At 58.2% G+C, this 70,447-nt stretch overlaps 1 protein-coding gene across 1 annotated transcript; it reads left to right on the forward strand.

Moving 5' to 3' along the window:
- The first annotated feature begins 39,613 nt into the window (after positions 1 to 39,613).
- Positions 39,614 to 41,052, forward strand: DIO3 (iodothyronine deiodinase 3). The gene has a single exon (XM_058567965.1). The coding sequence runs from the start codon at positions 39,614 to 39,616 to the stop codon at positions 40,526 to 40,528; it is 915 nt and encodes a 304-aa protein (XP_058423948.1). The 3' UTR covers positions 40,529 to 41,052.
- Positions 41,053 to 70,447: the final 29,395 nt, after the last annotated feature.

Below are 70,447 nucleotides of genomic sequence, written 5' to 3' on the forward strand. Positions count from 1 at the left end.
TAATTGTACCCTAGGGCGTGGGCCACTGTGGGCCCCCCGGGCCCACGAGGCAGAAGAAGGAGGCAGGGACTGGGTGGAGGGAGGCGGGAAAGCCCCAGGCGGCAAAGCTGGGTCAGCGACAGGCGGCCCAGCGCCCGGGCCGAGGACAGGACACTGTGTTTTGATTATTTCCAGTTTCCTGACCCCCAAGTGGTGATTTAATGTTCCTGTTTACTCCGAGGGCTAGAACAGAAGGCGGGACAGCTATGCTGGCCTCCTTGGCCTCCCCTGGCGTCACCCCCAAACTCTGAGCAGGGAAGTGGTCGGAGGGAGCAAAGGGCCCCGGGGGACAGTGCGAGACCTCTGGGTGTGTTGGGGACCTCGGATGGGCTCAGGGCTGGGCTTTGCACAAAGCAGGTCCTGTCGGGGTTGAAGGGTGTGACCTGCCCACAAGAAGTATGGCTGGGTGACCCCCAGAGTGGCGTGAGGGGTTGCCTGACTCTGGGGGCCAGTGCCCAGGGCCCCCTCGCCCAGCTCCCCCGGGTCAGGGCAGACGCGTCCACGTTCTGGGACCTCCCCGACGTTGTCCGGGGCTTGGACCTTGGCTGGGACCCTGACCCCACTCAGTCTGAGTACATTTCAGGGACTACTTGGCAGGCAGAGCCAGGAGCCTGTGGCCGTCTGGGAGGGGCTCCAGAAGTCATAAGCCCAGCTCCCTGCTCCTGAAATCTTGGCACACAGGGCCCGGCTTGTAAAACCACTCGAACTTCCATAGCATCCTCTGAGGTTGCGGCCACACATGGCAAAGGGAAGGGTGTTCCTTTTTTAAATTACAAGTAATCTAGTTTTTATGTTTAAATCAACACAAGTTTATGTCATTGTTGGCAAGAAAATTAAAATGCTGATATATTTTCTGCACAGGGACGTCCTACCCTACGGGGTCCGTTCCTTTATTCAAGAAGCATCCATCAGCACTGGGCAGGCGCTGGGACCACAGACAAGAAGCCAGAGGAGAGAGGCAGGCGAGGGAGGGGCTGTGGCCAGGGCCGGGCCGGGGAGAGCCCCCTCGAGTGAGGACTGCTGAGGGAACGGAGGGAGCCATGCAGGAGCAATGGGGTGAGTCCACGGACAAGAATGAGGGCTCGGAACGAGGAGCAGCCTGGACACAGCCATGGAGGTCTCAAGGCTCCAGATGCGCACGGAGCCCAGGAGCGCTGCTTGGAGGACCCGTGTGCACCCAATGTCACCACGACTCCTTCTTCCCCCTATAAGCTACAGAGAGGACAGGAAAGTCACAGAGTGAGATGTGGGACTCGAGGACCCCAGCAGCTCAGGGTCCCCTGTAGGATAACAGGGACCAACTTTTTGATGCCACCTCTAGTCTTCAGTTGGCCTCGGGCAGAGCCCGAGGTGTCAGGAAGGAAGGTCTCTGTCAGGTGCTATCCTCGAAAAAGGGGGCGCAGCGAGCCTTCCTGCATTGCCCTGGATGTCACTAAGGTCCTGGGGTGGCAGAGCTGGGCAGGCCCAGGAGATCACAGCCCTCGCCCTATCTCCACCTCTGACGCCCTGTTTGACCGTGAACTCAGTTTCCCCCTCACTGAAACCAGAGTTGGGCCCGAGGACCCCTTAGGTGCTCCAGCCACCATCACAGATGTGGACCAGAACCCAGGTCCTTTCGGCCCTCTTCACCCACCGTTCACACAGTGCTGCTGTCCAGTCCCTGCCCCGCGGCTTACAGCTGTGTGGCTTCGGGCAAGTTTGCTGACCTCTCTGAGCCTGAGTCTGTGATGCTCGGAATGGGAGTGAGAGCCGGTACTGAGCAGCCTTGAGAAGTCTGACGTGGGCATCGAGGTGATGGGGGCTCTGAAGGACGTTGAAACTGTGAAGAAGCGTGCACCTGGGAGGAATCATAACAGCCATCGCAGGCCCCCTGCTCCGAGTGCTCAGCGGCAGAAGGGCAGGTTTGAGGGACCCATAGACTCAGCTGGAGACCCAGTCCTGCCATTTGCCAACTGTATCCTCCTCTGAGACCTCTTGGGTGGGGCTGACGAGAGGTGACAGGTTTGTGACCAGCACATAGTAGGTGCTCAGGAAACATCCCTCATGAGCCCACACATGAGCGGGGACGACTCTCAAGTGACTGGACAATGTGGCCCAATGGCTGAGACTCCAGGCCCCAGAGGTCAGCGGTCACTGCCCCCAGGCCCTGCCCACGACCCCGCGCCTCAGGGTGACCCCGGCTGCTGTTTGGTCTGGAAAGGCTTGGACGGGGCCGCTGGGGGCGGGGTGGGGAAGGGGTGCTGTTTGTGGAAAGAAGTGGAACAATTGAAGCCAGCTCGTTCAAAGTTAGAGTCCCTTTTTCCAGAGTGGTTGTTTAGAAGGGAAAAAACATGGTCCAAATCACAGCCGAGAAAACCTGCAATTGCCAGAGAAACGGGGGTCAGTCGCCAAGAAGGATTGCACAACCACAGCCCTGGGGAGCGTCCGCCTGTGCCAAGCTCTGCAGGGCCGCGGCTCGGGCACCTTCCCGGGGCCCGGGCTGGCGTCACAGCCGGGAACCCAGACCCCTCACCCAGGTGTCTGAGCCTGGCTCTGGGGACGGGAAAGACACAACCAGGGGGTTACGGGACTTCATAGTTTGCAAAGGGAATCCCCAGGTGGTCTCCTGAGAGCCTTTGCGGGGATGGTCCTAGAATCAGGAGGAGGGAAGGGGGGCGGATGGTTGGGCAGATGGCTGGGGGGCAGCTCTCTGCCTCAGCATTGCGTCCAGGGGTCCAGGGGTCCTGGACTGTGGGCGGGAAGCCTGCAGGGACTGAGGGGTGGGGGCCCCAGTTGGCAGCCACAAGGGGATGGGAGGGAGCCAGTCACTGCACTCCTAGGAAAGGGGCCCATGTCCCCCATGCCCCCTATGCCCCTGCATTGTGCCCCCTACTCCAACAGCCCACCCACCACAAGATGTCCTGGCCATCCCCTGAGCCATGCAGGGCCATGCTGCTGGGCCAGCCCGGCCAGGCCATGCCCAGCGAGGGATCCTTTCCTAGATCCATTAATCTGGAGGATCAGGTTCCACGTCGCCAACTGCAGCTCAACCCCAGGTGATCCGGCTTCTGCTCTGCTGCCCCTCAGCTCGCCGGGGTCTCCACCAAGGTTGTGGGGTTGAAAGCACCCATCATGACCACCTGCCGCCCACCTACTGTGCGCTGTGCTGGGAGAAAAGGCAGTGTCCAGCGAGGACTCAGACTCACACAAGGAGACGGAGAGGGTAGATGCTCCAATATACTGTGGCACCAACACCTGGGAAAGGCTGGTACCCATGGACCCCACTCTGCCACGGCCCCCCCCAACCCGTGTGTCTGATGCCCACAGCCCTCCACGGATAAGACACAGGAGGGGAAGTGAGGGAAGAGCCGTGTGCTCATTTGGTGCCTGCACCAGCTCCCACACCCGCATACCCCCAGGTATGGGAGCTCACGGTTGGGTGCAAGAGACCCCACCCTTGGGACCAAGGATTCAGCTGCAGGTGTCCACCGTGCCCAGTGCCTGCCATCCATAGCCTCTGCAACGTGGTCTGAACTCCTGAGCTCTGTTCTGAGCCTCCCGGTGGGAGCTGAGGTGTTCTGGACCCACAGTCTGCCCATCTGAAGAATCAACGACACGCAGGCAGCAGCCACCATGGCAGGGCCTGCAGACCACAAGCCCCTCACATCTGTCCCCAGGCCCCTGCCAGCCTTGGGAAAGCTCAGCTTCCTGGAGGTCACAGCGTTTGAGTGGGGTCTTGAGGACAGCAGGGATTCCTTTCAGGTGGAGGGCACGGCATAGCGAAATAGCGAAGGCGAGAACCAATGATAGGCCAGTGTGACTGGTGTGTGGCACGTGACAACGTGGGCAGTGGAGGCTGGGGTGGTGCCCCAGTGCCCTGGGCTCAGGGAGATCCCAGAATACTTGCATCAGTCAGGAGGTGTCACTTTGGAGGGCCTTCCTCCCTGCAGGGGGCTGTGCTAAACCTGCAGCACACAGGCCCCCAGTTGTGATTTCTGCAGTCATGGCAGACATCACTAATCAATCACCAATCAATCTTTCCCACTGAGTTCATATTGAACAACAGAATCCTTCTCAACACAGCACACAAAGTGGCCATTTGATCAAAACTGACAGGTAAGATAAAACCTCTTTACTATCCCTGGTCCTGGGAGAAGCTAGGCTGGGAGCAGGCCCTGAGGAGCAAGCCTCATACTATTATCAAACAGCTCCTGCCTTTCCAAGGGAGACCACCATGATGAGATCTCTGACCCACACTGGCAAGGAAGTGTCAGGCTGTTTGAGTCCATGGCTTCCTCCCCCACCAGACCGACAGCCCCTTGATCCAGTCCCAAGACCCTCGCAGACCAGACCAGGCCCTAAATGCCCCGCCAGAAGGGTCTGCCCAGTGGTGTTCTCTTGGATGAATCTTTATTTCTGAGCTTGTTTCATGCCAACTCCTCCTTCAGTCTCAGCTCAGATCTCATCTCCCCCAGGAAGCACCCTCTAATTTTCCCTCCCGTGCGAGTTAGGGGTCCCTGTGGTACCTCTACAGTTCATGCACTCCTTTAGTCATTCAACAAACACTCTGTGTTGTATTCGTCTCTGAGTCTGTAAGCTGTGGCCCCGACTCCTGGCCCAGCGCCCAGGACAGAGCACCAGCAAGCAAACCTGCAGCGAGGGAAGGCACTGATTCACCTGACAAGTACACATCATTCATTCGTTTACTCATTTATCAGGCCCTGGGGTGCGGTGCAATGCAGGCGCCATCCTTGCCGCCTGCCGCTTACATTTTGGCAAGGAAGAGGGACATTTAAAATACAGTTACACATATAATTAAGTGGCAATAAGTAGGAGATGTTTAAGAAGGGGCCTTGCAGGGAGGCTCCTCTGAGTGCTCAGGGGGGTCTCCCTGAGGGTCTGATGTGTGAACAGAGCCTTGAGAGGTGGGCAGGGGGCGGGTGGGCAGGAGGACGGGGGCGTTGTTTGCCAATCTCCTCTCATTAGTCTTCCCAACCACCACTTTGCAGAGGTGGATCTGGAGCTAGAGGGGAAGGAACCGGCCTGAGGGCCCCCAGCCAGGAAGGAGGGACAGACGCGATGCTCTGCACCCAGGGTCTCTTTTGGCCAGATCTCACATTCCCCTCCAGGGGAAGCGGGCTGCCCTGGGGGCTGCAGTGGCCCCAGGCTGCCCAGGCTGGTGGCCAGGGTCATGGCCACAAGGTGGTGGATGGGTGGCTTCAGCTCTCCTGGTGGATGGGTGGCTTCAGCTCTCCTGGGAAAGGAGTGGGGGGGTGGTGTGCAGGACATGGCCCCCACTCCGGCCAGCACACGGAGGTGGGGGTCACCCGGCCCCATCTACCTGCCGCTGGGGTTCGCTCTGCCGTCGCTGACAGGCGCAGGGAGCGGGGCTGGCAGCTCCCCCCACCCTTACCCCCGCCAAATTGAACTTAATTATAATGATAAATGATGGCAGGCGTCCACGGCCACATCGCAGAACATGACAAACACTCCATGTCGCTGAGCCAACAAGCTCCGCTCCCCCCACCGCGGCGTTCCTACCGGGAGGCTGGGGTTATCTCAGGCCACAGGCGGCCCCCGCATGGCCGGCCCAGGCTGGACCCTGTCCCCTGGCTCAGGGTGGGTGCTGCTGGGCAGGGCCCGGGGCCCCACGGTTGTCAGAGACCTGGACCTGAATCCTCGCCCATCCCCTGGTGTCCTTTTGCTCATTCTAGCAAAACATGAAAACAACAACCCCCCGGGGGGAGCTGGCAAACGTGCTCACCAGCGACCTTCTCTCTGGAGCAGTGTCTAGAATCACGACTCCGGCCACACCACCCCTGCGAGCAGCCACCAAGGGGCATCTGCAAGGACCTGGGAAGGCCCCATAAGCCAGGACACTTGGCAGGGGTCGGGCAGGGTGGGCCAGGGAGCCCCCCAGGGTGGGCGAGGCCGCGAGCTGTGGAAGGCCGGGGGCTCCTCTCCAGACCCCAGCAAGCCTTCCTCACTCAACTGGGGCCTGGGCATTCCTGGTACCACGGAGGGAGGGAGGCACTTATGTCCCCCAAGAGAAGCCCCTGATGCTGATTCCAGCCTCACAGGGAGGAGGAGGGAAGGGACCTGCATCCTCCTTAATCATCGTTGCAGGCAGGGCTTCCAGACTGCACGCTGGGGTCCTGGTCCCGCTGCAAGGCCTTAAGATGAATGACAGGGCAAGTGCTCTGTGCAGGCTGTGCCGCCTGAGTTCCCCCATTCCGTCTGCACGGGTGAGCGGTGCAGAGTCCAAGACAACAATAACAACACAGCTGCTATGGGTGTGTCACTTACGCAGACACGTTACTGAGCTGGCCCAGCAAACCAGGGGAGGAAGGGTGACCCAGGCAGAGGGCACCCCGTGTTAAAGATCTCAGGGTCGCAGACAGCCCTGAACTTGGACGGAAGGGACAGCACTGGAGGGGGAGGGGCTGGGAAGATCCTGCAAGGCCTCGTGCAAGGAGGGGGGTGAGTCTGGGAAGGCCACGCTGCCCGCTGGGCGGCTGATGGATTGAAGGGGGGCCAGGCTGGTGCAGGGACAGGGGAGGAGCTGCTGCTGTGCAGGGGAGGGACGAGGGCCTGGACCGCGGCCGTGCGAGCGGAGATGGCGGGCGTGTGGGGCTAGTTGAGGAAGCCTCGGGAGGTGCAATCAGCGGGACTCGGAGACCGATGAAGTCATGACTAGGGAGAAAGGTCTGGTATGCGTGACGAGGTGGATGGTGGTTCCTGTGCTGAGATGGGGGCAAGCAGGTCTGCAAGTGTTTGGTGCGTGTTTCCCTGAGGTGTCCCAGCACAGGTGTCCAAGGGCACAGGGTCCAGAGAGTGTCTGGACTTAGCACACAGGTGAAACATCCGTGGACACTCAGGTGTGGGCGAGATGGTCCAGGCAAGGTGAGAGGGCAAAGACCCAGGTGCTGGGGACTCAGTAACAAATAAACACCTGGGGCAGACCCTGGGGCATCCCGGATTGCGAGAGCCAACAATGGGCGTGACAGCGAGAAAGGAAGCCAGAGGGTGGGGCCCAGGAAGGAGAGGGTATGGACAACAGGGCTGAATGCCACTGAGAGGCCAAAGAAGGGTCCCTGGGCTGCAGGACATGAGGCCAGGCCAGCGGGGTCCCAGCAGGAGACCACCACCCATGCAAACGGGTGACGTAAGCAGAGCTCGGTAAAGGGGAGACTTAGGAAGGCGTGCGCGAGGGACGGGAGCCTGCAGGTGTGGTGCAGTGTCCAGGTGTAGCAACAGCAGGCAGTGACCCCCTCAGTTACTGGAGCCTGGAGCCAGAGGGTGGAGTTGGGTGGAGAGGGCCTTGAGAGGAGGAGGTCCCTTGCTCAGAGGTGCAGGCAGCGCACCACGCCCTGGCAGAGAGGAAGCTGGAAAATCAATACCCCGACTCACTCTCCTCCTGCCCATCTCCTGCTGGTACTTTCCACGGGCAAACCCAGGTGGAAGCCAGTGGTCCGCAGCATCCCTCCACGTGGCCCATTTGGATGTGCATCCCAGGACACAGAGCAGGCGGAGGGTGGGCACAGGTGCAGCGGGCACCTGGGGAGGGCAGCTGCAGAAAGCAGGGGAGCAGAAGTCTGCTGCTGCGAGGAGCTTGAGTGGGGGGCAGATGATAAGAGCAGACACGCTTCCTTCTGCAGATTCTTCTACAAAGGGGAGGAGACGGGGGAGGCTGAGCATTGAGGACAGGTTTTGTTTTTGTTTTCTCAGAGCCCCAAGCTGTGGATCCAGTAGCTCAGGAGAGATGGGGGTGCAGGAGAGAGCCGGGAGAGTTGGGTGGGGGTGGAAAGTTTGACAGCAGGAGGTGGAGATGACACAGCGGCAGCATCCGGATCCAGTGGGCAGCTTGCTCAGGTGCGAAGGGCCTCGGGCTCTCCCAGGGTTGGGGTCTGGCCAGGTGGGGCAGGAGTGAGGGAGCTGAGGACTCACGTGATGGGACCAGGAGTCAGACTGGCCAAGCGGGGTGTGACACAGCACGGCTGACCAGTGAGGGGAAAGTGGGGGATCGGGGACAAAGACCCAGATACAGGAGGACCTGAACCGGGGGCAGAGGATAGGGAAGGGGAGTAGATATTCGGGGCACAGGTTTTCAGAGGCAGAGCCAGCTGGGTGTTGATGGAGTCCAGGTGTGCCATGGGAGGGGTGGCGAGGGATGCTGGGGAGAGTCATGGGAGCCACGGGGGTCGAGGACTGAGAGGCCAGAGTGGTGACTGGGACACCTGTGGGGATGTGGAAGCTGGAGTGATGGCCAGTGTGGGGTGGGAAGGAAGGCTGAGGCAGGGTGGGGAAGGGCACTGCTGGAAGGAGAGTTGTCATGGAGCCCGCTGGGAGGAAGGCAGGGGTGGTGGCAGAGGGGCTGCTGGAGCCGGGGGAGGAACAAGCAGGTTGTGTCTCCTGGGGCAAGAGAGGAGCAGCCAGAAGGACGACAGGGAGGAGGATATGGAGCTTCGTGGTGGGCACATCCATGCTCCCTGAGCATCATCAGCCTACTGCACAGAGGGGGAGACTGAGGCCCAGAGAGGCAGGAAATGCGGTGCCCACCTCAAGGCCTGGAACTGCAGGACCCAGAAATGCCTCTATGAGAACGTTTTCATGCCTCCCCCCACCATCTAGGTCACTCCTGCTCCACGGTGGGGTGGTGGAGGAAGTAGGTAGTGGTCCAGCAAGGGCCCATGGAAACCCCGGCCCTCGCTCTGCCCAGCCGGCAGCACCCTGGGGAAGGCAGGGCAGGGGTGTGTATGGGGGCTGGGAAGTGGGGGGCACGTCTGTGTGGAGGCGAGTGGATGTGCTCACCAAGTGGGTAATTATGACCACAGGGGTGACAGGTGCCTACGGGGAGGAGAGGCTGCCATTGTGTCTCCAGGCATTGTGTGGGCGGACGGGGAGGGGGAGAAGTGGGGCCGCATGGGGGAGGTTGCTGTGGGGGCTGTCTGAAGAGGGTGTTGAGGGGGCTGGGGTGGATCTGGGGTGCAGGGTGATATGGGGGCGCATCGGCAGCGTGCATGTGAGGCTGTGTGTGGGAGGAGGGGAGGATGTGGGTGAGTGGGAGCTAATTAGCTGAAGCCTGGTCTCCGTGCAAAGCCTGGACGCAAGCCCACGTCTGGCAGCCTCATCTCAGCCCACACCAGCCCCCCTCCGTCTTACTGTGGCTCCCCATCTGCCCCAGAACCCCTCAGCTGCCCACCAGGGACGGCCAGGCAGTCCCACCCAGAGTCCTCAGCACTGTCCACTGGGTCGGGGCCAGGGGTGAGCACAGAAGGCCATCAGGGACAGGCTTCTGTTTTTCATCTGAGGTTTCCACCACCCCTCCCTCTCTGGCCCCTGCAGGGGTGGGGGGTGCGCACGAGGGCCTCCTGACCCAGCCCATGAAGGTCCGCACCAGCAGCCCAGGCCCAGGGCTGCGGGAAGCACTAGCCCAAGTCACCTAGCAGATGGGAGCAGAAGCAGTTCTCCAGCCCACCCATCCAGACACCAGCTCAGGCTCCTCTGGGGTTTCCAAGCTCCTGGGCTAGCCTGGGGCAGCAGCTGGGCTATCTGCCTCTCCTCTGCTCCTTGGATGATATGCATTTCTGCAGCCCCTCCCATCAACCCTAAAGGCCAGGCCCACATCCGAGCTCCCAGGCCTACCAGGCATGCAGAACAGGGCAAACAAAGAGTTTTAAGAAAGTCAGGAAGAACCACCCAGATGGCCAGGTGCTGAGCTGAATGCCCACTGAGCCCCGGGAAATGGGCCCCAGCTCTAGGGACTGCAGGGAATGAGAGGGGGCTTGTCCTTGCCCTAGTCCTGGCTCTCAATCATCCTGGAGTAGGCTCCATGGCCTGGATAGATCCAGAGGTCATGCTGGGACCTGGTAAGGGCCATATGCTACCTGCATCCCCCTACTCCTTTCAGTTCCACCCAACTTGATTACCATCAACGCAGGAACTGTTTGACACAAGAAGCTAAGGTGCACCTCCAGACAACTCTCCATCCTTCTGTCCATTCATCCATCACCACCTTTCCATCTCCCCATCCATTCCTTGACCCAGCAAGCCAGCCAATAAACATCCATCGATGTATCCAACTGTATCTATCCATCTGTCCATCCTCCCACCCATCTACTCATGCATCATTCTGTCCCTTCATTGATCCAGCCAGCCAGCCAACCACTAGGTCCGTCCAGCCATCTGTCAATTCAGCCACTCGTCTATGGATTCATCCATCCATTGATCCACTATCCACCCAGAGCTCACCTATCCAGCCAGCCAGCTGTCTGCAGATCCAATCATCAACGTGCCTGCCATTGGACCATTCACCCATCCAATCACTGATTGATCCACCCATCCATCTACCCACTTGCTCATTATTAAAATCGAGCACTTGGGCCCCTGCAGGAGTCTGAGGAAGGCCGAACCCCTCTTCCTCCCCACCCTCTTCACTTGTTGCTGACTCCAGGCCACGTATCCTTTCCCTCTGCACCCAGGGCCTGACCTCTTGTACAGAGGTTGTTCTCTGGGGCAGCCCTGGCTACTCCTCCTGGCCCACCACCAAGGGCAGGAGGAGGGAACACAGACAGGAGCCAAGAACAGTGAGCAGTCCCACAATCGCTTCCAAGGAAGGTGTTGGTCCTGCCCTGCCCCGGCCACCCTGACCACATCCAGGCACAGTGAGCGGGAAACCTCACATCCTCGGAGAATCTCCTCTGTCCACGTCCTGCTTCCTCCTGTAACAGTACCACATCGACGACAGTCACCCTCACGTATATGGCGCTGAGGGCCAGACCCCGTTCTAAGCATTCTACAGATATCGACTCACTCGGTCCTCACCATCACCAAATCATCCTATGAAGCTGGTGGTGTGGCCATACCGTTGACAATGAGGCGCAGCGAGGGCAGGAGACAACAAGAGAAGTTGATTGGGTCCTGCCTACGTGCCCGCTGTGCCTTGTGCTTCCCATGCTTTGTCCTTATCATCGCAGTGGGAATCCCTACTGTCATCCCCCTTTTACAGCTGGGCTAACTGAGGCCCGGTGACTCCTCTGAGGTCACAGAGCTGGAAAGTGGAAGCACTGGGATCTGAACTCAGGTTTCTGACTCCATAGCCATTGATCTCTGCCACCCAGTTTTCTGCCAGCGGTGCGGTGGCGGAGCTGTGCCCTAGAAGTGACGTGGGGGAGGGTGGTTGGGAGTCCAGGCACAAACGTGCTCCAAGAGCCCTGCCCATTGGACCGCAGGGGCCAGCGTGGGTCCATCAGACCCAGGACTGGGGAGTCGAGGGGCGGGGCTGGGGCCCAACGGGGTCAAAGCAGGAAAGGAAAACCAAGAGGGAGGGAGACAGACAGCCCCAGAGTCCAGGGCGCTGGGAAGGAGGCCACAGTCAGGAGTGGGGTGGGGACCCAACCAGCGACCAGGTGGGCAATAGGACAGGCCCGAGAGGAAAGCCCCTCAAGCGGTCAGAGTCTCAGAACCAGTTCTGTTAACGGGTCCAGGACAGGGATGGGGAGTGGCGCGGGCACTGGTATTTGTGAAAACTGCTCCAGGCCTGAGCACGGTTTGTGAGGCCCCACAAGCAGCCAGACCCTAGGAGCTAAACCAGCTGAGATGCTTTGGACAGCATTCAGCAGGCGCTCAGTAGATGCTGGTTACCACCCTGGCCTGGCTCCCCACAGGGCTACAGGCATCTGAACGTTGTAACAATTAATTTTCTTCTGATTGCTAAGGTAAGACACGCCCATTGTACCACTCAGAATTTAGGGAAACGAAGGGAAAAGGGAGGGAGGGAATAAGGTCACCGTGAATTACCTCTAGGAAGCTCTGCGGCTGCAGAGGCCCTGCTGTTGGGGCCTGCGAGAGCTGTGCGGGTGGGTCGCTGCATTTCCCACCTCGACCCCCTGGACTCAGCCCGCTCGCCAGACAGAGTGTGTGCAGAGCTAAGCAGCTGAGGCTCTGCTTTTCGCTCATTCCCCCATTTCTTAGCAAACATTTATTAAGCACCTACTGTGTGCCAGACCCTGGCGTGCCAGGGGCCAGGGACGTCCATAGTGGCCGGGATAGTGCAAGGCCTGGGATGGTGAACTGGGGCCCCACAGAAACCGGTCTTGGTCCCCTGAACATGTGAATGCTCTCTCACATGGCAAAGTCTTGGCAGGTGTCATGACATCAGGGATCTTGAGATGAGGTGGTCCTGGGTTATTCGGGTGGGCCCTAAATGCATTACAAGTGTCCTTATAAGAGAGAGGCAGAGGGAGACCAGACACGAAGAGGAGAAGGAGATGTGAAGACAGAAGCAGAGACTGGAGTGATGTGGCCACAAGCCAAGGTCACCACCCACCACCAGATCCTGCAAGGGGCCGGGAATGGATTCTCCCCCAGAGCGCTCAGAGCCAGCCCAGCCCCGCACACACCTCCGTCTCAGCCCAGTGACACTGATTTCAGACTTCTGGCTTCCAGAACCGTAAGAGTTCTGTTGTTTTAAGACACCAAGTTTGTGGCAATTTGTTACACAAATTAATACAGCGGCTGTATTAGCCAGGGTTCTTCAGAGAAACAGAACCAATAGGACGTACAGAGAGAGAAAGAGATTGGCTCACACGGTTATGGAGGCGGGCAAGTCCCAAGATCTGCAGGGTGAGTCAGCCGGCTGGAGGCCCGGGGGAGCCAACAGTTTACTTCCAGTTTGTCTCAGTCTGTTCCAGCTGCTATAACAAAATACCACAGATTGAGTGGCTTATAAACAACATAAATTGATTTCTCACAGTTCCAGAGGCTGGAAGTCTGAGATCAGGGTGCCAGTACGGTCAGGTGAGGCCTTCTCGCTGTGTCCTTATGGGGCGGAAGGGGCAAGGGGGCTCTCTGGCCCCTTTTATAAGGGCACCAGGCCCATCCCTCCCAAAGGCCCCACCGCCCAATACCATCACCCTGGGGGATCATTGTCAACATAAGAGTTTTGGGGGAACATATTCAGACCACAGCACTGTCCAACTCCAAAAGCCTGAGACCTAGGAGAGCTGATAGTGTAGTTTCTGTCCAAAGGCCTGCAGCCTCAAGGCCCAGGAAGAGCTGACATTTCAGTTTGAGTCCAAAGGCAAGAAAAAGCCGATGTCCCAGCCCAAACGCAGTCAGACAGGAAGAATTCCCTCTTACTCAGGGGAGGGTCAGTCTTTTGTTCTATTCAGCCCTTCAACTGATTGGATGAGGCCCACCCACATTGGGGAGGGCAATCTGCTTTACTCAGTGTACCAATTTAAATGTTATTCTCATCCAAAACACCCTCACAGACACGCCCAGAATAATGTCTGACCAAATATCTGGCCACCCCGTGGCCCAGTCAAGTTGATGCATAAAATTAACCATCACAGGGGCCAGCAAGTGGCATAGTGGTTAAGTTCGCATGCTCCCCTTCAGTGGCCCAAGGTTCTCGGATTTGGATCCGGGGCATGGACCTACGCACCGTGTATCAAGCCATGCTGTGGCAGGCGTCCCATGTATAAAGTAGAGGAAGACAGGCACAGATGTTAGCCCAGGGCCAATCTTCCTCAGCAGAAAAAGGAGGAGTGGCAATGGATGTTAGCTCAGGGGTAATCTTCCTCACACACAAAAAAATTAACCATCACAGAGACCATAGGAAACTATTACGAGGCCTTGTGCGCCAGGGTAAGGAGCTCTGTCTTCGTCCTGAGGGCAGCAAGGAGCCACAGAAGAGTATTCGGAGGGAAGCATCAGGGTCAGATGGTATGTGAGGGAGACTGGAAGGGGAGACCAATGAGGAGGCCAGGGCAGGGCTGGGGAGGTGGAGAGTGAAGTATACTGAGGAGGGGGAGTGAGCAGGTCCGGGTGGTGAGGCAGACGGAGAGTGGAGAGGACGTGCAGGTTCCCAGGGCAGAGGGCAGTGGAATCATGGGTTCCACTTAGCAAGGGGGGACCAGGGGTATCACCGTGTTTGCCACCACCACCCCTCGTCTGCACCACCACCCATCGTCAGGGTGTTCGACCAGGGGCAGGGCTGCCCCGGCTGCCAGCGTGTGGCCACCAGGAGCCTGGGCCCTGTCCCAAGCCCAGAAGGGCAAGCCCCACGTGAATGACCTCAGCTCCAGCCCAGCTCACGACCTCGAGGGCCCCCCAACCACTGACCTTGGGGGCAGGGAGTGTGAAAAGCATCTTTTTCACTGAAGAAAACAGAAAACCTCGCCTCACCTCGGCTATAATAAGCTAATTTTCTCTTCTAAATGGGGCGTAATCAAATTCAGCCCCATAGCCTCATTTCCAGGCAACTTTATTCATTGTTATTTTTATTCCAAGAATTCCTTGGCATTTTCTGGGAGCCACTGAAGTGTTTAATAGCTGCCTAAGTAACGACATACCCTGTTTGGAGCAAAACCTGGGAGCAAATAGTCACCACGGGGGGTTGTCCTGGGAGGACATGTGAGGTCAACGGGCCAGGCGCAGGACTGAGGGGCACCTGGCAGGCTCGGCGGGTGGGAGCCAGGCTGGGTCGGCGGCCTCTGACTCCCAGGATAGGGTGACCGTTTTAAAAGGCTGGGAGCCCGGGCACAGGAAACAGTCAGGGGCCTCTGGGTTCACGGGGACGGCATGAGGCAGAGGCGTCATTCCTGAGATGCTGAGGGTTGGGGTCATCAAACCAGGCGGGTTGGCTCCCCCAGGGCCTCTGGCTCCGCTGTGACATAGGGCCCCAGGGAACTGGGGGGCCTGTGTCTGCAGCTCTGCCTCCTCATTCAACTCAGATTTATGGTCCACTGGCCTCCTGGGGTGGCCCCAGCACCCAGCAAAGATGAGAGTCACCTAGCCTTTACCACACCTTCTCGGTGGCCAAACTAGAGGACATTCTGCACCCGAGGGCACCCCCAAGAGCAGGGTGGGGTCTGCATCTCCTCTGCGTCCAGCCCGGGGACCCCGAGGCTGCGGTAGAGGGTGGGGATGTGTGGACAGAAGAGAGGGCGGCTCGAGGCCAGTGAGCAGGTGGCTGCCACAGTCCAGTGAGGCCTGGCCTGGGGCCTGGGGATGAGGGACACACAGGACGGACAAAGCACAGGTGGAGCCCGCCAGGCTGAGGGGCCGTTTGGATGCGGACAGTTGAGACACGAGAAGGTGGCAGGTTGGAGGCCGGCCATGGGCAGCTGGGGGAGTGGGGAAACTGGGTGTTGAGGGTGTCAGTCCAGGGGGGATTCGGTGGAAACGGGGCATCTGAGAGGCCTGAGGGGGTCAGGATGCTGGAGCTGGACTCCCCTGGGGGCTGCCCTGGCCACACCTGAGCTTAGTGTCCCCGACAGTCCCCTCCAGTCCCACAAAGGGCTGCCCCAGCCTTCAGGACTATTTTTAGCTTCTCTTGGTCCCCTCAGTCCACATCACACATGGCCACCAAGTCCCCAGGGCATCGTGGGTATTCGGGGTATGTTTCCCATTCATGTTGCTTAAATCATTAAACGGCTCTTTTGTAAGAGTCATTTGACGTTCAGGAAGTCTTTTGATGCCTTTCAAAGGGCTTTTTAATAAGTGTTTCTTATTAAAAACAGGAAGCTACACTTTGCCAACCGTAAACACCAGAAGGTCCCAGCTTGGTCCATGCAGAAGCCACAGGCTCCCAGTGGCTATAAGACCCGCCCAGTCTTGGCCAGGGCCCCGGGTGCCCGGGGAGCTCAGGCTGAGGACAGAGCGGGAGTCTCCGAGGAAGTCCTGGAGCCCAGCCGGAAGGTGCGGGGCCACAGTCCACCATGGGGGGCGCCCCCCAAGGAGGATGTGCCACACCCACAACCCACACTTGTCCTTTCCAGGGACCACTCCGCAGAGAATGGCCCAACATCGCCCAAGCCAGAAACCCAGGACTCATCCTCAGCAACCCCATTTCCTCGACCCCGGCTCCTGCTGCTGCCCTCTCTACTCTCTAGAGCCAGCCCCATCACTCCCCTGCAGAGCCCCTCCCTGGCTGCCCACTGCCCTGAAACGGCGCTCCAGAGTCTTCACTCACCTGAGTGGAGCCCCCAGGACTGGGCTGGGGCCCGTCTGTCTCCCCTCTCTTCCCCCCTTCACTCTCTGCTCTAACAACCTGGAACAGCCTGTGATTCCCTAACTACTCCATACATTCTCATATGCTGCTCCCTCTACCTTGCCACACAGCAAACTCCTACCCATCCCTCAGTAGCCCTCCTCTCTGAAGTCTTTCCTGGCTCCCTAGGCAAGCTTTCCCCTCAGATCTTAGAGCCTGTGTGCCCTGCTTCAGTCCTCCACGATGCTCCCAGCACACACTGCATGTTGCTGCAAAAGTACTGATGCATTTGTCACCCCACTAAACCGAGAACCCCCCAGAGGTGGGACTGTGTCTTTTTACCTCTGCCCAGGGCCCGGCACACAGCAGCCCCTCAGCCAGCGGAGTCCCCAGGGTCATCTCTTGCAGCTCTGACTTCCACGGGGCAGGGCACATGTCTCTGGGGTGGCCTTGTGCCTTCTCTTGCTGGGCACAACCCTGAACTTGCACGGGTGAATCTGCACAGACCCCATTGCCAGACGCAGTCACACCCAGCGGCCAGGGAAGCTGGGAAATGCGTCTTCCGGGGCAGCCAGGTGCTGGAGGGGAGTGGCTGTCGGGGGACCACAGGGGGCTCTGTCACAGACACTAACTGGGAAACAGTTTGTGCTTCACTTCTGGAGAGAAGGCACAAGGCTGAGGAGGTGACAGTGGGATAACAGGACCCCGTAGGAGGAGCTGGCGTCGGGGAGCTAGCCATGAGACTAGGGCCCCAGAGGAGCACAGGACGTGTGGATTCGGGCCCCGGGAGGGCAGCGGGAGATGCTGAGATGTGTTTGGCTGAGTATGACCTGCCTGGGGACATCCTGACGGAGAAGCTCAGTCACGTGCCCCTGGAGAGGGCAGTGCTGAGTGGTGCCCGGCCCGCTGGGGTGGGGGTGGGGGTGGGGGCGTTGCTCAGGTGGGACCCTGGGGGAAGAAGTGCAGCCAGGCAGGAGGGAGGGAACGTGCAAAGGGCAGCCTCCTGCAGCCCAAAGGAAGAGAAGATGCCACTGGAGGAAGTGGCTGCTCACAAATGGCCAAGCAGAGACGCAGCGTGCAGATTCGAGGCTGGGACCATCTCCCTGACGACAGTGGGGGGGGGAGGGAGGGGCGGCAGGAAGGGGTGGGAGCCAGCTTGGAGGGGCCTGAGGACTGAGCAGGCAGGGGTGCTCCGGAAGACAAAACCACGGAGAGTGCAGACAGAGGAGGGAGAGCGGAGGGACAGAGGCAGGAGCAGGCCACTCACCCGCCCCGGCCCTGAGGACAGCCAGCCCTCAGCCTCTGTGCGGCAGGGCAGCGGACAGCCCCTTTCACACATGGAGACACGGAAGCCCCACCTGCAAGGCTCCCACCCCGGGCCCTCCCAGAGGACACCTGGGCCGGGGGAGAGGCTCCCAACCCACCTTTTCCTTCTTAGCCCAGATGTTAGTGTTCAGGGTCCAAGCGGGATCCTGCAGGAAAGGCTCTGTCTCCGTGACCTTATTTGACCCCCACAACAATTCATCCTACGGAAGAGGAAACTGAGGCCCAGAGATGGGAAGGTGGCTGGCCCTGGGCAGCAGGAGAGCCTGTGCCGGGCGGCAGTGCAGGATGAGCACTCCCATTCCTCTTTCACAGACGAGGAGGCAGAGGCTCAGAGAGGTGGGCCTCACCCAAGGTCACGCACAGCAGGCCGGCTCTGTGCCGGTACTGGGCCCCCTCCCAGGCTGCTGTCCCCCTGTGGGGCCCTATCCTGGTGCTGCATGGCTGCCCCTCAGTGACCAGGAGAACAGAGCAGCCTTCAGGAAGGGGGGACCCAGGGCTGCAGGAGCCCCCAGGGAGGCCCAGCTGGTCTGGGAACCCCAGAGGGGGCTCGTCCAGGAACTGGGAGCTGGGCAGAGGGTACCGCACTCACCTTCTTCCCTCCCCATTGCTCCACTCCCCTCCTGCTGACAACCTCATAACCTTGGCTGCCACCACCGCTGCCCCTGCAACTCCCTGGGCCCTGCCCAGCCACCACTGCCAGTTCCTGGAAAGGCCGCAGTGGGAATTGCTACCTCCCCAGCCCAGGTCCGGAGCAGCATGTGGAGGTCAGATCAGCAGCCCTGGCCCCTCTGGGATCACTCACATTTCCAGGAAAATTGCAAAACAGTTGAAGAACAAACGGTCAGTTCCTCATAATCCTTTCCCATCATCCTGAAAAGAGGTGTTGGGGAGGGGCGAGTGCTGGAGAAGATACCATGGGAGGCTCCTGGTCCCCCACCCAAGCCCGTCCCCAGGAGCCTTGGAGGGGGCAGGGATGGCCAAAGGGATCCGTGTGGGCAGAGGGAGGAGGCGGCCGGTGCCCCCCCGGGGAGGCGGGCACCTCCGAGGGGGCAGGCAGCTGCAGGGCTGGGAGGTTCTGGAAGCCCTCAGCAGCTGGTGCCCAGAGCCGTTCCTACCCTCTGCTTGTCACCCCTCCTGGTCACGGCCCAGCCACGACCCAGCCGCAGAGGGCAGGGGCCAGGACATCACTTCCATCTGCCCCCTGGGATGGGGGGTGGCTTTCAGGGATGGTGTCCATGCCCTGTGGAATCCCCTCCAGGGAGTACAGGCAGGACCCTGTGACTCAATTCTAAAACATGATGATGAGATGTCGTTCCCACGACTACATTGTGAAAGGCAGGACTTCTGTCCCACTGGACTCCATGGGCTCGTGGGCTTGGAGGAAGCAAGCTGCCCCGTTGGAGGGGCAGGAACTGAGGGCAGCCGCCAGCCACCAGCGAGGCAGCTGAGATGCTGATGCTTCCAGCTGGGCCTCGAGACCAACACAGCCCTGGCCCATCCCTCAAGTGCAGCCTGGGAGAGACCCCGAGCAGGGAACTCAGCTAAGTGATGCCCACAGTCCAGACCCACAGAAACTGTGAGATCCTGAATGCTGTGGTTTTAAGCCACTAACTGTTGGCTACTTTGTTACACAGCAATAGCTAACTCATGCAGGTAGCATCTGACGAGACAGGCAAATGCTGGCTTTGCGATCTTCATGCTGCTGTGTGACCTCAGAATCTCTGAGCAGTGTCCTCCTCTGTAGGCTGGAGACGGCAATGCCCCCTCCCCACAGGGCGCCACGAAGGACGCAGAACTCCATGCAGCTCAAGCACCCAGCACAGCATGGGCACATAGTGAAGGGATGTGCTGCACTCCTTACTCCTCCAGGAAGCCCTCCACGATCCCCCAATGGGATCTCGCCTTCCCTGCCACGGACCCCCCAGTGAAGTGAGCTGTGTCTCCATCCTGAACGCCTTTCTTTCCACTGAGCTTCCAGTCCTCCAAATCCAGGTCTGATGCACCCACATCACCACCCCCCGCCCCCGAGCTGATAAGATTCTTCCCACCCAGGAGGAATACAGCCTGAGGGTCCCCCAGCAGGCGCCCCACTGAGGCTTGCTCAGAAGAAAAGGAAAAGGCTCCCCCAGGCATATGTGGGACAGAACTGGGATGGTGAGCAGGCCAGGCTGGGGAGGTGGAGACGGGTGCTTGAGCTACCCTCTGCTCTATCCTTTCTCCAATCCTGAGCTCCTCCTCTAGGCCCGGCCTTGTGGGGGTGCAGGGCCCCAAGCCACTGAGGGCGCAGGAGGAAGGAGGTGAGGCCAGAGCGACTGGGGACCCAGACCGGGCCAGCTGCAAACACCAGAGCCAGCAGCACCCCAAGGCCGCAGGTGCCACAGAAGGGCTCGACAGAGCCTCAGAATGCAGGCCAGACTGGCCAGTGCCGGCTGGAGGCCCGAGACCAGTGGGACTGGATGTCACTTCCCAACAAATCGCTCTGCCCCTGAAGCACTCACCCAGGAGGCAACGATGTGGCTACTTGGGGGGCAGGCAGACAGCCTGGGCCGTGGTCAGCTGGACCACTGCCTCTCAGATGCTTAGGCACATCACAGCCCCTCACCGAGCCTCAGTCTCCCCAACCAGGTAGTTTAGAATTTCCTAAAGGGAGGTGATAAATTATTTTAAAGGGTATCCAGAAAAAAAATTTTCTATTTCAATATTTATTTGTTTACATCCATACGTATTGAGAAAATTATATGTAACTAGCAAATCAAACCCAGAGTTTCAGATTCTATTGCTTAGGTCATAAGCACTTAAGTTTAAAAAATAAGTTGATTTAAATAAAAACATTAAGTAAGTAATAAAACTGATGATACAAGGATGTGACAAATCACATTGTGAGATTCTGCTGGCCCGTATTTCTTGACCAAAGAATGAACTCCTGTGTTTAAGCCACTGTTATTTTGAGTCTTGTCATGGCAGCCAACCCTGTTATCCTCACTCATACAAATAGCCATGCAGCTGTCTAAGGAAAGATGCTCAAGGCAGAGAGAACAGCAGGTTCAAAGGCCCTGGGGCAGAAACAAGATTGGTTCCTATCTCAGGGCTTCCGGGGCTTTGCGCCGGCCAAAAATGCTGTCCTGAGGTGCAGTCAGTGGGACACCTCTGAGCAGAGCAGTCCAGCTGAGTAGGGCTGGGGTGGTGGGTGCAGAGCCCACCAGCCTGGCCCGCCCCCTCCCTGTGGTGGCCCACTGAAGCAGTTATCACTCCGGGAAACTGTGTGTGTCTGCAGAGGCAGGGGCCCCCCCAAGGGTAAAGCCTATGACATCTCTGTGTCCCAGCACCCAGCCCCCAGCTGGCAAAAGAGAGGTCTCGACAGATGTTGCTGAATAAATAAAGGAGGAGATCTGCGGACCCGTGACCTCTGCATCCAGACACCAGTGGGCAGAGGGGCGGCATGTCCAGAGGGCAGAGCCAGGAGGAGGAAGCCAGGGCGCCACTGGGCTCCCCGCCTTACAGGTGGGGAAGCAGAGGCGGGACTGGGGGCGGGGGCCAGTGAGGGCCAGCATGAGGGTGCAGGAGAAGGAGTAAGTGAGGGGAGGGGCCCAGAGATGGGGCTGGCGCAAAGGTGCTGCCGCTATCGCCCCCGCAGGAGGGGCCACCAGCCCCCACAAGATCTCGCCAGTGGTCTGTCCCTCCTCAGCTGCCAGGGCCTCTGGGGCCACAGGCTGGTTCAGCTCAGGGCCAGCTCCACAGCTGGGTGTGAACAGAGCGGCCTTCCTCTTGGCTGGGGAGCCTGGGCCCCAGCTCTCCTCGCCGGACTCCACTGCCCCACCCAGGCCCGGCCCCAGCACACACTTTACTATTGACCCCAAGAAAACTGCCATCCCCAGGCTCTAGGATGCCATCCCGGCCTCCCATCACCAATGGATTCAAGTCCAGGCCCCTGAGTGGGGCCTCTGGGGCCCTCCCAGTGTGCTGGCTGCGACCCAGCCCGCCCCTGCCCCACACGCCACTCTGACAACCCTCGACTGTCAGCGGCTTCTCAGGGCTGCCTGAAGCAGGTCCTGCTCCAGGCGCTCAGCACTGGGGACAGAGCCTCACGCTTTAAACCACACTACACAACAGGTGCTTAGGGCGCAGAGGATGGAGCCCTGAGCCGGGCCGTGAAGGAGCATTAGTTTTCCTGGAGGAGAAGCGGGGAAGGGAGAGGAAAGGAACCTCAAGGGAGATGCTCCACGTCGGGGGGGAAATGCTTGGGAGAGCGCTGGGCTGCTCAGCTAGCTCCTGGAGGCTCACGAGCAGGCTCCCCAGGAACAGAGGGTGGGCACAAGGCTTCCCGGGGCGCCCCTGCAGCCCTCCGAGGACGCTGCTCTCCCCTAGGCTCCGCATGCTCCCTTCCAGCTCCTGACACACCTGTCCGGCTGGCTCCCAATCGCACGAGTCATCTGACTGGCTTAGCTCTGTCTGACGCTCTATTGGACAGAGTGCCGTGGGCCAGCCCCCTGTGCAAAGATCCAGCCTATGGCGGTCCAGCCCTCGGGCCACAGTGCCCGCCCTCCTCCAATCAGAGGCCTCCCTTAGCTCCCAGCTCAGCCCCGGACTCGCGCCCGGGGCGGGGCAGGGCGCTGGGCAGGCAGGGGCGTGGGGGGCGTGGCGTCTGCGGCACGTGAGCTGGACCAGCACTAATTGACTATGATTTTTAAAATGTGGCACATGCGCCTGCGGTTGGGACAGAGCTCAGGGAAGTCAGTGGGGCGCCTTTCCATTCGTCGGCGGTTGCAGAGCGGTCCTGGCCTCAGCGAGCACAACCCCGTCGGGCCCCTGACTCTTCCCCGGCCAGCCCCCACCTCCCCCCCAACCTCCTGCCCTTCCCAATCCCCAGCCCTCCCACTCCAGGCCGCTCTCCACAGCTCCATACGGTGTCTTCATGCACTCAATGAGCGTTTCTCCAACTCCTGTCACGTCCAGGTGCTGTTGGGGGCTGGGGTTTCAGCCGTGAGGGAGACAAACCGTGAATTGCCACGCCCTGGGCTCATTGGCCCTCAGGATGCTGCAGCCCGGCCAGGGGATGTTTCTCAAACCCATCTCTGACCATGGCCCTCGTCTGCTTAACACCTTCAGTAGCTCCCCATCACTCTCAGAACAGGCTAGATCCTGTGGTCGGGAGAAAGAAGGCCACGTCCTAACGCTGGGAACCTGTGAACGTGTTAGCTTGCACGGCAGAGCGGACTTGCAGAGGTGAGTAAGTTAGGGATCTTGAGATGGGGAGGTGATCCAGGCTTACCTGGGTGGGCCCAGTGTCACCTCAGGGTCCTTTAAATGTGGAAGAGGGAGGCAGGAGAGTCAGAGTGACGTGATGTGAAGTTGAAAGGGGGCCGGGAGGCAAAGAATGCAGGCGGCCTCTAGAAGCTGGAAAGGCAAGGAGATGATTCTCCCCTGGAGCCTCCGGAAGGACCATGGTGGACTTCTGACGTCCAGGACAGGAAGGTGACAGATGTGTGTTGTTTTAAGCCCCTGCGTTTGTGGCAATTTGCCGTTACAGCAGCAAGAGGAAACTAACACAACCCCAGCCCCTTCCCGGGTCCCCAAGGCCTGCCAACCTTCCAGCCTTGGAGGGCCTCTCCCCGCCCCCACTGCCCAGAGCTCCCCAGCCGCTTCAGCCCTGGCTCATGCTGCCCCTTGTACCTGATACAATCCTCCTTCCCCAGGACCTGGCCAGGGACTCCTCCCCCATACAGCCCCCATCCCATGTCCCTTCCTGAATGGAGCCTTCTGGATCCTCAGGATTTCCTACCTTGGACAAATGAGGAGTTTGTTGGAAGGTAATGGGGTAGCCCCTGGCCTCCAGATCTGGGAAGGGATGGGCCTGAGGTTTCTAAAAGCCCCGAGCCTCAGCAATGACAGGACAGTCCTTGGAGGGCCCCCAGCAGGTGGCTTGGCAGTGGCCATCCCCTGGCCTTGGGTCCCTCCACTCAAGACCCAAGGTTGGGCTTCTCCCGGGCTGCACGCCCACCCAGGGTCAAGATGGGGGGGCACCTTAACTGATGGCCCCACCGTGATATGAGGGCCACAGAAAGGGCTGGAATTTCAGGAGTGCAGAATCAGCAGGTGTCCCCTGCCCCCTCCTCGTCCCCCTCCCAGGGCTCAGTCACCCCCATCAGAGTGCTATCACACTGGCGCCCCTGTGCCCCCTAGCCTAGCCGTGAGCCCCTCAGGGGCGGGTAGCTGAGCGCTTGGCCCCTGCTTGGGACTCCTCATGGGCAGTCTGCCCTGCACCTTCCCGAGCAGGCCTGATGGGGAAGCATCCAGCTGCGGGGGCTGCAGGAGGAGGCTCACAGGAATGGTCGCCTGCAGCTGCGGGGAGCTCAGATGAGGGCCCTCGGGAAGGGCATCGGCCTCCCCACAAGAGGACACAGCCCCGTGGGGTGGACAGAGAAGGCTGAAGGCCTGGACTCCCCGAACCTCCACACCCCGACCCACAACAGCCTTGGGACCCGTCCCTTCCCCTCTCTGGGGCTCAGTTCACCATCTGTAACAAGGGTGGCTCTGAGCACCTCACACGCATGAGGATGGCTACTATAAAGTAAAATTAAAAAGAAAAGGAAAGAACAAGTGTGGCGAGGCTGTGGGGCAAGAGGAACCCTGTGCACTGTTGGTGGGAATGTAAAATGGCGCAGCCGAGGTGGAGAACAGTGTGGAGGCTCCTCAAGAAATTAACCATAGAATTACCAGGTGAGCCAGCAATCCCGCTGCTGGGTACACCCCGAAGAACTGAAAGCAGGGTCTCGAAGAGATCTGCGCCCCCGCGCTCACAGCAGCGCTATTCACAGCAGCCAAAAGGCGGCAGCTACCCCGTGTCCATCAGCGGCTGAGGACAAACAAACTGTGGTCCATCCGTACAATGGAGTATTATTCTGCCTCAAAAAGAAAGGACGTTCTGACACAGGCTACAACATGGATGGACCTTGAGGACATTATGTTAAATGAAATAAGCCAGTCACAGAAGGCCAGATACTGTATGACTCCACTTCTGTGAGGTTCCTGGAATACTGAAATTCATAGAGACAGAGAGTGGAGGGGTGGTTGCCAGGGGCCGGGGGGAGGGGAATGGGGAGTTGTTGTTTACCAGGAACCGAGTTTCAGTTTTGCAAAATGAAAAGAGTTCTGGAGATGATGGTAGTGATGGTTGTGCAACAGTGTGAATGTACTTAATGCCACTGAGCTGTACACTTAAAAATGGTTATAATGGTAAATTTTATGTTATACGTATTTTGCCACAATTAAAAATGTTTCAAAGGGATGACTTGAAACTGCACCATCCACTCTCGAACTATTTTTTTGACGGCTGTGAAGCCCTTTGTGTCATATTGCAGCTGAAAGGGAAGCCCTGTTCCTAAAGCAGGGGAGGGTAGGGCCGCCCAGCGTGATGTGGGGTGGGACCCCAGGCCCACTTTCTCAGCCCCCACCCTCAGCACCACCACTGGGGCGACCCCTGGACTTGAAACTCCTGGCTCAGCGCCTCGCTGGCCCCTTCCGGGCTCAGGGGTCTTGGAGCCCAGGGTTCCAAAGGCAGGAAGAAGCCTTTTCCTGACTTTGCTGCCCAGAGCTTCAGGGGCCCTTGGTTCTCACCTGGACGCTCCTGAGGGACGAGGTGTGACCTGCGGAGCACAGGGCAGCCAGCGAGGCATGGCAGAGGGCTCCAGGGAGGGTGGGCCTTCTCCAAAGGGGTCAAGTCAGGATTGCTTCCTGTGGGGCAGCTGGGCTAGAGGGGCACATGGGCAGCTGTGGGGACCTGTAATTCTGCAACATTAAAAACAGCTTCTGGAAAGAAAACTCCCCTTGCTCCTCTGCAGCCATTTCCAGAGATTCCTAGATCATTAATTTAAGAGCAAGAAAAGTCCTGGTGGAAAATATTCATTGTTACAGGCTGAATGTTTTCATCTGGGCTCATTAAGTCCACCAGCCCTCCCAGGGAAGGGTAGGGGGCAGGGGAGAGGAGGGAGGAGGAAGGGGTGGCCCCTTTGAATAGGAACGGGGAGAGGACAGTGGAGGGGCAGACAAGAAGAAAGGTGATCTTCACCTCTCACTAAAGCCGTTTCAGCCCAGGAGAGGAACCAACACACATAGGCACCTTCAAAACCAGGCCCTTTATGTGGATCATCGCATCTCAGCCTCACTCTGCAGGGTGGACTGTCACCCACATATCACAGAAGAGGCATCTGAGCTACTGAGCCATCATGTAGCTTGCCCAAGGAGCCACAATTACGACATGGCTGAGCCAGCACTGAAACCCATGGACACGCCCCTTAAGTGACCCCAGAGCACCACATGCTCTGAAAAGCAGTCAAAGCTGTGGCTCACTGACCTCTGTTTAGTAATCACTTATTCATTCTGCAAACAGTTGATTGACTTCTCTGAATCTGTATTAATTAGGATACATTTTGGCTGCTGTAACAAATGCCAAAATAACACTGGATTAAACAAGATACGAGGTTTTTTTTTTACCCCCTCTCTCACGTAACAGTCTGAGCTTCAGCAGTCTAGGCTGATGTGGTGGTGACCCAGGTTCTTTCCACCTTGATGCCCTATGATCCTCAACACCCAGCTTCCATCCCATTGTCAACATGGCTGCTCCAGCTCCTGCCATCATATCTGTCATCCAGCAGTGCAAACAGGGAGAAGCAGCCACCTCTCCTCTTCCTTCTGGGGGCAGGACCCAGAGGTTTCACACGTCACTTCTTACAGATCATTGGCAAGGATTTAGTCAAATAGCTACATGTCGCTGCAAAAGAAGCTGAGAACATGAATGGGCAGCCATGTGCCCAACTCAAATTGGAGATTTCTTTTACTTTAGGAAGAGAAGACACTGGATATTGGGGGGCAACTAGCAATCTCTGCCACTAGAACACAATCTCCCCTCCCTCCCAGGACCACGGTGAACCAAAGTCAAGGCAATGGCAGACTGGAAAGGGAAGGGAGAGGTGATCTGACGAGGAATCTGAGGCGTCTGCCTGGAGGAGGCAACATCTGGACTAAGCCTTGAAGGACAGCTAGGGTTTGGGAAGACGAGATGGACAGGAGTTCCAGGAAAAGGTGGTGGAACTAGCTGATGGAGTGCGTGTGGAGACATCGTGGTTCGGTGTGAAGAGCGTGAACTTGGAGCCAGAAGACCTGGGTCCAAGTCCTCATGCTGAGTGGGCACAGCGAGGCGCCCGCCTCCCTGAGCCTTGGCTGGCTCCCTCGTGGACAGGCCGATGGTCACACCTCCTGGAAGGCCTGCCGAGGGCGCAGGTGCCGTGGGAGGGGCTGGCGTGTTTCCGTGGCTGGAGCACTGGGTCAGCACTGCGCCGGGCAGGAGATGGGGCTGAAAAGGGAAGTGGAGGCCCCACCTGGAGGTCTCGAAGGCCAGGCCAGGCGGTTTGGACGTGGCTCAGAAGCTGTGGGCAGTTGCTTGGCTGGGCAGCATCCTGAGAGGGGAGCAGCTTTTCAAACATGACTCTGGAAGATGGAGAGGAGGAGGTGAGACGGGAGGCGTAGAAACCCAACAGGAGGCAGCTACAAAGTCCCCCAGGAGAGACAACATGGCGTGGACCTGCCGAAGCCAGGGAACCTTCAATCCCAGCTGGGCACTTGGGAAGACTGCCTGGAGGAGGTGGCCTTGAGGCTGTACCAGCCAAAGCGGGGGAAGGGGGGGAGTTTGCCCTGGAGGGGACCAGCAAGGGAAGGAGGGACAAGCCAAAGCCAGGCTGTGCCCAGGGCAAATAGGCCCTCCCCCCCGAGACACCCCCACCCCAAACACTCAGAGCACCCCTGGGAGCCAACACTGTGTCTGGTGGTACACCCCCGTCCCTGCTGATCCTCCCAGTGACCTCACAGGGTGGAAATCCTTGCTCCCAATTTACAGAATAGGAAACTGGAGCCCAGAGAGGGCTCATCACTTCAGTGAGGCCACATAGCAAGGATCTGGGCCCAGCAGTCAGACCCAGAGGATCCGGCACGATTAGACCTTCCTGGGGCTTTGGGATATCCTTCAAAAGTACCCCGACATTATCATCCCAATGCAGGAAGGCTTCTCATCTGGAAAAAGGGATGAAGATCAAGAACTGCTTTATCCACATCACATCCTCAAGGCATCCCTTATGAGACAGGGAGAGAGCTACCCCATTGAACAGAGAGACAGACTGAGGCCAGAGAGGTGAAGTCGCCTGCCCGGGTCACACAGCCACTCAGTGGCCGGTGGGATTGGCATCCAGGTCTCTCCTATTCCACGTCCTGGTTCCCAGGTTCCTCATCCTCGCTGAGGCCTCTCTCCCCTCCCCCTCCTCGCTCCCCCGCTGTTTTCCTGGCTCTCTCGCAGGGAAGAGAACATGCTCTGAGTCTCTGTTTCCCTGGGAGAAATCCATTTTCAGAATCTGGAGGTGTTGAAATGTGTTCTTTTTTCCTCTCCAAAGAGCCCTTCTTGAGGACAGAGGTACCCCAAGAATCCCTCTGGGGCCACCGCCGGCCAGGCTGGAGCCTGGGGCTGCCCAGGGAGGAGAGCAGTGGGCCCCACACAGGGTCCCGGCCTGTGAGAATGTCCATCCTGGGACAGTGGGCGGCCGGGAGAGCTCAGGACCTGCCCACGACTTCCAGCCCGGACCTCAGGAGACGCTCATTTGCCCTCCAGCCAGGCTGCCAGCTCCTGGGAGCAGGGCATTCCTGAGGCCACCTGCCCAGCAGAGGTGCCCAGGGGGGACTCCATGCTGTCTCCACCACACTGTCCCCCTCCTGGTGACAGCCGGGCCCATGATGGTCACAGAATTCTTGGTCACAGAAGTCTCTTGCTCTCAGGCATCAGTGTAAGCATCTTCTAACATTGTGGGGGCAGGGTGAGCTCGCTGAGTGAGGAAAGGAGGGGGCAGGTGTGGAGGGGATTGTGGGGGAAGGGAGGAGGAGAGGGGAGGGAGGAGGAAGGCGAGGGAGGAGGAGAGAAAGAAGGGAGGAAGGGGGGAGGAGGGAAGGAGGGAGGGAGAGGAGGAAGGAGGAAGGAGGGAGATGGGATGGGAAGACGGGAGAGGGGAAGGAGGGGAAGAAGGCTGGGGACTTGGCTGAGGGCTGGGCTTCCCCACAAGCGCACACTCCTCTTCTTTCAGGCCCTCTGTCCCAGCACACTCAGCCGACACCTGCTCAAACACTTCCCAGCCTGCCCCTTTCAATATTTGCTCTAAAAGGAGGGTCCGGTGTGTCCCCATCCTGGTCTCGGCCCACTCCATCGGCCTCTCCTGACCACAGCTTCCTGTGGCTGGATCAAGCCCTCCTGGGCTTCCACGCCCTCCCCTGGGCTCTCCCTGTCTGGTGTAGGCACCCCCTGCTGACTGCCCACCCCACCCCCCCAGCAGGGACCCATGGCAGGCCTGCCGTCTTGGGAAGCAGTTCCCAGAGCCAGCATCCCAGAATCGTGGACTCCTCGACTCCCGGGGCATAAACCTAGAAGGGCCCGGGAAGGCCACGCCATCCACAGCCCACCCCCAGGCCCCCGCAGCACCCCCAGGGGAGTGCTCGGCCTCAGTTCTGAGCCTTCAGGACAGGAAGCAGGCTCAGCTGAGGACACCAGGGGACATCAGGGTGAGGATGTTCAGGGGCCGGCCAGCCCCATGGGAATCCCCCCGCCTGGCAGCCATGTGGTTACTCTGCCTGTCCCCCACCACCCCCTCAACCCGACCCACTGTATTCCTTACATCCCCAAACAAGTCACGCTGAAACGCCAGCAAAGTTAGTTCACTGTGGGCAGAAGCCAGGCCCAGGTCCTCTGCCATCAGCATCGGCATCTCGTCCCGCTGGCCGCAGGGTAGGGACCCGGCGGCACACAGGTTTGTAAGGACAGCTGGTCTGAGGGCATGACCACGAGGTCATCTCTGCAGTGCCAGCTCCAGGCCAACGTCCAAACTGACCTGGAATTCCAGCTCTCACCCCCCAGATCAGGAGCCCCTCCAGGACAGAGGCTGGTCTGGGTCTTCAGAAAGCGCTATGGGTGCTGAATGAACGAATGAATGAATGAATGATTCAACGTGCCACTCTGCCCCACCTCTTGGTTGGACTCCATGGATTCCACGGCTATGGGAGGGCACAGAGATGCCCCCCGCGGGACTGACACGTGGAAACACTGCACTGGGCACTTGGCGCACAGTAGGGACTTGACTGAGGGGCTAAAGCTTCCTGGCCCCTCGTCTCCTGGGCAGAGTGGTCAACGCAGCTGTCGCTCTGCTCCCAAAAGATAACTTAGGATCGAGTTTCCATAGTGATCGCCGGTAACTGTATTCCCAGCACGTTGAGCGGCTTAACCATAGCAGACTCCTGTCCCAGGAACCACCCCCCAGGCCGGGAAGGGAGGCAAGGCCACAGGCCCCTCTTCAGAGGGACCCCCAGCCCCTCCCAGCCCTCTGCCCAAGGACCCACCCAGCAGGCCAGTGGTAAAGTCATCAGTCTTGGAAGGGGGATCACCCACCCAACCCCTGCACCCCCGCATCCCACCCCCACCAAGGGGAGCCTGCAGAAGCTTCTGGAAAGAGGCAAATAGAGGCAGACACTAAGCCTGGCCCCCCGCCCCGGACTCCTCTCTGTCTCTCTCTCTGGACGGCTCTCTCTCACCCTTACTCTCTGTCTCTCTCCGCCCCCGAGCCCCCTGCCCCCCAGGCCCTAGGCTGGAAGTTCCTTTACAAATCACTGAGTCCATCCCCATAGTAGAGGTGAGGACACGGAGGCCCAGAGGGGCGGGAGCATGCCCCAGGTCACACACGGGGCAGTGTCCAAGCGGGAAGCTGGGACATTCCCCAGAGGACTCATCAAGTGTCTCAGTGAGCCCTCAGTGCCATTTGGACCCCAGGACATGGGGGACCCCTCCCTGTCTCCAAAGCTGCCTTCCAGCCTCTGGCCAGTGCTCCACCTCAGGTGCGGCTATGGCGGGGGAGGGGCAAGGACCTGAGACTCCGCAGAAACACATCTTCCCTCAAGATGGGGCTTCGGAGTCAGACGGGCCTGGGTCTGGTCCAGCTTGGGCACTGGCGCCCGGAGGGCAGGGGTGAGGGTGCGACCACCGCCAGAAGCCCCCGGGTTCCAGTCCTGGCTCCATCCCTGCGACAGGTCATTCTTCACACTTCCTGTGCCCCTTGCTTTGCCAAGGAGCCTTGCAGGGCCCTCACCCCCTGTGGGTGCTCTCCCACGACCTCTGGGAGCCCACGGGATGTGAGCAGACACGGAACGAGCCGTGGCTTCAATGAGCTCGTGCATTGGGACGGCTTTCTTTCTGTGCCCCTGCCGTCCCCGTGAGATCAGGCCGGGGCGAGCCTGCAGAGGACGAGGGACACGAGGAGCAGAGCAGAGCCGCCACCCAGCCGGGCCATCCCAGGCCAGCTGACACCAGCTGCCCCCCGCATGCCAGGGAGCCCACCACAATCAGCAGGACACCTGACACAGACCAGCTGAACCCCACAGCCTGTGAGAAACAGCGCCTGTTGCTGTGGGGTTATTTGCTACCCAGCATGACTATGGCAATAGATAGCGGATAGAGTCCCTAACACCAGATGACAGCGCCTGCTCTGAGCCGTGCCGGCACAACCCCTCAAGCAACTGGGGCTCAGAGAGGCTGAGGGCTTAGTGTGAGGTCACACTGGGAGTGGATTCAAATCCAGAAGCTCTCCTGGGGCCCGCCCCACTGTGTGCGACCCGGCAGACGGCGAGGCAGGGAGCTCTGGTCAGTGAGGGAGCGAGGGAGCACAGGGAGCAGAGCACTCTGACCGACTGGGGCCTTGCAGAATGTCAGGAGGACAGGGCAGTTGTGCCAAGGCCAGAAGGAGACGGATTTCTGCAGCTGGAGAAGGAGGGAGCAGGGAGGGCCTTCTTGGTGGAGGGATCTGCAGGAGCAATGAAGGCCTCTCTCAGTCCATTCTGGCCACGTGGCCGTCACCACAACCCCCACTCACGGCCCGACACCCTGTGACGCCGCCAGTGAGGGCAAATTTCACCCTTGCAGAGCCGGACTGCTGCCACCTCCTTCCACCGGATCCATCGGACACTGACAAAAGAAATCACACACAGCTGCTGCTCCTGGAGCACCTGTGTGAGACACACCACGTCCACTGTCTCCCGGGCTCTCCACAAACCCAGGAGCAGAGGGAACCAGCATCCTCCACAGATGAGCAGCCCCATCCCAGAGAGGTTCAGGAACTCGCCCAAGGCCACACAGCCTCTAGGAGGCAGAGTCAGGGTTTGAATCAAGTCCATGAGATTCCAAAGGTCAAGCGTCTCCTCAGATGGGAAGGCCTGGTCCTTCTGGGACAGCCTTGGCCAACTGGCACTTACAGCCTGCCACATCCCAAGGGCCCTGGAAATGCCATTCTCAGAGAAGTGCTTGCGCTGAAACAGCCGCCAGAGAGCTCCGGGCTCCGCGGCTGTGGCTGCACAGGCTTTGCCCCCGCGCCCCGGTCGTGGAGGCTGTGGCGGGCGCAGGGCCAGCAGCGGCAGCAGCCTGCTCCATGTGGGTTTAGCGGGCTGCCCCACCAAGGTGGAGGGGTATGGGTCTCCTCCTTCCCGCCATTCTCCCTCGGCTTGTCAGCAGCCATCTTTCCTCAACACCAACATTTCAAAAGAAAGCAAACAAGGCCGCAATTATTCCCATGATGTGAGATAGCACCTCCACCCGCCCATCCTGGACATCCTCTCCCGAGACCCAGAGGCACCTCCAACTCAGCGTGTCCCCAAGGAACTCAGCAGCCTCCCCCACAGACCTCCTCTTCCCGAGACTCCCGCCCCACCGAAAGACCAGGTCACTACATCCCCTCTTCCAGGCCTCCCCTCGCCCCTTTCCACCCCCTCTCAGGTGGCCCCTGCTACCCCAGAGTACCCTGATTAAACACTCCCGTTAACTAGCAAGCGTGAGTTTTGGAGTCAGACATTAGCTGTGTGTCCTCAGGCAAATCCTCTCTCTGAGCCTCAGCGTTCTCATCTGTGAAATGGGGTAATAAAAGTCTCCACCCCATTGAAGGTGCGATTATGTGGCACACGTTGTCACTGCAGTTGCTATTGTCATTGTGACCCTTGCAGTTAGTGTGGAGGACAATATATGTCTGCCAGCACCTCTCCCCCCTCCCATCTGGAATGATCCTTGCAGCTCACATGAGTTGGGATCTCTGTCAGAGGATCGGCATAAGACCCAGATCTGAGGAAGAGAGCTGAGCCCACCCCGGCCTCTGTTAGAGATCTGACATGGGTAAATTATGCTCTCTCCTCTCTGGGTGGCCAGGGCACCCAAGAGCTGCAGTGACCCCAAGAGCCAGCGCTCCAGGGGCTACCCTGCCCACGTGTGGAGGGAGAGCCACCTGAGAATCAAGCTGGTGCAGCACAGACACAAGCTGAGAGCCTGGGGAGGCAGCACCCTGGCAGCATCCGTTGAGCACCTGGACGCAGCTGTGCCTGAAGGCGTGGCTTCTCCTGGACTGTTAAATTCCTTCCTAGCTTAAGTTAGTTTGGATCGAGTTTCTGCCATGTGCAAACCTAAAGGGATCTAACAAAACACAATTAACGGGGACAGGGAGGTGCCTGGGGATCAAAAGGCTTCACAGAGGTGGGCGTCTGGAATGGGGAAGCCCTCGACTTACAGACTTGGCAGGGCAAGGGGAAGGAGTGGACCACACTGGTGGGTCCCGGACACAAGCTCCTGAAGTGCCCCAGAGCAAGAGTTCCCAGGCCCACCCGAAGAGCAGGGTTATGAGACCAGCTCCAAGCACTTGGCCTATGGTGGGGACTCGGCGCCCGCAGTCACTATTATTCACTCAGCACTCCCGGGCGCTGGACTCTATTCCAGGGGCTATGCGTGCACAACTGTAGGTTTTCTCCCAATAACCTCCCTGGGAGGTGGCGTTGAATGTTCTGTCCATTGCACAAATGACCAGATGGAGGCACAGAGAGTTGAGGTAACTTGCCTGAGATCACACAGTGTGGCCGTGGTAGACACACAGAGCCGCACGGACACAGCCTTCCCTGCCTTTTGTCCCCTCCCCCTGCTCTGGAAGGTCCTATGGAAGACTAGGGGCCCTGTGAGCCAGAGTGAGGAGGGAGGCCCAGAGCATCCCCCTCAAGCACACCTACCCCTCCCAGGGCCCTGGCCGCGGTGGGGGGCTCCTCAAGGACAGACAACATGCCTGACTCACTCATCCCCGGCCCCTGAAGCCCAGGACCCCTCTGGGAGCCTGGCGTGGACCCAGGCTTCAGGGTCCGGGGGAGGAGGTCCCAAAAGGACAAACAGTTCAGGAGGACGCTCTCACCATAAAACAGCCCGGGGCTGCTGGGAGCCACCATCAGCGAGCACATCCCATCACCGCTTTAACCCCCCGCTGAGCCCTGGGCAATGCCAAGCCACCGCCTCATCTCATTTAATTCGCACACAGCCCTGGGGCACCTGCACTGTGATGATTCCGGAGAGCCCACGGAGGTGGAGGCCAGCCTGCCTCAGAGGCTGTGTTGCTGTGATTCTGAGCACCATGGTCACACGCACAGCAGTGCATTTGGCACAGCTGGACGGCCATTTGTATCTTTGGGACAATGGGAATCATAACCAGTCAGGTTTCACCATCAGGATATTCAGGGCAAAATCTGCAACAGGTCCGTGGCCCCCTGTGGAGGACGCCGGGGGCCCCACCGTGTCCCCAATGGGAAGCAGATCCTTCCTCCTGTTTTTACTTTTTCTTCTCACTTGTGGTACCCCCTGGTGTTCCAGGGCTTCCTACAAGAGGCTTGACATGCACTTTGGAACAAGGCTGGGTATAAACAAGACACACACACACACACACACACACACACACACACACACGTCCCCCTGGCACCGCCCTGCATGACATGATGAACACAACACATTCATGATGTCAGGCTCACTTCTCAGTTGACGAAATTGAGGCTCAGAGAAGTGCCTGTCTGCTGGCTGGTTGAACCCCACCTTTTTCTAGAGAGAGTAAGAGATGGACAGGATGCACTGACCCAAAGGTGGCCCTCCAGCCAGCCTCAGGGTTCAGAGCAGCGTCTGCCCTTCGCACAAATGGCCCAGGATCCCAATGACCAGTCCAGCCCCAGGCAGGCCCCGGGCACCCACGGGCAGCCTCCCGTACAGGGCCTCTGGCAGAGGGGCCTGGCTGAGCACCAGGGAGCATGGTGGATGCTCACCTGTGTGTGCACTCGGGGCAGGAACAAGTCAGAGCCCAAGCTGGGTTTGAGGGGTGGGGATGGGCCAAAATGTGAGCGCCCCAAAGCTGTGGCACAAACGGGGCAGGTAAAAGACGGCCTGGGAGCAGGTAAGAAAACATGAGGCCAGAGGCATTTTCTGTCCTCAAGTGGGGTCTCACCAGCCCCAGAGCAGCACGCAGGGTCAGGGCACGTCCTACAGAACTTCCTAAAACCTTCTGCAGTTGTGGAGGGACAGCATGGGGAAGAACTGGACAGTAGGCACCCAGTCCCTTGCAATGCAGATGAGGCCCAAGGGAAGGACAAGACATGCCAAGGTCACAAAGCACGTAGCTGGAGCATCACCTCCCAGGCCTTCTCCTTGGCCCAGAGCCCCAGCCTCCTCCAACCCCAGAACGCTGCCAAACACCCCCACTGCATCCAGGTCCTGGGGCCCCAACATGCCCTCCTGGCCTGGCTCCTGGACTGCCTGCCCGCCCTAGAGCCCCACCATCAACCTCAGTCCTCCTGGCACTCCAGGAGGGTGCCCGCTGGGGCCCGTCACGTGAAGAGGGACAGAGACCTACTATCTCAACCAGACCCCTGTGCCCTCAGCCACTGCCCTCCTGCAGGCTGTCCATCTGTCCAGCCTGGCCACACGGGAATCAGGAGAGGTGGAGGGAAGTCTGGAAAAAAGAAACCATTCCTGAAGCAAATGAGAAGTGTGAACGCATCTGTGCGAGGGCCCCAGGTGCCCATGTGAGGACCTGCCTATCCCAGAAGGAGACAGACTGACCCAGTGGCCAGGGGATGGGTGGATTCATCAGATGCCGTACCCGAGGGGGCTTCCCAGGCACTGTCCGCTCGTGGCCACAGGTCCTGTGAGGCCTCACCGGGCCCCGGCTGCCGACACGCCCTACCTCGTTCACTGCTGCTGGTGTGCAAAAGCGTAGAATGAAATGTCTTGAAATTCTCCAGAAACAAGGTTTCAGTTAAGTCACGCTGCACCCATTTTCTCATTTCACAAAGGTTTATTGGGCTCCTGCAGGGCTGGGCTTGGACAGTCACTGTAGAGGCTCCCCGTGGGCCAGCCTGGGAGGAGCAGGGCCTGAGCAGCAGCAGACACAGACACCGGGGCGAGACACGCCCATGCTGAGGCTGCAGCAGCCGAGGGCACAGGAGGCCACAGGAGGGCACGAAGGGAGGGCTCTGCTCTCTGTGGGGGGGCGGGGCAGGCTGGGCCCAGGCAGAGGTGAAGGCAGTGGAGGTAGAGGAATAAGAATCACCAGAGAAGGAAAAAGAGCAGAGGGAACAGCATGAGTGGAGGCTCAGAAGCAAGACAGTGCCTGGGAATTGCCCGAGCATCAAGAGGCCAGCGCAGTGGGAGGGTCAGAGAAGGGGTCAGTGGCCAAGGAGGGCTGAAGCCCAGGCAGCCAGGTCACGAACAGTGCACACCTGCAGTTCTCTGACACTCTTCACCAGGCGTGAGGGCTGGCCCACCTCCTCCTGCAGGGTGGCCCAGCATCAACCTCTCTGGGCCCCGGGAGTTGCTCTGCCGGGGTAGAGACAGAGGCTATGCCCACCACACACCCACCCACCCAGCCCCGGACAAGGCAATCCCAGGGAGGGGTCAGAGCCCCAGCAGGCCCTCCCAGCCCCGCTTTCACAGGGAGACAGCCCCCTGAGGCTGGTCGGGGAAGCAAGGAGGCCACCCCTCCTCCAGCCGCCTGTCCCCTCCCCCAGCCCCTCTCAGCGTTGCTCCTGGACTCCAAATGGACCCAGTTCAATTGGTCCTTCCTTTCCTTTCCTCTGCCCGCCCCCTGCTGGAGCTGTGAGAGGGCAGGCAGGAAAGGGGGCATGCCTTACCAGGCTCCATGGCATGGGAACCAGCCCCAGCTCCAACTCTGGTCCCCCCAGTGAAGAGGCCTCTAGGTGAGGCCTGGCACTCCCTCAGGTCCCAGATGGGTCTTGGCCTCAGGCCAGGACTTTCACTGCTGAGCCCCCCAGGACAGGTCAGCACAGGATGGGCAGCGGGTAGGAAGGGCCAGGTCTAAGATGAGCTGAGGTTCTGCCCTAGGGAGGGGCGCAGGGGCTGCTTGGGGAGGAGAGAGGGTTTGGGAGAAGAAGAGAGAGAGGGAGGAGCACAGTGCGGGGATAGAGTCTGCAGTGAGAGTCACCAAGCCAGGTCTGTATCCCAAAGGCCAGGACCACCTGGACCTTGGGTCTGCCCTCACCTGCATAAGCGGCTGTCAGAGCCAGACGGTCCTGAGCGCCTTGACAGATGTTCTGGAATCCAGAGGCCTGGGGCACAGCCTGTCAGCCCAAGGAACAGACCAAGATCCCCCAGAGCGGCTGACAGCCCTAAGGACTAAGGCAGCTCTCCTGAGCACCCTGGGCTGGACCCCGGTGGGTCCATGCTGCTGGTGGGGCTGCGCCAGCCGGCAGAGGGGACCAGAGGGATCAGTCACACATCTGCCCAGAACGCTCCTTCCACAAACACTCCACCACCACCAGATCCCAGGCAGCACACATGTTCTCCCACCCCAAGGTGGTTTTTTTCATTTTCTGAGACTACATGTGGGAAGACCTGGGGAGGGGGAACTGCCCCACGGCCCTGTCCCAGCTCCTGTGGGAGTGGGGGCAGGACACAGGTCCTAGACTGGCACCCCCAAAAATCAAGGCATCAAGGCTTGAGCTGGTTCAACAAAGCTGGGACTCCCCTTGCCCCTGCCCAAGAGGGGGCGACCCCAGGCCCCCAAATCTCCTCTCAAGACCTGCCAAGCAGAAGGCTACTCTCACTACACCCTCCCCCCAAATTAGAGGCAAGACAAGAAAACAAATGGCTAACTCAGAGGCGCCCTGCGGTAGGGGCAGACAATTGGGACCACCCTCCACCCCCCCAACCCCCACCCCCGTCCCCAGCCAGGTTCGACTCAGAGAACTCCTAACCCACCTTAAGGACCCCCACCCAGGGTGGTCAGGTGCAGTGTGCGCGCTGAGAAGAGCGAGTACCGGGCTGGCCTTCCTCTGGTGGGCAGTTCCCGGGGCCGTGCAGCCCCCACGCCTCTGCCCCAGGCAGCAGAAAAATCGCCCGCGGGCAGAGAGAGAAAAGGGGCTCACTCACGCGACCCCTGCCTTCCACTCGGGGTCTTGACCTGCTGCAGCCAAGGGTCAAGCGGGGAGCTCACCTAGCAGCGAGTCCCCCCAGGGCCGCAAAACCCGGAGGTGAGGACCCCCGCCCAAGGCGGGGCGTCCACCCTCGCGCCCGCTGGGTCGCACCGGGTCCTGGGCGGGGGCTCCTTGCCCTGCGGTTGACTTCTCCCGACTTGTTCCCTCGTCGCCGCCGCCGCACCGAGACCGATTCGCCCTCGCTCTATCCCGCCCAGCGAGCTCTCACCTTGGCGGGGGCGCGGGCGCTGTCTCCGTCCCGGGAAGAAGTTAGGCGGCCCGTCCCCGGGCCGGCGGCGCACGGGACACTGGGGGCGGTGGCGCTGGACTTGGGCTCCGCCACCGCCGCCCCAGACAAGTCCCCGGGACTGCGAGGGCGTCCCGGGCGGCTCGACTCCCCAGACAGGGTGCAAATCGCTCCCGACCGGGCTCAGGCCTCGCCCCGCAGGGCAAGTAGGGCCGAAGCGAAGTGAGACTTGCTCCCGGCTTCGGGGCCCCAGGTCGAGGACTTCCCCGCCCGGCCCCTGAGCCCAAGTCGCCGGCCCAGGCCGCGCGCTGTGAGGAGTAAGAAGGTCTCGGACGCGGCGGCAGGGCCGACCAGGGCCCCGCGGAGTTGGGGAGTTGCCCCGCACCCCTAAAAGCCTCAGCTTGAAATTCTCAGTTGAAAGTACGCACTTTACGCGTCCGGGCGCCGCCGCGGTGAGTTGGGCCGCTGCGCTCGGGGTCGGCGAAGGTGGCTCAGCTCGGGCGCTCCAGTCTCGACGTTCCCGGGGCAGAGAGCAACGTCCGGGGACGCACGGGACGGGTGCGCCCGGCGGCCGGGGCTGCGCCGGGCGAGGCAAGCGGCGAGAGGGGAGCGCTCTGGCGTTCAGGCAACAGCTACCCCTAGTGGGAGAGCCGCCCGGGGCCGCCGCCGCCCCGCGCCCGCTGCCCTGCGCCCCGCGCCCGCGGCGCCCCGCGCCTGCAGCGCTCCCGGCTCCGCTGGGCGCAGGGAAGGCGCTGCTTTCCCCAGCGCTCCCCGTCTCCGGCGCCGGGAGCTAGCCGGCCGCGGGCCCTGCCCTCCGCACCTCCCCGCTGGGCCCCGGAGGCCGCCGACCCGAGAACAGCGGCGCCGAGTAGGGACGAGATGGGACGGGGCGGGCGCGGCAGGGGCTGCGCGGGCCGGGGTGGCGCGCGGCGGGCTCGGGCAGCGGCGGGGGGCGCCGAGCGCGGTGTGCGTGGCGGGGCGGTGCGGGGGGCGGCCGTGTGCGAGGCGCGAGTGTGAGCGCGCGCGGGAGGCGAGCGGGCGGGCGGGCTCCGGGAGGCGAGCGGCGCCCGCGGGCGAACAGGGAAGGCGGCGGGGGCCCAAAGTTGCCTCCTCGCTGGCCCGCATCCCCGGCGGGGCAGGAGCCGGAGCGAGCGAAGCGGCGGCCGCAGACCCGGACTCCCGCGGCACCTGGGCAGCGGCCCCGCACGAGCAGCAGCGGCGGGGGCGGCGTTGGCGGCGGCGCGCGGGAAGCGAACCGGAGCTCTGGAGCCGTGCGGCGAGCGCCGGGGAGCTCCGCTCAGGTGCGCGGCGAGCGGGGCGCGGGCCGGGGCCAGGCCGCCGGGACCAGGGCCGCGCCGGCGCTCGCACTAGCAGGAGGACCTCCGCAGCGGACGCCTGGGTTCCTGGTCCAGCTCCCCGTCCCGGGCGGCAGCCGTGGCCGGGGTCACCCGCCCCCGAGAGCTGGCTTCGGGGCCCGGCCCCGCCCCCGCCGGCCCCTGGCCCGGCGACCCCGCCCTCCGGCCGCCTGCGCCCGCCCCCGGCCCACGATTTCTAAGGCATTGGCTGCGCCGCTGGGTGATCCCTCCGGGCTCAAGTTGCAAGGGGGCGGGCCCGGGCCGGAGGTGGAGTCTCCCGCCAATTGAAGCCTCGGCTATAAATCGAGCTCCCTCACGGCCGAAGCCCAGATGCCTTGCCAGGCCGCCCCGCGGTTGGAGGTGGGAGAAGGCGGCGGGTCCCAGGGGGCTTTGGGGGCTGCAGCGACCATGCTCCGCTCCCTACTGCTTCACGCCCTGAGGCTCTGCGCCCAGACCGCCTCGTGCCTCGTGCTCTTCCCGCGCTTCCTCGGCACGGCCTTCATGCTCTGGCTCCTCGACTTTCTGTGCATCCGCAAGCATTTCCTGAGCCGCCAGCGCCGGGGGCAGCCAGAACCTGAAGGGGAGTTCAACTGTGATGGCGAGGAGGTGCCCCCCGACGACCCGCCCATCTGCGTGTCCGACGACAACCGCCTGTGCACCCTGGCGTCGCTGAAGGCGGTGTGGTACGGCCAGAAGTTGGATTTCTTCAAGCAGGCGCACGAGGGTGGTCCGGCGCCCAACTCCGAGGTGGTCCTACCCGACGGCTTCCAGAACCAGCATATCCTCGACTACGCGCGAGGAAACCGCCCGCTGGTGCTCAATTTCGGCAGCTGCACCTGACCACCGTTCATGGCGCGCATGAGCGCCTTCCGGCGCCTGGTCAGTAAGTACCAGCGCGACGTCGACTTCCTCATCATCTACATCGAGGAAGCGCATCCCTCCGACGGCTGGGTCACCACAGACTCCCCCTACATCATCCCTCAGCACCGAAGCCTGGAGGACCGGGTCAGCGCGGCTCGCGTGCTGCAGCAAGGAGTGCCTGGCTGCTCTCTTGTCCTCGACACCATGGCCAACTCCAGCAGCTCGGCCTATGGCGCCTACTTCGAGCGCCTCTACGTCATCCAAAGAGGCACCATTATGTACCAGGGTGGCCGTGGCCCAGACGGCTACCAGGTCTCCGAGCTGCGAACCTGGCTGGAGCACTACGACGAGCAGCTGCACGGAGTTCAGCCCCGTCGAGTGTAAACAACCAATGAACAATTGACTTAACTCGGTGGCCATGCCTTCGAGCCTTCGAAGCCCACGTGCATACACCCCAAACGAAGTCAGGCTTGGCCAGGGCCCAGTGACACAGCTGTGCTGAGTCAGGGATAGCAGGCTGAGTCTGCACCCTCAGCCAAGCCACCTGAAGACTCTCCCCAAACTCTGCTTGTGTGACTGTCCTTCACCTGTACCTGCCTGGCTCACTCTAAACCCCCTTCTGAGTGCAGATGCCGCGACATCCTTGCCTGTGTGCCCCTGGACTTGTCCCCACAGAGGCCCCTGCTGTGCTCTCTCACACCCCTCCCCAGAGAAGAGCCGGCATGCCTTTAGCCAGGCGCAGCGGCCCCGCGCAAAGAGACTTTAGCGGCGCCCGCTTGCCCTGTGCGCAGCTGGGTTCCAGCAGCGTGTGTGCCGCTTGCCCAGTTGCCTGGCACCCACACCTGTTGCGCGCCGGGAGAGGATGCCCTGCTGCTTTTGTGTCTATTTCTTGTCCCTGAGTTGGGGGAGGGGGCTTGGGATGGGGAAGGGTGGGCAGAGTTGTTTTCCCCCCTTATTTTGGGTGCTCACGAGCCCCACTGCTGATGAGGAACTGGCTCTAACTGGTCTTGACCACGGGCTGGTTCTGAATTGCAGGGGTCTCGAAGCAGCGCCTAAAACAAGAGGGGGAAAGTGCTCTGGGTTTCCGTGAGGAAACCAGCATAAACGGGGTGGGAGAGGGAGGGTGGGGGGCTGTTTCAGGACCAGAGGAAGAAGGCTTGAAAGGCATTGGCGAGGTTCGCAGCGCCCCAGGGAGAGGGAAGAGGCTGGGGCTCCTGGGAAACGGGGTTTGGGTAGTGGAGTCAGGGGAAAGGGAGATGGGGGGAGAGCCTGGGGACTCCGAGTGAGGGGACTCCTGGGCAAAGCTGCCGAGTGCGGGGCCAGGAGATTGGGAGCCGGTGATTCAAAAGCCATTTGGTGAGTGTTTTGCTGGAAATATTCCTTGTATATAAACTTCTTTTGCGCTACAATAATAAAGGCTTGAAGTAAACTGCTTTCAGGTTGCCTTTCGTCCCTTTATTTTTTCTTCCCTCTGAATAGCGGCAGGAATTAAACACAAATCTCTCCCTCGCGTCCCCATAGTGACCCTGGGGGGAAGGGTGGCGAGAAAGAGCCAACGCTGGCAGGGGCGAGGGAGGTGAAGGAAGAGGTAAAGGGATCTGTGGCGGTGCCCGGGGGCATACACATGCGCGCGCGCGCGCGCACACACCTGGGGTGGGGAACGTGGGGTCCGGAGAAGAATGAAGAAGCCGAGCCCGAGGAGTCCTGGAGCGAGGCGGGAGAGGCATGGGGTCCTCACTCGCTGACGCGCGCGCGCGCGCACACACGCACACATGCACATTCAGTTACAGCTGCCCCTGCAGCCGCCCGTCTAACATCTCCGAGCGTCCGACGGTGTGGGGGAGGGGGTTGGAGGGCCAGGGAGCGCTTTGGACCAGGCAGAGATGCACTCCCGCCCACCGCGGGCGCCTCTGCACACCTGGCTCCTCCCTAGCCCCTTTCCAGCACCTGGCTTCTCCCTCACCCCCTTCCCGCACCTGCAAAATCGTCTTCCCCCACCTTCCCTAATCCCGGCCTGGCTGCTGGGGTCTTCGGGAGGCGCAAAACGCATGGTAGCGGAGGGAGAGGTGACGGCGAAGGGAGGGCGAGCACGCAGCGCCATCATTTAGCAGCAGCTCCTACTGTGAGGCGGGCATGGTGCGGAGTGCGCCCCCCGCCCAAGACTCCCCTCCTCCTGCCCCTCCTCCTCCGCTTCCCCAAGTTCGAGCCAAACCTCACCACCACCACCCCCACCACCCCGCAACGTGCTGGGGGCTGGGAAGAGGAGAAGGGGAACGAGGTGGATGAGCTTCGAGAGACCAGAAAGAGAGGGACGGGGGTGGGGGAGGAGGGGGTCGTGGCGTTAGGCACAGATTCCTGCCCGCAGTCAAGAGCAGGCGCTCGCGCGCAATCCCCGCCCTCACTGTCTCCGCGGCTGCTCCCTAGGTGAGGGCGACGCCCGGAGCACGACTTTAGTGCGGCCCCCACCTCCCTCTGCTAATGTCACCTTGAGCAGAAAAGTGGGTAGGGGGAGACAGAGGAAAGAGCACTGAGGCGGGAGGCTGTGGATCGGGAGCTGGGGGAGCATGAACAGCCGAATTTCGCCGACCCGGGAACCCAGGACCGTCGGCGTCGCGGGATGGGAGTGGGTGAGTGTCGGTGAGCCCTTGGGTGTGAGCGCGCGCGCACGTGAGAGGAGGGGATTTGCGTGGGCGAGTGGGGGGCGCAGCAGGAGGGATGGAAGAGAGCGGTGCCTGCCCCACCTACGCGGTCTCCAATTCCGCGCCCGGCCCCCACTCTGCTCCTCCGTGAAAACTTTTTGGAATTGACACTGAGCTTGGGGAATTCTTTTGCTTTTTGCTTTAAAAGTATATAAATTGAAAAATAACTTTTAAGAAAAATTGGCACAGATGGTATTTCTGCATCTCCTCCCCTCCCCCTCCTCCCGCGCGCTTCATCTCACTCTGAAACCCCCAGGAAGAATACGGAGCCAGCAGCCGGGATGAGGCTGGGCACCGGGGAGGGCCCGGCCTGAGCTCCGGCCCTCGCTGGCCCAGATGGGGGCTTGGTAGCGGGGATCCGCCGCGTGGCCCCACCGCGTGCTCCGGCTGCTCCCAGTCCTGGCCCACCACTTGGGGTTCTAGTTGGCTACGCTAAGCGACCTTTCCTCCCCGCGGAGCCTGCGCCCCCTCGGCCTCCTCGGGCTCCCCGGACCAAAACTCGGAGCGCTCAGCGCGCGGACCTACAGCTCTTGCCACTGCCCACGCGGCCCGGCGCGCTCAGCGCTCCACCGGAGTTCCAGCATCCTCTGTTTTTCCTTCTTTCTCTTCTCCCTCCCTCTCTCTCGTCCTCCCCTTCATCTTTCCATTTCTTTCTCTTCCCTTTCCCCCCTTCTTTTTTTGTTTCTTCTTTTTCTTCCTTCTCTTTCTCTCTTCTTTAAAATCTGTTCTTATAAAAGTAAAGCATGCTCATTGCAGAAAACACGGAAAAGTCCCGAGGAGAAAATAAAAGCAGCCCCAGGTAGCCTCCTGGTGTGTGCACTTTCAAACTTGCCTCTCCCCGTTCCCCACACTTGTAAAGATACATTTTTAAAACAGAGCGAGATGATCCTTTTGAAACCCGGTATCTACTTTTGACTCCTCGGTACCCTCTCTTTCCACGTCAGTAAATGTCTCGAATGGCGCCACTGCCACGTGGTCGAACGGACAACCAGGGATGGCTCCACGGGCGCTCCCGGTGTGAGAGATGCTTCATTGGGATAAACGTTATTCTTATTGTGACCGCGGCGACCAGCCTGTGCACACCACTCACCCCCGCGAGCACGTTTCTTAAAGTGAAATTGCCAGGTCAAGACACGTGCACGTCTTGAAAGACGTCTGTTTGCCACATTTTGCTCAACTGCCTTCCAGAAAGTCTATTTGATTTTATTGTTTTGTATTTTCCCACTGCTCTCTCTCTCTCTCTCATTTATTTTTAAGTGAAAAATATGAATATAATACATAAATCCGTTTTCCACATTAAATTTTAAATACAGAACACAGAGCAGAAAGTACAAGCCTGGCTTATAGCAGAATTTTTCAAACTGTCTGTCAGGACCCAGCAGGGGGTCATGAAATCAACTTATCAGATCAAGTCGAGGATTTTGAAGAACTGAAGTAGAATAAATACAATGTGAATACCAGTGTACATTTCACCTAGGGTAACCATAGTTTCCTGAGGCTTATTTCAAGTGTGTGTGTGTGTGTGTGTGTGTGTGTGTGTGTGTACAAGGTGGTTGATGTGAAATGTATTTCTCCTGAGGGATCAAAAATGTTTGGAAATGTTTGACAGCCACCACTGGAGTGTCCCTCATCCAGGATGGCCCCTGTGAACTATTGGATGTGTTTCCTTCCGGACTCGACTTCACCTCCTGACAGTCCTATCAGGATCATGCTGCTGTGTTTGATGATCACTCCCACCCACCCCCACTCACTTGCTCCTGCCATTCCCCTATCCTGTCCATACCTCTAGTCTGAGCAGGTCTGTGCCTGCGGGCTAACTCGTGCCAGGCACCTTCGGAAATCTAAGCATCCCACCCCCAACCTCAGGAACTCATCTCTGCTCTCAAGGAATGCTGGGATCAGTGGGGAGGAGGGGTGAGACCACCATTATTCTTATTGTTATCATCACCATCATCCTCATCACTGGTATTTTCAAAGACCCCTTCAGCTTAGCACACGGTTTGGCTTTAAGCAGGGAGAGGGAGGAGGGGCATTTAAAGAGTACATAGAGAAATTTGCCTCTTGAATGCACAAGTGCCTCTTCCAGGAAGACATGGAAGGAAGGGCATCCTTGGCAGAGGGCACTGCCAGTGTAAAGCCGGGGAGGCCCAAAAATGCAAATTGTGTTCAGAAAGCCAGGAGACGCCAGTATGGCTGCACAGCCAGAGGGTGGTGAGGTGGAGGAGGAGGGGGAAGCAGAGAGAAGTGTTGGGGCCGGCTTGGGGGCTTGGGCATCAGCCCGAGGTCTCTGCTGAGCTGCAGGGATGGGAGCCTCAGATAGGAAATCAGGGAGGTCAGAGGGAGAGGGGAAGGGGCGTCAGATGCCTGGGGATGGGGGTAGATGGGCACTGGGCACGTCCACCATCCACCACTGACAGAGGCACAGGTGCACTTCCAGGGGGCAGACTGGCATCTCTGCTTTTGACCCAGCAACTGTCCTCTAGGTATTTACCTGAAGGAAACAATCCAACTATTGGGCAAAGGGGTAGGTGGCTACCGAGAGGCCCACGGCCTCCCCTTTGTATTATCCAGACGTCCATTGCAGAGAAGTAACGTGCCAATCTGTGGGGCGACCCACACATGGAGTAGTGAGAAGTGACATCTGAGTGTTGGCTCTGGGGGCCAGGCATTGGGCAAAGTGCTTTAGCAGGACTGTTTGATTTGCTCATCCTAACATCCCTCTTAGATGAGTACCATCATTCACCCATTTCATTGATGAAGAAACTGAGGCTTGGCATGGTTGGGGTAAGCTGGGCCAAGGTGCTATGGGCTGATCTGTGTCCTCCTCCAGAATTCATATGTTGAAGTCCTAACCCCGAGCACCTCAGAATGTGACCTTATTTGGAGATAGGGTCTTTAAAGAGGTAATTAGGTTAGGATGAGGTCATTGGAGTGGACCCTAATCCAAGGTGACTGGTGTCCTTAAAAGAAGAGGAGATCAGGACACAGACACACACAGAAGAAAGACCATGCGAGGACACAAGGGGAAGACGGCCATCTACGAGCCAAGGAGGGAGGCCTGAGGAGAAACCAGCCCTGCTGACACCTTGATCTCAGACTCGTAGCCTCCAGAACTGAGAAAATACATGTCTGTGGTTTAAGCCCCTGAGTCTTTGGTGCTTGTTACAGCAGCCTAGCTGACTGATACACGAGGTCATCAACTAGAAAGCGGCTTTGACCACAGGCCCCTCTGACCCCATTGCCGGGGAGTTGACCATCAGGATACGCAGCGTCCCCCTCATGGCGGCTGAAATGAATTAGGGCACGTGAGCCTCCCCGACGCGGACGGGTTCCTCCCCCTGCAGCTGCGTGAAAACGCAGCTCACAGGACAGTGGGTCTGAAACGGCGGCGAGTGTGCGTGCTCTTTTTTAATATCTGCAAAGATGCACACACATGCTGCTCTAGAAAAATCTCCCCCGAGGAATTCACAGTAGCTGTCTCTGTGTGGGTGGGATTATGCGTGTTTTCTTACTTTCTTCTCATTGCTTGTCTGTAGCCTGTGATTTTTCTGTGGTGAACATGTACTGCTCTTATGACAGAGAAATAAAACTAAAAACAGCAGAAACAGTGGCTGTGGCAAGTCGAGACCTGGAGGCGGGGAGGCCAGGGCAGAGAAAGGCTCTGGCTGGAGATGGTGAGTTCTGGACCAGGCCCCGGGGGTGGGAGGTGGGGGCTTTGGGGGCTGGTGCTGAGGTGAGAGATATTTGGGAGGGAGAAAGGGGGTAGGTTGCTGAAAAAATACAGGACACCTAGTTAAATGTGAATTTCAGATAAACAACAAATAATTTTTTGGTATGAGAATGTCCCAAATATTGCATGGATATACTTACACTAAAAAAAAAAAAATCATTCATTGTTTATCTGATATTCAGATTTAACTGGACATCCTGGGTTGTTTGTTTTTCTAAATTTGACAGTCCTAAGTGGAGGGCAGGAGGAAACAATAATGCAATCTCTCTGAGGTGCAGGTAGGGGCAGCCGCAGATCTCAAAGGCCTGCGATGGGAAAGATGAAGCCACAGTCTTTAGGATATTCGGTTCCATCTTCCAGAGACAGCTGGGCCCCTGTGGCCAGAGAGAGGCCCCCAGACTCTCCAGAGACTGCACGTGGTGACCTGGAGCCGAGGAAGAAATGACCATCAGCACAGCCAGCTGCATAATTTGCAGGGCCTTGTGCAAAACGAAAATGCAGGGCCCCTTGTTCAAAAACAGGGGAAAAGTACCATTAAAGGCACAAATGTAAAGCTTTTTCCTTTCTTCCTTAGTACCTCAACTTGTTGGGTGCTTATTTGCTATTTAATGTCATTATAAATAAAGAAAAATTAACATTTTGAATTATGTATTAGTCTGGGTTCTCCGGGGGAACAGAGCCAATAGAATAGAGAGAGAGAGGTTTGACTATAAGGAAATGGCTCATGTGATTATGGAGGCTGAGAAGTCCAAGATTTGCAGTCAGCAAGCCAGAGACCCCAGAGAGCTGTTGATGTAAGTTCCAGTCCGATTGTGAAGGCCCAGGAGAGCCAAGGATGTAAGTTCCAGCCCAAGTCTGAGCCTGAAGGCAGGAGAAGAATGATGTCCCAGCCCCAAGTCGGTCAGGCAGAGAGAGTGAATTCTCCGTTACTCAGCTTTTCATTCGGGCCTTCAACTGATTGGACAAGGCTCACCCACATTGACGAGGGTAATCTGCTTTACTCAGTCTACTGATTCAAATGTTATTCTCCTCCAGAAATACCCTCACAGACACACCCAGAATAATGTTTGACCAAATAGCTGGGTACTCTGGGGCCCAGTCAAGTTGACACATAAATTAACCATCACAAATTATTAGCATGAATCCTATCATTCACCTTTCCAGTTTTAAATGCAAGGACGAGAGCATTTAATCCATACGTGGAGTCATTGAAATTACACAAGCCATATTTCGTAGCTTGTCCCTCCACGTGCGTTTCATTCTCCCCAGGATAGTGGAAACGCTGTGCAGAATTGACTCGACGGTTTTTCTTTCACTGCTTGGTACACACACAATTGACGGACATTCTCTGTCTTCAGTTTGCTGATGAGGAAGGAGGCACTGAAAGAAAAGGAGCCATGGGGCCCGATCTTCCCTTTCCTCTGGGCCATCACTTTCAGGACAAGCGGTTGACAGCTTCCATACACGCTTCCCTGTACCCGCTGAGTCTCGCTGAACTCCCCCGGGTTGCGGGTCCACTGACACCCTGTGTTCCTGGGGCATCCAGAATGCTGCGTGCAAGGGGACGGCAGGGAACAGGGCCGTGCATAGCATCCTGTCTCCTCTGCTCGCCTGCATACTCCAGTGTCCCGTCTGACTTCAAAACACAAGTGCAAAGGCAAAACTTGTTGAGAATTTCAAGATGGTGACAGCAGAGCAGTAAATCAAGCATGGGGCCCTTCGAGCGAGGGGCCCTGTACAACTGCCCAGGATGCACCCCTCTGAAGCTGGCCCTGACCGTCCGGCCCCAGGGCCCTCGGACCATCTGGACAGGCCCCCTCCTCACACCAGGTCCAGGCCTGCACATACCCCACTTGCTCACACCCTCAGGCACACACGCAACACGTGCCTTCACTCAGACACACAGTGGCTGTGAGTCCCAGGGGTGGGGTTGGTTCCTGAGCGGCACGGCGGACTCAGGTATGGTTGCTCCCAGTCCTCCCAGAGGAGAGTGGAGCTCCGCGATGTTAGCTCACCTCCCCAGGACTCATGCCTTCAGCCTCTGAAGCGGAGCCCTTGGCCCTTCCTGCTGCACTGGGCTGCCTCTCTGAGGACAGCCCCTTCCTGGCCCTTTGCTGGCCCGGGCCAGGTGCTGTGGAGATGGAGGTGGATGCTCGCCATCACCGTGCACTAGGACTCTGCCGGCTCAGGGAGGCGGTGGCCAGAGGCAGAGCCAGGGGTGGGCAGGGGAAGGTGCGGGGCGAAGGGAGCTGTGTGTGCAAAGGCCAAGAAATATCACCGCCCGTCGTTCAGCCAGAGACGCAGTGCGTGTGTGTGAGTGCGTGTGCAAGCGTGTGTGAGGTGTACCACATACATTCACTCTCTGGGCCCTCACTGCGCCCCCAGTACCCACCAGGGAGGCAATCCAGGAACCTCCCCCACCTCGCCCCTTCAGGCTTAGGGCTGGCAATGGCTCTGGTGTTGTCAGCCTGGGTACTGCACCGTCCCTTGTTGGTTTCTCTGCACCTTCGCAAATAGTCCCTTGTTAAACTCTCCTCAAATTGCCCACTTGAGAGTGCCAGTTGTTTCCTGCTGGCACCCTGGCTGTGAAACGAGGACAACGCGGAGCCTGGACACATATCTGTGGCACATATAACAAACAGAAGAACACAATGACCTTCTACACGCAGCAGAGAGATGGACAAGGAGTGTGAGCCAGCAACGGCCCAGAGTGGGAGGGACAGCAACGAACACGTGAGGCCACTCACCTTCTGTGGAGGGCAGAATAATGGCCCCCAAAGACGTCCACGTCCTAATCCCCAGGCCCCATGAATATGTCCCCTTACATGGCAAAAGGACCTTTGCAGATGTGACGAAACTAAGGACCTTGAGATGGGGAGACGATCCTGGATCTTTCCGGGGGGCCCATTTCATCACAAGGTCCTTATGAGAGCGAGGCAGGAAGGTCAGAGGAGAGAGAGACTGGATGATGCCACGCTGCTGGCTTTGAATAGAGAAGAAGAGCCACGAGCCAAGGAATGCAGGTGTCTCTAGAAGCTGGAAAAGGCAAAAAAAAAAAAAGATTCTCCCCTAGAGTCTTCAGAAGGAGCACAGCCCTGCCAACACTTGATTTCAGCCCAGTGAGACCCGTGTCAGACCGCTGACTCCCAGAGCTGTGAGAGAACACATTTGTGGAGTTTAAGCCACTGAATGATGGTCATTTGTCACGGCAGCAATGGGAAACTATTACGCCTTCACTAGGAACCAGGGAAATGCAAACCAAAAGAATGATGCCGTGCCCCTTCCCACCTGAGTTGGCACCACATGAGTATGCCCACACGGAGAACCCGGGATCGAGGCTGCCGTGGTGGAAGCCCACAGTAGACGAGTTTTGGATAACTCGACAGCATCACAGGAACTGGACGTGGTCACCCCGTGACTCAGGAAAGCTACCTTGAGCCCCGTAGCACAATGTGGGAGCTGGTCCTCAGAGATGGCCCCCGTGAGCGCTCCTAGTGTGGTCCCCTCCCACTCTGGCTCTGGGCTGGCCCGTCACTGGCTTTAACCAGCGGAACGGACAGTCTGGGCATCTGGGTCCAGTCCTTAGGGAGGCCTGGCAGCTTCTGCTTTTGTGCTTTTGGGGACCCAGAGCCACCACATAAGGTGCAAGCTACCCTGCTGGAGGGGGAGAGAGGCCGGGCCATCCTGGTTTCCCCTGAGCTTCCCATGCTAGCCACTGTCTGCCTGCAGGAGAGACTCTAAGCAAGACCAGCAGAAGGACTGCCCAGCTGAGCCCAGTCAACCCCCAGGAGCGGGGAAATAATAACACAATTGTTTTAAGCACTGCGTTCTGGGCGCCCCGCTATGCAGCATCAGGTAAGAACACCTGGAGGGGGCCCCTCCACAGGAGCACAGGGGCGTTCTGGCTGGTGAAGCCCTGTAATGACACAGGGCAGGGGGGCAGGCGGGTGACTTATGGAGCAACGGACCCCTTCCACAGCTGGAACGAATGAACTAGATCCATTCGTCTTGCCACAGTGGTGCTCAGAGGCACGCTGTGGATATTCTGTATCACTCCGTTTGTACGAAGCATCCAGAAGAGGAAAATCTACAGAGACAGGCAGCAGATGGGTGGCTGCCAGAGGGGGCGGGGGAGTGACTGCTAATGGATGTGAGGTCTCCTCTGGGGCGATGAAGATGTTTTGGAACTAGATAGAGGTGGCGTCTGCACAACACTGTGTCTGCAGTAAATGCCACTCAAGTGCACACTCTGAAATGGCTCATTTTGTGTTCTGTGAATTTTACCTCAATAAAGAAAATTACGGGGAGTGGAAAAAGCGAGCTGCAGAAAGAAGCATGTGTACAAAACCACACCGTGTGTGTGGAAAGTGCACAAATTATCTAAAACACATTTACGGACATGCACACACAGACACAGCAAAACCGTAAAAACGCACGCAGGAGAGATGGAAAGTGACCTCAAAAGGTGTCTCCTCTGGGGAGGGGGGTATTGAGTTTTGTGGGAGGTCAAGGGGGCTCCAGCCATATGGAATGTTTGTTAGCGCTTAAAAATCAAAGACAAGGGGCTGGCCCGGTGGCGCAAGCGGTTAAGTGCCCGCGCTCCGCTGCGGCGGCCCGGGGTTCGCTGGTTCGGATCCCAGGCACGCACTGACGCACTGTTTGTCAAGCCATGCTGTGGCGGCGTCCCATATAAAGTGGAGGAAGATGGGCACAGATGTTAGCCCAGGGCCATCTTCCTCAGCAAAAAAAGAGGATTGGCGGATGTTAGCACAGGGCTGATCTCCTCACAAAAAAAAAAAAAAAATCAAAGATAAATGTGGCTCTGCATTGAATCTGGGTAGTGGCCACAGTCGTGGTCATGTTTTTCCCTGTACTCTCTGTGTGTTTGAACTATTTCGTAATTTAACACGAAGAACGGAGCATACTCACCCTGTCCCACTCCGCCTCCCAACAAAGGAGAGAAGGTCATCAGCTTTTGGAGGCCCCTCCCAGCTCCCACACGGTCACAGTCACATGGGAGAGCGACTCCGAGGGCCCTCCTGATCCAGGTGGCGGGCACGGAGGAGCTCATGCTGAGAGCTGGCACTCGGTGTATTCCGAGGCCGGGCACCGCTAGGTACCACCTCACACCGGCTCCCCAAATGGATCTTCACAGCAACGCCCTGAAGAAGACCCGGTTATAATTCCCACTTTGGAGACGGGGACATTGAGGCACAGGAGGTGACATTACCCAGCCAGCAAGAGGCAGAGCCAGGATCCCACTCCAGGCAACCAGGCTCCCGAGGGTGTGCTTAACTGCACTTACTTCTCTGCCTAACGTCCGGGAAACGCCATCCCAGTCAAGTCCAAGTAATTGCATGCGGGGCTGCAGGGGGCCAGCACTTCCTTTCCAGAATATGTACCACTCTCCCCAAACCCACTCCCCTCGTGCCTTGTTTCTACAAACTTCCAGCACCTTCCTCGGATGAGCCAAAGAAAGAGGCAATAAGAGGTGAGTCACCATAACTATTGGGGGCCCCCAGGTAGGGTCCTGAAGTTGGCTCCACAACCGCTCTTGACATGGGTGCAGGCAGCTCCGCGCCGTGACCCCCAGGGCCATTATATCACATGCAGACACAGGTAAGGAGGAACTTCAGACCACTTCTCAGCCTGGGCGGAGGGCCACCAGCCGAGATCTGCGCTGCGAGCTTCTGCTGCTTCAGCCTCTGCTGGGGGTGAATGAGGCCAGCCCGGGGTCTGCCCAAGGGTCAGGCTTCTGGGGCTCGAGTCTGCAGCTGGGCGCTGGGTGGGCAGCAGGGATGAGGAGGAAGTGGGGCACAAAATGAAATGAGACTCTCAGCTTTGGGAAGTACCTCAGTGCACCTGCACAAGCTCAGAATGAAAAGTGCAAGGCAAAAGTAGTTCCAATCTCCTGGGACCTCGGTTTTCCTCCTCTGGGAAATGGGGGTGGTACTGCCTGCCTCACTGGTGTGTGAGGACTGAATGAGCTGGTGCCTCTAAAATGCCCGAGATCCCAGTGACTGTGGCTGGTAGTGATATTTCTAGATATCGCCATTACTGATTCGAGAGAGGCTGAGCTGGGCTCTCAACACTAACATCGGTGTGGTGAGCTCCTGCCTTCCCGATGCGGTGTTTCCATCTGTGCAAGGGCTGGGTAGACAGCCTGGAGCCAGAGGAGCTGACATTTCCACCCAGAACCTGCCCTGAGGCCACAGCCCTTTCCCCCTTCCCGGACCTGCCAGGATCCCTGGAGGCTGCTGCTCCCGGGGCCCCTGGAGCCTCGTGCCTCTGCCCCGATCCCTGAGGAGCCTCTCAGCTGGAAGCAGGTGCTCTTTGTTGCACAGCCTCCTGCATGGGGCGCATCTGCGGGGCAGCTCCTAGAGAGCTGGGTCCTGGAGCACAACTCTCCCTATTTAGGAGGAAACAGACGCAGCCCCAAGGGCTTGGGAGGAGTGCCACAGACCCCAGACCTGGGGACGCTGCCCAGCAGACCGCCCCACAGCTGGCCCGGGTCAGTGAAGCCCACAGAGCCCTGCGAGGCAGGATTCCTGCGGCAGAGACTTCCAGATGCCAAGCCCAGGGCTCGTGCTGCCAGGAATTCCGCCACAGAGGCAGGATTTGAACTCGAGGCTTGGAACGCCCAAGCCCAGCTCTCCGCCCTTCAGAGGGAAAGAATACTTCTTTAACCCAGGCCGACTCCCTGCCCTCCCACTTATGAATTGTGTGTCAAGGACGAGTCGTTGTCTCCCTGTGCCTCCGTTTCCTTATTTGTAAAAAGAATTGTTCTATTCGTAAAAAAAAAATTATTTCATGTATAAAAAAACAATAGTAGCACCTACATCCTCGGGGTATCGTGAGGACTGATGGCACTGGTAAAGTAAGTTGCGTGTGACCGCGCCCGGGCCCAGAGCGCTGGACAGACGCCGGCTATGCATTGTTGTGCCGTCGGGATTATTACCCACACGGCCCCTCCCCCACACTCCAGATCAATCTCGTACCTCCTCAAAGAGACCAATTTCAACAATCTGGCCCAGGTCTAAATGCTTCTGGATGTCAGAAGTGTTTGCAATTGCCATGACACATCTAGAAATAAATCATTTACAGAAGGAATCTTTTTTATTGCCTTTCATTCTTTCAGATATTGCACAGGCCACTTGAGAAGGAAAAGCAGCCAGCGGGTGTCAGCAAATAATTCCTAGAGTTATAAATAGTCTGGATGCCTGAGCAGAAAGGGGCTCTGAGAGGAGTTTATCCCAGCCCCGCGTCTCACAGGGCCCGCCCTCGTCTGAGAGCTGAGGGACAGGGTCACCCCCGCCAGTGGTTTGAGCCTTGGTGCCACCTTGGTTCCCGGACCCCCCTCCTGGATCCTGTTGCCGCAGCCCCCAGCCAGGAGCAGACACAGGGGCAGCATTCATAGAAGAAACATCGTAAATAAGTGGGATCTCCTGAAGCAGCAGCAGGAGTAGGAAGGGGACAGAGAAGTCACGTGGGGCTGCGTCCCTCCAGAAGTTTGGTGTGCGGTGAGTGTGGTGGGAGTGGAGACATGTTCTCCGAAATTCTGGGCTTTTAAGAGGAGCCCTCATGGGGTGCGCCTCTCCTCTCCATAGGAGGGATAAAGGGTTTTTCCTTACATACAAACTTTGTTTCCACGGCCATAATTCATCTGTCTTCATGGAGAAATGGGTCTCCCATCAATAAACAGATAAGCTTGGAGCTCCTGAGGCCCCCAGACCCTGTGTCACACAGCAAGTAGAAGAGAGTCTTGATTAAGCAAATAATCGCAGAGCGCACGACGTCAAGGGCGTGAAGGTGGGCACAGAGCCCTGCCTTAGAGGGGCCAGCTCCTGGCTGGGAAGTTTCTCTGTCCCATTACACTTGCTTCATTTGTAGCCACTCAGGGTCAGCCCCGTCCTCCCCACATCACGTGGTGTCTGAGCCTGGCCCGGGGCTGGGGGTTGGCCCCTGGCTGGGTCAGGCTGGAGGAGCTCATGTGGAAGTCTCCCTTAGATGGGGACACACAGAGAGACCCCTCGGTCAGAGCAGTCTTCACCCAGAGCCCAGGTGGGTCAGCGCAGGGTGGCTTCAGCCCATTGGACAGTTAGGGAACACTTCTCTGAGACATGGAAAGAATAGGGAGGGCAGTGTGGAGGGCGCATTTGGGGCAGGGTAGGATACGGGGATGCACGTCTGGGCTGTTCAGAGCCCAGACCCTGGAGATCAGTTCAAATCTATGCTCCCCTCCTTGTAGCTGTGTGGCCTTGGGCAAGAGACTTAATCTCTCTGTGCTTTGATTTCTTCTCCGAAAAATGGGGTTGAAAGTGGCACCTAGCTGCTAAGGTGGTTGTGGGTGCCCGTGGTATACACGGCTCACATAGCAAGTGCTCGATAAAGGGTGCGGCTACTACTGTGATGGAGGCCTGCCTTCGCCTCTTAGCAAGATGTCCCAACATCTAACCGGGGTTTTAGAAAACCCATTAGAAGGCTCATTCTGGCTGTGGCTGGGGAAGGCAGATGGAAGGTGGTGGGAGTCTATGGCAGGCATCTGGCACTGGCACGGAGGCCCGTGTCCTAGCTGTGGCCTGGCAGTCTGGGGAAACTGAGTCAGGGAGAGCCAGGGCTCCAAGAGAACCGTGGGATTAGGGTGGGATTCACAGCATCCCTGAGGACAGGGGACTCCCAGGACCTAAAGTGGGGGGATCAGTCAGAGGCCCTGGACTGACTGCCCCACTGAGGGGTGACCTGAGCCCTCCCAGAGCTGACAATGCTGGAGCTGACAGCAAAGGCTTCCAGAACTGGGAGCTGCCACAGCCATCCCCAAACCAGGGCTCATCTGCAGACCCACCCCCATCCTCTATCCCAAAACAGCCCTCCTCTGTGGCCCTGGTGACTTTTGGCTGTGTGCAGCATGGCTTCTTGTTTCAAGATGTTCAGAAACACCTCCTGGCTGCCCACGGTGTGCAGAGAACTCTGGTTATTTAGATGTAAGTGGATCTGAGACATACGGAGTTCAGAGCCTTGAAGAGAGTCTCTGTTTGGCGTAGAGCAGGCCCTGCTGAAGAAGGCTTAAGGCACTGTGTTCCACAGGACTTCTGAGGCTCGGCGGGCACACGCAGCACCCATGCTCAGATGGGTCTTCTCGTTGCCACACACACAGAGACATGCACGCACAAGCAAGCACAGACAGTGCACAGGCAGATGTGCACACATGAGAATCTACACGGAGACCCAAGCACACACATGCACACACACTGTGCACACACATGCACACAGCCACACACACAGCCCAGACTCCCACGCTTAGTTTCCTCCAAGGATGAGCAGGCCTGCAAGGTCCCCTTTGATGGGGGGGCAGGCTGCTTCCAGATGTGCAGGTGATACATTGCACAACCCCGGGGAGCCGTTCTCATAGAACACAGTGTAAAGGGTGCCCCCTGGGGTTGTGTGATGCTAAGATTCTGGGGACCCCGGAGCTACATTTCCTAATGTCATAACCACGGAGTCCAATTTCTCACTCCAAACATCCTGCCTGGGAATTTTCCCTGCTGTATCCCTGAGTCTACCTATGGTTTTTCATCCTGGACCTCAAAAACTCCCTGATTTCCATTCCCTATCCTGGAACTTACCCCTGGCATTGGAAGCTTGGGCCTGAATGGGCAGGGGGCAAATATGCCCAGGCACTGCATCCCTGTCCCTCACCCTCCCCTCTTCTCCTCTCCCTCCTCTCCAGCCTTCCAGAACAGAACCTGGGGAGATTGTTGGGCCCTGAGCTAGCAAACTGAATCCTCACCTGCCCCTCTTTGAGAGCTGCCAGAGCTGGGGGTGTGGGGGAGGGGACATGCCTTCCTTGATTAGAGGCGAAAATGTTGGGCTTCCTTGGAAGAACCAGAGCCGGGTCTAAACACTTGCTTCCCAAATCAGAGAGCTCGGCTCAGGAAGTTCCACTCATCTATCAAACCATGCAAAATCCAACATCCATCCCTCCCATCCATCCATCCACCCACCCACCCATCCATTCATCCATCCATCCACTCATCCATCCACCCATCCATCCATACATTCATCCACTCAGACACACGCCGATCCATCCACCCACTCACACACTCCCATCCATCCACCCACACACACACTCATCCACCCACCTATCCATCCATTCATCCATCTATCCATCCATATACCCACCCATCCATTCATTAATCCATCCACCCATCCATCCACCCAGTTCAACAATCCAATTGGTTGCAATGAAGCAGACAATCAACTCAACAAATATTTCAGTGACCCCTTGCTGTGGGCTGGGCCTCCCAAGCCCTCAGATGTTTCCCAGCGTCTTGGTTTCCCCTGAGCTTAAATATTCCAGAGCCCTGGAGAAGGATGGGCTACAGTTCCATTAGGTCTGCTGATTTCGGCATCTGTGAAATTCTATAAGAGTTGATAAGGAAATGGGATTCCTTTCACATAAATATGATTTACACATCTTAGGGACCCCATCTGTGCTGCAAAACTCCTTCACCCAGGGGGTGGGGTGCACGTGCAACCCCCATGCCCAAAGGAGAAACATTTTTATAACTTCCGGAAATGAGACAGAGCTGTCAAAAGCTCATGAACTCAGCTAGTAAATTGTGAAACATAAGTCTCAGTTCTGTTCAGTGCCACAGAAAACATGACAGCTGTTATCAATTAGGGTGGTTTCTGCCTCAAGTCACAGCTGACTCCAATTCGAACGGGTTTCCTGCTAGTTAGCCAGGAGCAGGGAGGGCTGCAGAGCGCTACGTGAGTGCCTCAGGAGCAGGGGTCCTGGAGGACCCAGGTCCTTTCCTCTCCCTGCTCTCTCGCCCTCAGCACTGGTGGCAAGGCAGCAGCAGCCATTCTGGTTCACACCCAGGCCTGACAGTCCCTGAGAAAGAAGAGGAAGCGTCTCTTCTTACGGTACTCTGGACAGGGGAGGAATTTCCCAGAAACCTCCAGCAGAACTAGGTCACATGACTGTCCAGAACCAATCACCTGCCGGTAGAATGTTGGGATGGTGATGACTCACTTCATGGAGGGAAGAATGGGTTTGGGGTCGCCATTACAGACACCTCAGGGAAATCCCTTGCTACCCCATCCCAATGATCTGAGTGCTACACTCCACATTTTAGTTGGCCCATGTGGTTTTCATTTTGTCCAGCACCCCTCCCCCTCCTTCAATAATGAACCCCTTTTCTTGTAGGAGGCTTGAGGGGGCTGATCCTGGCTGGCCACAGAACACCCAGGGCCAGCCTTTCAAACTTCCTGGAGATTTGCTATATGGACCCTTGGGAGGTTGCTCCTCTTTAGCTGTGATCATAAACTGTAACAAAAATACAATTTTAAGGCCTTCTTGTCCGCTCTGTGAAGAGAGCCAAGTCAGAGGCAAGCAGGGGGGTGGAAAGAGAGAGAAACTGAGTCCCGGTGACACAGGTTGAGCTCCTGGGTTCGGCAGTTCCTGAAGCCAGAGCTGCACATGTTTTGGAAGCCATTTTTTGTTTAAACTAGTCGGAGTTGTGTCTTTGTGTTTGCAATAAAGAGTCTGTCTGATACATTGTGGCTATGCTTACTGAGTCAGTAGACATTTATTGAGTGCCTGTTGTATGCCAAGGTCCATGCTGGGCACTGAGATGGAGAATGAGTGAGACCCACTTTGCCCTGTGCAAACAATTACATCCTTTTCCTCTCTCAAGAGGGAAAGCTAACAGCACTGGCACCCACTCTGTGCCAAGAATTATTCTTGACACTTTTCATACATGTTCTTACCTGTTTCTTACAGTGCTGTCAATGGAAGCCCCCAGCCCCAGTGAGCTTGTGGTCCAGGGGCAGACATGTAAACCAGCAGCAGGAAAGCCTCACCAAGGTAGGCAGTAATCACACCGTCTCTGCAGGGCAGGACAGTAGGAAGGTCTCAGACAGGAGATGGATGGCCAGGAGGTGTCCAGGGCATCCAAGGAGTGAGCATCTAAGGCAAGCAGAGAAAAAGCAGAACCAGAAATGGCAATTAATGTCAGAGGAAAAATTAAGTTGCATAAAACCCATGATCAATATTACGAAATTACCAGCTGAGCTGCTGGTCTCAGCTACACACGTATACGCCTGAGTGTGAAGTGTGCATTGTTGTTAGTGCCATCCAGTTGATTCCGACTCCTAGTGAGCAGAACCCTGCCTGGACTTTTTGTGCCATCCAGCACTGTATCAGACAATGCGCTGCTGCCGTTCATAGTGTTTTCATGGCCAATTTTCTCAGAAGTGGGTGGCCAGGTCCTTCTTCCTGGTCTGTCTTAATCTTGAAGCTTCGCTGAAACCTGTCCACATGGGTGGCCCTGCTGTTATCTGAAATCCCGGTGGCATAGATTTCAGCATCATAGCAACACACAGCTGCCACGGTATGACAACCAACAGACAGATAGGGTGGTTCCCTGACTGGGGAAATGAACCCAGGCTGCGTCAGTGAGAGCACCGAGCTTTAACCACTAAACCATCAGGGCTGGCTGAGGTACACACATGCAGAGAAAAAAAATCAAAAGGAAACACACTAAAGCATTAACTGTGGTTCTCTCTGGTGGGTGGAATGGCAGATCACTTTTATTTCTTTTTTCACACTGTTTGTATTTCCCAAATTTTCTATGATAGAGCAAGTTATTTTTAAAAATAAATAAATATGGGGGGCCTGATGGCATAGTGGTTAATTTCTCATACTCCTCTTCAGCAGCCCATAGTTTGTGGGTTCATATCCCAGGACCTATACCACTCACCAAGCCATGCTGTGGCAGCGTCCCACATACAAAATCGAGGAAGATTGGCACAGATGTTAGCTCAGGGCCACTCTTCCTCAAGCAAAGAGATGAAGATTGGCAACAGATGTTAGCTCAGGGCCAATCTTCCCACCAAAAGTAAGTAAATAAATAAATAAATAAATAAATAAATAAATAAATAAAGCACAGGGCCCATCTTGGGCAACTCCTGAGACCCTCTTGGGTCACCTCTTGTTCAGGCCACAGTTGTGGTTACGAGCCCCCTCAGCTCTCCTGCACTGGGGCCACCTGACAGCGCCTCACCTCAGGAGCCCCCCAGGCTCTCCTTCTGCCCCCACCCTGGGCTTTCACCCGGGAAACCCACTTGGCATCATGTGTGTCAACCCAGAGTGCGGGGCAGTTACCACCCTGTGGGCGACCTCTGACGCCTACAGGACTTACTCCCCCTTCCTTGGGGATGTATGATCCTGAGACATCGCCACGGCTTCCTAGAGGACCCTGTGGGCCTGAGCAGTAGCCTGAACCCACGGGGGGCTTCTCCCCTCTCCCATTTCACCGCCAGCCCCACTCCTGTCCCTGGGCCACTTCCCAAAGAGAGCCCTGCACCCAAGCTCTGTCTCAGCCTCTGTCTTGGGGGACTCTGCTCGAGGCCCAGACCCCACCACCCCATCCTATGCTGGTGTCATGGAACCTCCTCTGCCCGTCCCTGGCCCCCCTGGGAGGAACCCATGTGGGTTTCTCCTCTTCAGCTGCAGGCGTTCGTTCAGCAGAGCAGGAGTGTCCCCACCCTCCTGGGATGTCATCTTGCATCCATGGGTGACTGTTCTGCCCCATCCTACACCAAGCTGGGAGGACAAGTGAACAAGGCCCCTGGATGAACCGGCCAATTCCACCCGAAGGAAAGTGTCTGAGTTGAGCCATAATAGCGAGTGGGAACATCCAGAGCACAGGCCTGGGATGGGAGGAGGGCTGGTCCGGGCCTGCCTCAGCTCATTGCCCCCATTCTGGGAACCGATGGCCCGGGACCTTCAGGTTGGGGAAGGGGCTGGGGGAGACAGGTGACAGCTTGCAGACCTGGGCTGGTGCAGGGGCTTCAATATCCTGATGAAGACCTTGGACCTTTTCTTACCGGCGACAGGGCCCAAACAGGCCTGGAGAAGTTGGAGGCCTGTGGAGTTCAGAAGAGTCCAGAGGGATTATCCAGATTGGGGCTGGGCGCTGGGCTCAGTAGTGGCTGCTTTAGGTAATGGGGATTTGTGTTTTCCAAGAACGCTAATGCCATAAACGCTCTTGCTGCTAAAACGGTTCTCCACACTGTCGACTTGTCCTCAGCCGATGCCAGGGGCCTCGGAGGCCCGCGCGGCGTCTCGGGGCTGCTGTAAATACCCATTATGTCTGTCCAGTGAGCCTCCAGAAAAACATGCGTGTGCTGGGGGGCTTTGTTGGGTGTGCTTAGATTCGGATGAATGCTCGGCAGACGGGACTCTGAGGCAGCGGAGCTGGCCGGGGTTTCCTTCAAGCCTTGCCAGCTGTGCAGCCACAGGCAAGCCACGTCATTGCTGAGTCAGCGCGGGGTTAGGGCTCCTTCGCCCTCCCGCCCCTACGGATGTGCAACCTGGGGTCACTCCACCCACCCAGGCCTCAGCTGCCTCTTCTGTAAAAGGGAGGCAGGCATCCCAATAAAAGTCCTTGTGCTTAGAGATGGGGACACAAAGGGACATAGCTGTCATTGTAAAAAGCCGGGGTGATGCCTCCTTCCAGCTGTGGTGGGAAGTCTGCAGGACACTGGGTCACTCTGGGGCAACTTAGCGACTGCCCCCACCTCAGACCTGGGCCTAAGTCCCCTCCCAGCCCTAACACAGCATGGTTGACTGGGCATTTGTCTTTTTTTCTTTTTCTTTCATTCCTTCCTTCCTTCCTTCCTTCCTTCTCTTTCTCTCTCTCTCTCTTTCTTTTCATTTTTTCTTTCAACCTTGGTTGCAGAAGGTTGACTTAATCCACCACCCCAGTGCACAGCGCATGGTCATCACTGTCGGTGCACAGCCCTCGGCTTGCTGTTGTAGGTGCTCCCCCCCACCCCGCACAGAGGCAGCCCTGCCCCGCGTTTGCTGAGCCCCGTTTTGGCTGCACGTGCTCATGCAGACTGGGGCTCCATGTTTTGTCTGCACGTCGTTTCACTTTACATAAACAGCGCTGGGTGGGAGCTCACGCGCTTTCTCTTACTTTTCCATTCGGCTCGGTGTTTCTAAGATCCATCTGTGTTGCTGTGTCTATTTGGTTCTAGCTGCTGCTCAGTTTCCACAGGGCACATCTTATCCACCCACTCGTGCCCCCACCAACCCCTGTGAGATGGACAGCCTGGTACGTGTGGGGTGGCTTAGCACGCCACTGGGGTATTTCCAGGAGTGGATGGCTGCACATGTGTGTCACTCGCCTGACATATCTACAGAGTGGCCACACCAGCCTGCACGCCCACGAGGAGGCCGGGAGCAGTCCTGTATCCCCCATCCCCACCAATGCTGGCCTTCCTCTGGCAAAACTGACGTGTGCAATTACAACAGAGGTCATGATCGTACCAGCTCACGTTTACTGAGAGCTCACTGTGTGCCAGACACAGGCACCATCTCATTTAATCACACACCCTCCCTAAAAGGCAGGTGCTTCCATATCCCCACTTTACAGTCGAAGAAAGTAAGGTCGGAAAGGTTAAGGGCCTTGTCCAGGGCTTCCAACTCTTCTCCCCTGCCCCACACCCAGATTCCCAAGTCAGAGAAAATGAGGGCCTGGGAGGAAAAGCGACTTGCCCAAAGCCACTGGGTGAGCCAACCCCACAGCAAGGACAGCATCCAGCAGCTGCCTGCCTGACTGCTGCCCCGGGCCATTTCCCTGTCTCTCGGAGCACATCACCCAGGCCTGGTGGGGACAGAGGGTGCATTGTAAAGCCCAGAGAGGGCAATGCTTAACCCAGAGCCGTGAGGCACTGAAGTGAGGCTGCAGCCTCTGTGACAGGTGCCTGTCTGCCCCCGATGCCCCCCCCAAAAACCCTAACTCAGCACTCTGCACCCTCAGCCAGCTTCAAGGTAAAGAGAAGTCACCCCCTTCCCATGCAAACCACTTTTCTCATGCAAAAAACTGTATCCTTTTTCCTCTTTCAAGGGAGAAGCTTATAGCAGCTCTGGGAATTACTTTGCGTGTACTGGGAATTATCTTGACACTTTTCATGCATTTTCTCAGCAGGGTGGGCATTATCAGCCCCAGTTTACAGATGAGGCTGCAGAGACTCAAAGTGTGTGTGTGTTGGGGGAGCTTGCCCAGGGTCGCACAAGAAGGGAGACAAGAACCTGAGAGGGTGGGGGCCGGGTCCCCGGAGCCCCTGGAAGCAAGCCGGCTCACCTGCTCTTCGGGACCAAACAGCGGCTAGAGGAGGCGCCACGGCCTGGAGAGGATGCACTTTGCACCTGAGACTATCTGGCTGTTGGCGGTAAGGCGGGAGGCAGTGACCAAGCCCAGGGAAGGTCAGCCCCCACGCCGGCTCCATCGGGGGACTGCATCAGGGGACACAGGCTGCCAGGCCTCCTTCAAATCCTCCACCCCTCAGAAAACCCAGTGCACCATCTCATATGCGCCGATATTCCAGCCTCCAGACCGCAGCCTCCAGCCGCATTCCGCACCCCGCACACCGCGGAGAACCAAACAGCTCCATGAGTAGCTTTTCCCCATCCGGGACTCCAAGGAGAAAACCAATTTGGGTTGGGGGTCTGTCAAAGAGATTCTGAAGCTGAGGCTTGCGGCATGTCCCGGGATGGACCCCTGGGCACAGGGAATGTGACAGGGACTCGGCAGAGCCATCCAGGAAGGGAGGTCCCCAGCTCCTGTGTGGGCTGTGCAGCGTGCAGCTGACTCACCTCTATGCGCTGTGGCCTTGCCGCAGGTGCTGGGTCTCAATTTCCCCACCTGTAAAGTGGGGGCCCCTGTACCCTCTCTGCAGTGGTGATAAGGGTGAGGTAAAATCACGCACGTCGACGCGGCTGGCCCATGCGGCTCAGTGGCGGCTTCAGCAACATCTACTGAATGCCTCATCCAGGCCAGGCCCTGTGCTCTCCGCTGGGGAAACAGAGGCGACAAGACGCCGTGACACCTGCACTCGCTGAGGTCAGGCCACCTGGGAAGACAGACAGAAACCAAGCACCTGCCACTTGATGCCGCAGGGGTGGTGACAGAGAAGGACCTGCCACCTGGTTGGGAGAGCGCCCCCAGCATGAGCTGAGATGGATGGCAGGAACATGCTGGCCAGCTGACCTGGTGGGGAGGGCTGTGCAGAGGAAAGAGTGTGTGACAAAGGCGGGGGGGGGGCAGGAGTGAGGAGACTGTGTTTGAGGAATGGAAATATGTCCGCAGCAGAGGTCACAGGGAGGGCTGAGGTGGGACTCCATGGCGATGCGCGCTGGGGCCTCCGTGCAGGACTGCGCTGCGCTGTCCCCCACGCCCCTTCCAGGAAGGGCTTCCCGCCCTCCTGCAGGCAGTGCAGTCAGCAGAGCCTCCAGTCGCCGCTCCTCTGCCCACCTCGCCCAGGCCACGCGGCCCCCGGCAGCCCACACCTAGTGACGGTGTGAGGACACGTAGCAGGCTCTGCCAGGCCCGCCTCCCCACTTGACTTCTGCCTCTGTCCAAACCCACTTCTTCCCCCACTCCCCCTCCTTTTCACGGGGGTCTACCCTGACAACCAGCTTGCACTCCAAATCCATCTCAGCATCTAATTCCAGACAAGCCTACCCGAGACAGTTGGCACCGGGTTTGTGGCCCAAGAAGGCGAGGAGGTGGATTACTTGGCACCCGGCCCCACAGCCAGCACTGAGGCCCCCCGGCTGGCGGCAGGGCACGGTGGTTCAGGAGTTACAGCCGCCACCAGGAAGAATCGGGAGGGGCGGTGGAGGGAGGGAAGCTCTGACAGGTGCCCTGGATCACGCAGTGGAGACACGTGGAGGACACAGGAGACGTGAGGGTACCAGGAAAAGTGGCTGTTGCTAAGCACCGCGGTGCTCTCCAGAAAGGTGGCAACAGCTGCCGATGAGTAACCACGATGGAGAGCCCGTGTGAAACCCAGAGGGCCTCCCTGAGGCTCTCATCTCTGCAAGCAGAGCAGAGAACACCACAGACCCAGCCCTGGACCCCGTAGTCTGAACAGCTGAAGGTCAAGGAAGAGTAAACGCCCGACCAAGGCAGAGCTGTTCTCCCAAAGCCGGGACAACAGGGACCCTGACTTCTGGGACCAAGGCAGGTGTCCCTGAATGCTCTCACTCCCCTGTGACTCTGAACCCTCTGAGCCTGTGGAGATGGCCTCCTGCCTCTTCCTAGTAAGAGCTTACAGCTGTGACAATAGGGAGGGAGACAACGCAGAGGGCTGTCACTCTCAGGGCAACTCATGCCCCCTCAGGATCTGCCCACCCTCCACGCTGGCCAGTAGGCCTCTGACTAGGGTTCGGGACATGTTGGGCCTGATAAGGGAGGAAAGGGACTGTACCCCAAAAGGGCTGCAAGATGCAGCCAGCATGCACCAGAAAGGCCCCGGGGAGCACACGTGGGGCTCCTGTCTGATGAGAGACATGGAATATAGAACCATCTGGGAGGAGCCTGTTAACTTAGTAACATCTCCTGAGATCCAGGATTAAGACCCCAGGAGATGGTGCAGATTCACTGTCAGGTGGCTCCTGGGAGCCTGAACCAGTGACGGCCACTCTGATTGCAGCTGAAATGCCAGGACAGTGATGAAGGGACTCAAAGTCCCCAAGAAATGGGCGCCTGGGGTGGACACACTATGTTAGGCCAGAGGGCCACCAGGTGATTGCATTCCAGGGAAAGGCCCAGAGGAAACATCGTCTACCGAGATCTGAGGGCACCAGCATCACTCAACATTCCTCTGGAAGGAAGCCAGGGCTGATGGTGATGGCAGGAAAGGCTGTCACAGAGCCGGCCCCCTGATAGCAGTAGGACCCAAGGAATGAGGGCCAGGTGGTGGCACTTACCCACCAGGAGCCAGGGCTTTGCCGTCATCACGATGACCAGCCATGTTGGAGGGCAGCCGCGGAAGCCTGGCCCGCAGAGGGTTATGACCCAAAGCCCAGAGTAGACAGAACAGACCAGGGCATGTCTTAGTTTGTGTCAACAGAAGACATGAGGTACAGATGAACCGAAGGCTGAGGGAGGACCCCGCATAAGAAGTCATGACGCCTTGCCCGATTTCTATTCCTGGGTCAATCTTCAGACGCAAAACTCATTGACTGCAGAGTGGCTGAGTCCCAAGGAGGAAGGACCCCACAATATAATAGCAAGTATATGTGGTACTGTTTCCCCCAATTCTTCCTCCAGAGGAACCTACGGCCACTTACTCAGCTAATGATGCAGTGGGGGAGGGGTACCCACACACTGTGAGGACTGCTGGACGCAGGGCCTGAGCTGACTTTGTGCCAGGGACAGGAAGCGTCGTCATGGCCCTGCCACAGTGGGGCCTGTGGAGCCGGGTAATACATGGAGTCCTGTCCAAGGCTCACCTTGCCATGAAGCCACGGGGTCCACCTAGAAGGGATTTCTTTGATCCCCAAATGAACAGCTGGCATTGGCATACTTGGCAATTGGTGCACGGCCCACACTGGGTTCTTGGTCTGTGGGGTAAGAGCTATGGGAGCGGGGAAGGCCAACGGGAGCCTTTGAAACTAACCCTCCTTGGCCAACATAATAAGTCAGAAACAATATCCCCTCCCAGGAGAGGGGATGACAGAGATTAGCTCCACCTATAAGGGGGTAAAGGATGGAGGTGTTGGTCCACATCGTGTCTCTGATTAATTCACCAAATGGCCTGTGCAGAAACCTAAAGGATCCTGGAAGATGCCACGAACTACCTCAGGCTCCACTAAAGAGTTGCCCGGATCACACAGCTGTGCCAGAGGTGGCATCTTCGCTAGAGCAGATTAACACAGCCTCGGGGGCTGGTACGCAGCCACTGACTTGACAAACACATTCTTTTTTATCCCGGGCAAAAAGAGGGATCAGAAATAGTGCCCGTTCACATGGAATGAACAACAACACACATCTCATTCCCCTGGGGCTCTGCTAACTCCCCTGGCCTCTATCATCATATACACCCAAGAGTCTGGACTGTCTTGTCCCAGAAAATCGTAGTGATCAGTTTCATTATTGGCGTCATGTTGACTGAGCCCGATAAGTGAAAAGGAGCCAGACCACTAACGGCCATGGGAAGATCAGATGCTCCAGAGGGTGGGAGGTAAGTCCCGTGACGTCTCAGGGCCTGCCACAACCTTATTCTTTTTAGGGTGTAGTGGTCAGCGGCATGCTGGGCCATCCCTCCACAGTAAAAGACAAATTGTTGTACCTTGCACCTCCTACCACGAAGAAGGAAGCACAGTCCCTGATGGGTTCAGGTTCTAGAGGCACAGACCCCACACCGAGGCGGGGACAGCCCACATCCTGGACTCAGCAAAAGGCTGCCAGCTTTGAGTAGGGCCCAGGTCAGGAACAGGCTCTGCTGCACCCCCCAGCTGCAGTGCAAACAGCCCTGCATCCTGGGCCATAGGATCCAGCAGACTCACTGGGGTGGAGTTATGCGTGGCAGGAAAAGACGTCATTGGAGTTTTTGGCCAGCTGAGTGGGACGATCACAGCACAGGCCCATGGGCTTCTGGAGCAAGGCCATACCATCCGCGACAAAGAATGACACTTTGAAGAACAACTCTTGGAGTTCCATTTGGTCCTATGAGAGACAGGATGCCTGACCACGTGACACCGAGTGGCCGTGTTACACCATGTCACACCACGCACCACCCACCGCTCATCATGAGTTCTGTCAGACCCAACAAGTCATCAGACTGAATGGGCCAAGAGGCAATCCAGCACCATACGGAAACGGTGTATCCAGGATCAAACACCGGCGGGACCAGAGGGCACAAGTTGCAGGAGCAGGTAGCCCACGTCCCCCTGGCACCCACCAGTGCTGTCCCAGCGCCCCTCCCTCTGCCCAGGCCTGTGCCCACATGGGGAGGTAACACCTGTACGTGCTTTACAAATGGGTCAGTTCACCATGTGAGTGTGAGCCAGAAACAGACGACAGCTGCACTACCCCTCACCCAAGTGTGGCCTTGAAATCAGCAGAGATTCAGGTCGTCATCTACCTTGCGTGGAAAGAGAAGCAACCAGAGCTTAGAATATATATGGACTCAAGAGCAGTGACAAGTGGCCTGGACAGGTGGTTAGGATCCTGAATGGAAAAACATTGGTAGATCAGAGGCAAAGAATTCTGCGGCAGAGACATGATGTACATACGGGAGCAGACACCAGCAAACAGCCACCCTAAGAGAGGCCCTAAATCACCAATGAGCCCCACAGCACTCAGAAGCTGCCGGCCCGCCAGCTGAAACTGCCGGCGAAGGGCACCCCTGCTGCACCAGCTTGGGGGCGGGCCTCTGGAAGGATGGGGACGTGCTCCAGGACACAGCATGTGCACTGGATCTGCCTTTTATGTGGCACTGTGTGTCCAACAGGCAAAACAAATGCAGGGGTCCAGGAGCCCAGCAGAAGGGGCCCAGCGATCCCCTGGGAAACTGTGCTTCCCATCCCGCCCCGCTCCGCCCCGGGCTCCACAGGACTAGAGATCCTTATTCCCCAAAGGGACACCCTTTCACCTGGGGACACAGAAAGGGTCCCAACGAATTAGAGGCTATGGCTGCCGCCTGGGCAGTTGGGCAGCTCAGTTTCTGAACCGCCAGGCAAGAAGACTGAGCTGTCAGGCGGGAGCGACTGACTGATCACCAGGAAGAGGCAGGGCCCTGGTGCACAGTGGGGATAGGAAAGAACATGTGCAGCATCAGGTGAAACACCGGGGCACCGTTTGGTGCTTCCTCGGCCAATTGTGTCTACAGATGAATAAATCTGGCCCTGGCCTGTGAAAGGCACGTTAACAGGGGCTCAGGCCCCTGGGAAGGAGGGTCTGAGTCCGCCTCCAGGTGGGCCGCTGAAGCAGCAGAGTTGACAGCGGAAGGTGAGGGGAATCTAGAAGGGATAAGGGAAGAGGGACATGATGAGCATCAGCTGTGGCCCTGAGAGCAACTGTGGTGTCCAGGAACTTCCCCCTCAGAGCTCCCCGCAGGAAGAGAGAGCGCCAGAACTCTGTAGGAGCTGCTCCCCGAGTGTACATGGAGGAGTGGGGGACCATCACAGGCCTGGAGATGTGTCGCCAGGCTCCCTTCCAGGAAGGACTGGCTGCCCAGGTGTAGGAGTGTGGCCATCAGACTGCCTCTCGTAGGCAGCTCCTGCTGGCCCTGCCTCTGCTGGAGTCAGTCTTCCCGGGGCAATGAAAGAGCGGGGGGCGTTTTAGGGGCCCAGCCATGTGGGAACAGTAAGGGACCCTCTAATGGGCTTTGTCACACCTATGTCACAGCTCAGCCTTTCCCTCTGCCCACTCCTGTTCCCGCCCCCTGCCTTTCACAGCTGCCGATCTCCCATAAACATCTCACACCCCAAGTTCTGTTTCAGTGTCAGCTTCCGGATAACCCAGCCCACAAGGCCTCCTGACGGATTCGGGCTCTATCTAACGATTTTAAGCAAGGGGAGGAGGATGGCATGCTGGGGTCTGTGGATTAGAAAACTCACTCTGGCCCCAGTGAGAAGGATAAGCAAGAGGCAGCCAGAGGAGATGCACAGAAGGAGTGGCGGCCTGGCCAGGTTGGAGGATGGAGAGCAGACACAGTTGAGGTAGAGCGGGTACCGAATCAGGGGTCAAGGCGATGGATTGGAAGTGGAAGGAGAGGGAGCAGGTGGTGTTGCGTCTGTAACCTGGCGTGTGCGGTGGTGCCCTTGACTGAGGCGGGAACACAGAGGGCAGGGCAGACTGGGCAGGAGATGAGCTCAGCTGGGGACGAACAATGTTTGAGGTTTCCATGGGTCATCCAGGTAGAGACGCCCCTGGGCAGCTGTACCTGCAAGCCCAGAGCTTGGTGCTTTGACTGGTCAATGGGGTTCAGAGTGACAGGAGGGAGGATGTGACAGCCACCGTGTGTCAAGGTTCCCCCGGGACTTGTGTCGAGGGAGAAGGGAATAAGGCATGAGATAGCCCCAGTGGGACTCCAGGGTCTGTGGCCTGACTCTGGGAAGAATTCCTCTTCCTGCCAGGCCCTGACTGGTGGGCTTAAGTTACAGGCCACACCCAGACTGGATTAACCCCACATCACTGTTTGCCGTACAATTAGAGAGCGCCTACTGTGTGCCAGCACCCTCAGCCGTGGTCATGGAGAAGGCCCTTGAAGAGTCAAAGCTGGCCACGCGTGGCTCATGTCCTTGCACTGTGGGGCCCTCAGTGGTCTCTGAGAGGAAGCAGCCAACATCCTATTTCTGGGGGCGCGCCTGGAACAAAATACGGGGGAGCCAAGGAGGGAAGAAGCTGGAGGGGAGGCTCCGACTCCCCGTCCATGGTCCCCCAACCCCAAGACGCCTCTACACCGAGGATGTTCTGCATTTCCTTCCTGCTCCCAGGCGCCTGCCTGGCCTCCCTCCAGAGGCCCGGCTCTTCCCCACAAGAACAGCTTACAGCGGCCCCACCTCCAGGAGTTTAAAACCAGAGGCCGGAGCTCAGACACGTGGAGTCGCAGATTCCCGCACACCCAGAACGCTGCCCTTTTCTCCTCCATGAAGCCACAGCTTTGGGGTTGTCTGTGTTCATGGACACCTGAGAGCTTTCCAAAGCAGAAGAGGGACACTGCCCACCCTGCGCCATGTCCATAAAACAAGACGCCTATGAGGGACGAATTTACAAACACCAGGACATCTCAGCCTTTCCAGAAAGTTAGTTTGCCCTCCTTTCCAGGGTTCCAGAGGCCCAGGGAGTGGGAAATCCTGCCCACTAGCCAGCGCCCAGACAGAAAGAGAAGCCCGAGAGCCTCCTGGGGGAACTGGGGGATGAGGTTGTCTGGAGGCCTGGCTGGGGGAGCCCATCAGTCAGCACTCCTGGTCAGGAGGAGTCTGGGGTGACGAGTAGGAAACGAGAGAGAAACACTGTTTCTCTGTTCCCGCTGCTGTGTGCGTGGCCCCTGCAGGCCCTCCCGGAG

Source organism: Diceros bicornis, chromosome 24, assembly GCF_020826845.1.
Source record: "Diceros bicornis minor isolate mBicDic1 chromosome 24, mDicBic1.mat.cur, whole genome shotgun sequence".
Taxonomy (NCBI): Eukaryota; Metazoa; Chordata; class Mammalia; order Perissodactyla; family Rhinocerotidae; genus Diceros; species Diceros bicornis.